Source organism: Triturus cristatus, chromosome 11, assembly GCF_964204655.1.
Source record: "Triturus cristatus chromosome 11, aTriCri1.1, whole genome shotgun sequence".
Lineage (NCBI taxonomy): Eukaryota > Metazoa > Chordata > Amphibia > Caudata > Salamandridae > Triturus > Triturus cristatus.
Genome location: NC_140594.1, coordinates 625,853,552 through 625,925,640, shown reverse-complemented (window position 1 = coordinate 625,925,640; position 72,089 = coordinate 625,853,552).

Here is a 72,089-nt window from a genome sequence, read left to right as displayed (position 1 = left end):
GAATACTCTATCCATATATTGTTTGATTATATGGATTTTGGCACGTTTAAAAGTTTGGTAATTCTATTGATCTTCTTGTTCTGATTGTAACACAGAATATGGCTACAAGTTTATACAGACTATGTTAATAACGTGGGGACTGATTCGGTCTCTTAGGCTTGGCTTCGTGTATATCTGATGAATATAAGACAACTATTATGTGTCTCCTTAATGAAATCCATTTTTTTCAGAAATACGAGGTCTGTTTCCAGAACTGTGGGAGACCTCCACTGGAACCGTGAGTCTATCGGTTCTCTGCACCTGAGGTTAGGGTAGGCCTTAGCGAGCCTATACCGCCAAGGTGCTTTTTTCTGTTGTATAATTAGGTCCTGATGAAAGCTTAGTGAACAAACATCTTATAAGCTGAAACATGTCGACCGCTTGACCACTCATAGGATACATCTGACCAAATTAATGTCAGTAGTAATTATCCTTCACAGTTTTTAACATATTCCTGTCTCGTCACTATTAAAGTGTTTTGGTGTACGACACATGTTTTTTTTTTTTTTTTTTTTTTAATAAATCCTTTCCACCTTTTTCACACTTATCACTTCACTTCACTTTAGTCTGAAATTGTTGCTCCGCCTTAATTTGAAGCGTCGAAGCACACCAGAGTTGCATAAGGCTACTCTGGCTAAAACCCCATGATGAAGCATGTCACCAACTATGGTGGTGAGTGAGGGTTTTATTTTTTCATCAGATTGATTCTGTTTCCTTCACACCTTTTTCCAAGCACATGGTGTACTATGGTACATCCGATCTTTTGATTGCGTCACGCACTTTTGTTGTTGTTACATTGTTTTTGGGGGACCAAGCGTGTGGACATACCCTCTCTCTCCTGTTGTTTATTGTTGTATTCAGGCAGCGCACAGCTGCGAGAGACTACCTGATTTTAGTTTAGTGTGATCACATATTTATCATCTAACTGGCACTGAAATGGAAAACCCGGGGCTTACGTATACAGATGCAGAGGTGGATGCCCTCCTGGCTGATTCTTCTCTTTTCGCGGACTCCTCAATAGCACAAACAATTTCCCAGACTAGTGAGTGGGACAAACTAACTGGACAAACTAACTGAACAAAAACGATGTCGGATTCGTACCATTCTACATGGTACCATATTAACTGAGTATCTAAGAAATAATGTGGCACCAAAGGGCCTTCTGGTCACCAATGCTCCACGTATCTTTCTTGAAGATCCAGTTTTTCGTAGGGATTGGGCACAGATCGCGTGGCACTGCACCCGCGACTGGCTTGTCCTAATCATTAAAACAGCCCTCAGACTCTCAGAAGCACTTATGGTTGAAATACAACTAACAGAAACGCATTTTCGCACAACACTGACCGGTTACAAAAAGAAACTGGATGAGCTGAATAAAGAAATGAACGAATATAAAGATTCTTTAACACAATCTAAGGCTCAAAAATTTCAAAAAGATCTGAAACGTTTCTCGTTCACCAAAGTATATCCCTACTCTGATCCTGACTATGTCCCTCCAACTGATAAGAATGATCAGGCAGATACCACAGATGACAATGATTCCTTCTCTAGTGGTTCCAGTAATGAGAGCACAAGATCCAGACAGCGAGGTAGAGGGAAGAATAGACCCTACCAATACCAATCTAATTGGCAATCCTTTCCTAACCCAATGAACTCAGGCTACCCTAATCAGTTCCAACAACCGCAATTCCCAATGATGGGTTGTAACCCGGGTTTTGCTCCGATGCCTCCCTTTCAATCTAATACGTTCCGCCCTCCTTTTTTAGGCAGAGGCAGGCGAGGACGTGGGCGAAGAAGGGGAAACAACCAAGTACATTGGGAACAGGAGGAGGGGGCAGGGCACAACACACGCAGCAAAGCAGGAACCAGCAACCAGAGAGTTTAGTCCTGAATCTTTCTTCACACATTTTGACACAGGCAGAAAGTGAAGTACTCGAGAAAGGACTAGGCTTTGTGCCCACTGCACGGCTGGATCGCTTCCGATTACACTGTGAATTATCTGATTTTTTCAGAAAATTGAAATTAAAATTTTTCTTTGAGAACAATAAATCAGATGTCCCTGCAGAGCATCTTAGTGACACAACTTTACGTCTAAAATCTACATTTACACCTCCCCCACACTTGGTTCCAGCGGGGATCATTGCATTTGAACAAGCTGTTTTCAATGATGTAGAAGCGTTTCAAGACCAAGGAGCCTATAAAAACATGAGTGCCCTTGAATTTCAAGCTCTCCAATCATTACAAACCAATCCATCTATTGTGATAAAACCAGCTGACAAGGGGGGAGGTATTGTCATTCAGAATGTTGGAGATTATGATTCAGAATGCAGACGTCTTCTGGACAATCGGAAGAACTACACTCCTCTCGCTACCGACCCCTCTTCAGAATTGAAAATCACAATATGTAATCTTGTTGAACATGCTGAAAGCAGTGGATTCATTAGTAAGCATGAAGCAGATTTCATGACGAAAGGAAAAGGTGTGATTCCATACTTCTACACACTGCCGAAGATCCACAAAAATAAATCTCCACCTCCGGGCCGCCCAATTGTATCGGGCATAGGCTCCCTTTTGGAACCTCTCTCGATTTTTTGTGACTTCTTTTTGAAACCTATAATCCAGGATACCCCCACATATCTCAGAGACACCAAAAGTTTTTTGGCTTCCTTACAAGATCTGAGAGTGGATCATAACAATACCATCCTTGTCTCTCTTGATATTGAGAGCCTTTACACGAGCATTCCCCAGGATGATACCATCAAGGTCATTGGGGAAGCTCTGGATTCCATTACCTGGTCCTTTCAGACCCCGAAGGGTTTCATCATTGATTGTGCCACTTTGGCACTTAAGAAAAACTTTTTTGAATATCAAGGTGCCCTGTACCTACAGTCCACCGGTACTTCGATGGGCAGCACTTTTGCGCCCAGTGTGGCAGGGCTTTATGTTTCAAATTTTGAACACAAATTCATTCTGAGTCAGGATAACCCCTTTTTCCTTTACCTCTCCTATTGGAAGAGGTATATTGATGATATTTTTATCATCTGGGAGGGTCCGGAGATTGTTTTACTTGAATTTTTGACATGGATCAACACTTGTGATCCCCACCTTTTGTTCACTCATACCTACCATAACTATGAAATGATTTTTCTGGATGTAACTGTGACCAAAGTTGAGGGAACTCTTGTGACTAAAACTCATTACAAACCGACAGCCAAAAATAACCTCTTGGCCTTTTCCAGTTTTCATCCTCGGCCACTACGCGAAAACCTCCCTTATGGCCAGTATTTGCGAATCAGACGCAACTGCAGCCATGTGGATGATTTTCGTAGACAATCAAAAGACCTTGCGTGTAAATTGAAACAGAGAGGCTATCCTGACACCATCTTGAATAAGAGCTGTAAACGAGCAAGAAACCAACCTAGAGAGATCCTTCTACAAGATTCTCCTAGACAGCTCACTGAGATTCCACTAACGTGTGTTACTACTTATAATACTGCGTCCAATGCAATCTCTAAATCGATTAAGAAACATTGGCGTATTTTGGAAAGTAACAGTATCAAGTGGGACAAACCTCTATTCTCTTACAGGAAGGCTAGGAGTATTAAGGACTCACTAGTTCACACGAGACCGAGAACTTGTAACATACCGACTACTGTTTCAGTTTTAGACACCTGGGGTTTGCCACCTGTTCTTGGGCATTACCCCTGTGGGTCCTGCAGCATCTGTCATCTCACGTCTCCCACAAAGACCTTGTCTTTGGAAATCGGGAAAACTTGGATTCAACGCAGCCACACGAACTGCAATACTGCAGATGTGATCTATCTTATTACATGCCCATGTAATCTAAAATATGTGGGCATGACTACAAGAAAGATTAAACTACGGATCGGTGAACACCGGAGTAATGTCCGATGCAAAAGAAGTGCAACCAAATTGACTGAGCACTTCCTGCGTCAGAATCACACTGCAGACGATCTACACTGGACCATTATCGAACAGGTGAAATCAACTTCATTGTTCGAAAAAGAACAACGCTGGGTCTATAGGTTGTCTACACATCTGTCAGGACTTAACGACAATATACCCTGGGGCACAGTGTTAAGACGCTAAAACAAGAGCCTTCAAATTAAATATCCAGGTTCATTACAGTGGTGTTATTCCCCCCCCTTTTGATCTATGGACCTACTCTGTATTATGGCCACTTTGGGTCTTTGATCATCTGTGGTATTTTGCACATTGTAAATTCTGTGGATGAGTCTGATCATCCCCACTATATAGATCAGGCTTAATATGGTTTTGATTCGTCACGAAACCCAAGATTTTGCAGAGTCCCTGGGGCAATGAATTTACTAAACAACTGAATCTCCGTAATCGCTTTGGGAAATAGATGGTAGTCGGCAGTCGGATTTAAAATATCGAGTTGCCGCTGCACGGCGCTTTTGAGTTGAATAAAGTTTTAGGTTGAAAGGAGCCTTTAGCGCTCTAGCGTTTTCAGTAGATTGCATTCATATAGTCCTTCTTTTCTGTCTCAAGCTCAGAGACGTGTTGGGAAAGACTGATACATTCACTTCCGGGTCGGCAGCGGCTCACTATCTGCATTTAAACACGAGCCCGTCATTACGCCTTTACCTCCGGGCTCGGCGGACCTTTTAGGTGCAGACTGCTGGCTGTGGACTTGGATGATGTAAGTACTATCCTCCCACTGAATGCGATCCCTCAAAATTATACTATACAGAATATTGTGGCAAACAATCTGTGCAAGGGACGGTGTGATGCTATATCTAACGCTTACCCCGCATTTCTCCTTCTGTTGCCACAGCTGTTCTGTAGTCCCGCAATCCGCCTCTTGCCCAAGGAGCGCACACCCACTCTTTTATACGTAAGCTGCCAGCGTTTTTATCATTTCAAATTTTGCTTTCCTTCTTTGAAGTTGTTAAGCATTTTTAACAGTGTCTACGATATATGTGATCTCTATCAATACTAAGAATCTCGTTTGGCCAGAGTATCGACCTAAGTGTGGGAATACTCTATCCATATAATGTTTGATTATATGGATTTTGGCACGTTTACAAAGTTTGGTAATTCTATTGATCTTCTTGTTCTGATTGTAACACAGAATATGGCTACAAGTTTATACAGACTATGTTAATAACGTGGGGACTGATTCGGTCTCTTAGGCTTGGCTTCGTGTATATCTGATGAATATAAGACAACTATTATGTGTCTCCTTAATGAAATCCATTTTTTTCAGAAATACGAGGTCTGTTTCCAGAACTGTGGGAGACCTCCACTGGAACCGGGAGTCTATCGGTTCTCTGCACCTGAGGTTAGGGTAGGCCTTAGCGAGCCTATACCGCCAAGGTGCTTTTTTCTGTTGTATAATTAGGTCCTGATGAAAGCTTAGTGAACAAACATCTTATAAGCTGAAACATGTCGACCGCTTGACCACTCGTAGGATACATCTGACCAAATTAATGTCAGTAGTAATTATCCTTCACAGTTTTTAACATATTCCTGTCTCGTCACTATTAAAGTGTTTTGGTGTACGACACATTTTTTTTTTTTTAATAAATCCTTTCCACCTTTTTCACACTTATCACTTCACTTCACTTTAGTCTGAAATTGTTGCTCCGCCTTAATTTGAAGCGTCGAAGCACACCAGAGTTGCATAAGGCTACTCTGGCTAAAACCCCATGATGAAGCATGTCACCAACTATGTTGGTGAGTGAGGGTTTTATTTTTTCATCAGATTGATTCTGTTTCCTTCACACCTTTTTCCAAGCACATGGTGTACTATGGTACATCCGATCTTTTGATTGCGTCACGCTCTTTTGTTGTTGTTACATAAGCTACGCCTTAGACACTACTTTGCAGATGTTGTGGAAACTACTAGTGACCTGCAGGAGATTACTTTATCGATGTTTAAACTCAAAAGCAATTTCCAAGCACCAATCTCGCACAAAATATTGGACACCTTTGAAATGATAGTGAGACACGATATATACAAGCTGAACTACAAAAAATTGAAAATGACCATCTTCACTGAACATGAAAATAGAACGATTCAATCAATAGCTAATAATGCAACACTGACCTTGAAACCAGCGGATAAAGGAGGTGCACTTGTTGTGATGGACACTACATTTAACGTCAAAAAAGTTAACGAACATGTTTTGGATGGCAATACGTACTTGGCACTCAATGGTGACCCTACGGCTACATTACAAAATATTTTAAAACACATTTTGGATGAAGCACAAGAAAATGGATGTATAGCCCAACTTAAATCATACTTATTCACCAATAATCCATGCAGACCTTGGATCTATATGATCCCCAAAATACAAAAACACCCGACACATCCACCATTCCGACCAATAGTCTCTGGGTGCAGTTCTATCTTTGACCCAGTGGGGAGGTATTTAGATCATTACTTGCAAAAATGTGTTCAAAATTGGTGTACTTACACAAAAGACACAACTGAATTTTTTAAATAAACTTCAAACAATCCAACCTTTTGTTCAATCTCATTGGATATTATGTACAATTGATGTTACCACCCTATATACATCCATATCACATTCTGAAGGATTGGAAGCAGTGGAATGGGCACTTCTGAAAATGGAGCTAACCGAACAAGACAACGTGTTTTTGTTGAAACTCTTTTGTTTTTTTGCCTACACAACAGCTACTTCAAATGGCAAGATGACTTCTATGGCCAACTAACTGGCACATCCATGGGCTTTTCTGGAACGCCGGCGTATGCCAATATTTTTATGGCAAAATTTGAACATTATTTTATTTTGACTGATGACAACTGGACCAGGGGCCTTGCACAATACTGCAGATATATCGACAATATATTTTTTATCTGGACTCAATCTCAGAAGGATTTGGAACATCTTATACAAGAGCTTAACACCAGGAATCCCAGAATCCAGTTTACAAATACAATCAACACACAACAGGTCAATTTCCTGGATGTCCTAGTCACTAAAGATCCAACCGGCTCTGGATTAAAAACTGAGATCTACACAAAGGCCACTGATAGAAATAGCACGCCACATCATTCAAGTTTCCACCCGAGAAGAAACAGCATTGAAAAAAATAAATGAACATAAACAGATTTGAACAAAGAGGGTACCCTCAGGATATTTTGCAGTAAAGCATATCTAGGATATCAGAAAAGGATCGATCGTCTCTATTTCTTAAAACTTCCCGCACAAAACATGACCCACCAACTTTCGTGTCCAAATATTCTACATGTTGTAGCGAAGAGTGGGGGATTCTAGAACTACTCCGCTTTGAAAGCAAGCTAGTTTTGTGAACTGCTATATTTACTACTTTCATTTCACTGTAATAATTGCACTTACCCGCACATAAAACTTTAATTCACTCTCGCGCTTGCGAGGGATAGACGCTCTCTTCTACTCCGGTTCTCTTCCGGTTGTCGTTGTTACTCCGCCATTTTGGTTGACGGTCTAGTGGCTCCAGCAACACAGTCAACCCTCTATTTAGGAGGGGCCATGCAAGCGCGCAGTCCCAAGACTGCCTTTTAATTTTAACTTTTAAACTTGTATTGTGCTCTGTTACGGACTGTTGTGAGAGATTGACAAGCGTGTATTCATGTTATTTGACCTGCGTGTGGGGCTTGTAGCGAAGAGTGGGGGATTCTAGAACTACTCCGCTTTGAAAGCAAGCTAGTTTTGTGAACTGCTATATTTACTACTTTCATTTCACTGTAATAATTGCACTTACCCGCACATAAAACTTTAATTCACTCTCGCGCTTGCGAGGGATAGACTCTCTCTTCTACTCCGGTTCTCTTCCGGTTGCCGTTGTTACTCAGCCATTTTGGTTGACGGTCTAGTGGCTCCAGCAAAACAGTCAACCCTCTATTTAGGAGGGGCCATGCAAGCGCGCGCGCGCAGCGGGCGCGCCGATGGCGCGCCAGAGGCACGCCAGAGGCAAGCCCGTCTGCGCCCGTCCGCGCCTCGGACGCACTCAGCACCAGCCCTACGATTAGAAATGAAGTAAGATTAGTGAAATATACGAGGGAACAGCTACTAGACTTAAGGAACAAGGTCAATGAGGGGGAAAAAGCTATTGCGTTACCAAAGCCCAGTCTGTCCCTTGAGTGTGGCTTGATTAATTGTCGTTCTCTGACAAAACACCATCAGGAAATTTTTAATCTGGTGGAAGACCTGCATTTAGATGTGCTATTCCTCACGGAGACATGGTGTAGTGCTGACTCTTCGGTGGAACTAGGGCTTGCCTGCCCAGAGGGATATAAGATCTTTCATAAGCCCAGAGCAACTGGATGAGGTGGAGGGGTCGGGGTGATGTTTAAGGACACCTGGGACTTCGCTCCATTTAAGGTTGACGAAGTGGCGGGCATTGAGCTATTAGGATTCTCCCTACAAGAACAGAGAGGGAGGTTCCTTACAGGGATGGTCAGCTATAGACCCCCCAGCTCTAGCACTCGGGTTCAGGCGCTCCTGGATGTCGTTGCGGCTCAGTCACTGACCCACTCAAGAATGTTGCTCTTGGGGGATTTTAATATGTGGGAGAATGGTGTTCATGATAGCCATTTAAGAGACTTGACGGAAATTTGTGAGAGTCTTAACCTGCATCAGTTGGTCCAGCAACCTACCCATCAAGGGGGGCATATTTTGGATCTTCTGTTTGCTGACGCTAAAGAAACTGAGGTGGTTAATATCCTACCTCAGACCTGGACAGATCATTCGCTGATCCAGTTCCGGATTTGTATACCGGATGGTAAAATAAACAGATTGCCTCCTGTTACATACCGGATGGGGAGAGATTGGGCGAAACTCATGAGGAGCAGGGCTGGGCCACTTTTTCAAAATCTGCCTCCTTTTAATCCTCATGAGTCTGTGGACCTAAACTATCGTCTATATCAGAAATACATTGTTGAGGTACTAGATCAGCATGTACCTCTGAAACGTTTGAAGGCCAGAACAAAGCCCTCCGCGCCATGGTTTACTGAGGAGCTGAGTATTATACGCAAAGCCTCTCGGCTGGCAGAGAGGAATTGGCGAAAGCATTATGCTGAGGACGATAAAGTGGCTTTCAAAAAAGCACAAGCCCAATATAAAGAACTGTTGACTAAGGCCAAAGTGGACTTTTTCCTCAATTCTATTCTATCAGCACCAAATAGTGCCAGAGCTCTTTTTAAGATCATTAGGGACCTTTCTAACCCCACTAGTGTGGGAAATAAGGTGGTAGCTTCACAGAGGTTATGCAATAAAATCGCCTCTCATTTTGAGGAGAAAATTGCTAACATTGTAGGAGGTCTTAACATGTCCGACCCATCTCTGTTGAATGCTATTGGACAATCGCCCCTGGTAGAACAAGAGGGAGTTACCTCACTGGAGCACTTTACACCACTCACTAATGAGTTGTTTTTTAAATGTGCACAGAATGTGAGGTCAGGGTCTCCATTAGACCCCATACCTAACAGGATTTGGAAAGATCATGCTCCGGCCTTGTTCCCACGACTTTGGCAGATATGCTGTCAATCCCTGGATGAAGGGTTGGTGCCTGAAACTTGGAAGCTGGCTGTGGTTACTCCATTATTAAAAAAAACATCTTTAGATCCAGGAGACCCTACTAGCTTTAGGCCCATTTCCCTGCTACCTTTTCCTATTAAAATCCTTGAAAAGGTAGTGAGTAGCTCTCTTTCTGGGTATCTGGAGGAGTTCCATCTCCTGGATAAGAGCCAGTTTGGCTTTAGGCCAGGGCATGGAACGGAGACAGCCCTGGTTACGGTGCTAGACAACCTCCGGATGCGGGCTGACAGAGGCCTCTCATCAGTAATGGTCCTCTTAGACATGTCAGCCGCATTTGATATGGTAAACCACCGAATCTTGCTGAACAGACTGGAGCATTTGGGAGTTAGGGGATGTGCTCTGAGGTGGATACGTTCCTATCTCACAGGGAGACAACAATTGGTCTCCCTGCCCCCTTTTACTTCCAGCAAGACCTTGGTGGAGCATGGGGTTCCCCAGGGATCGGCCATCAGCCCCATTCTCTTTAATATCTATTTGCAGCCACTAATTCCTATCATCAAGGCGCATGGGGTTGATATTGTCAATTATGCGGACGACACCCAGTTGGTGTTCTCACTAGAGGGAAAGGATGCCTTAAATATGGATGAATTCCAGAAATGCATGAGTCAGACCTCGGACTGGCTCAGGGCTAACTCCCTGCAATTCAACGGAGGCAAGACTGAGGTGATCTACTGTTCCCCAGCGAGAGTAAGGGATATGCCTTTTGATCTTAGACTGGCCCCTGATATGGATCCCATTGTCCCTGTGACTTCGGTGCGGAACTTGGGGGTCATGTTCGATAATGATCTGCAAATGACTTCGCAAGTTAAAAAAACTGTGGGGGTCTGCTTTGCTCTTATGAAAGCTCTACGGCAGATTCTTCCTTTCCTGCCGATGGAAAAAAGACCTCTGGTAGTTCGCAGTATTATCTTGAGTAGGCTGGACTACTGCAATTCTCTGTATTTAGGAGCTCCTCTTTACATCTTTCAGAGATTGCAGAGGGTTCAGTCTATGGCAGCCAAACTGGCGCTGACCAGAAAACGTGACTCTTCATCCACGATGGCGCTTCGAGAGCTTCATTGGCTTCCTATGAGGGAAAGGGTCAAATTTAAATCCCTGTGCATTGTTTTCTGTTAAACACTGGCAGGATTAAGAAGGCCAGAATGGGAGGTAGGGCTTTTAGTAATGTGACCCCACGCTACTGGAATGAACTCCCGCTGAATATCAGACAGGCTAACTCTCTGATGGAGTTTAGGCAAAATCTAAAAACCTGGCTCTTCCCTAGAGAGGGGTCTATGGCCTCGCCACTTCCCTAGTTTTGGTTGGGCTCGTGCTCAGCCTATTTCCTTTCCTCCTACATGTCTCTGCCGATGCACTTCTCGTTGGTTTTAAAGGTCTATTCCATCACAGTCTACGCGCCAAGATACCCGGTGGGTGAAAGCTGCGCGATATAAAAACTAAATACAAATACAAATACAAATGTTTGAACCAAATAAAGAGGATCATCAACAATATATGGGATCTTCTTCAGAATGAACCAGATTTCAAAGGCATTTTCAACACAAAACCAACATTCTCTTACACAAGAGGAAAAAATGTGCAGGAACTCATGAAATCCTCAGAAACATGCACGACTACAGTGAATTATAAAGGCACTACCAAGTGTTTTAACTGTGTCCATTGCAACAATATAATAGTAGGAGACACATTAACACACACTGTTTTGGGTAAAAACATCAAACTTAGACACACCTCAGATCGTAATACCACAAATATTATTTACTGCCTGAAATGCCCTTGTGGGAAAGCATCCGTTGGGAAAACGGAGAGTAAATTCAAACTCAGATTAACAGAACATAAAAGTACGATCCGCACTGGCAACAGAGTTTCTAGTGTAGCAGTTCATTGGCAGGACACCAAACACACTATTACTTAGCTTAGAGCACAAATTGTTGAGGTAGTGGCAAAAATCGAAGGTGTAGACAACAAAAAAAGATTGCTACAACGTGAGGTGTTTTGGATACATTTTCTGGAAACCTTATCTCCAAAAGGTTTGAATGACAAAATAGAGATGAGTTGTTTTCTATAAAGTGTACTTGTCATTATAAATGAGACTATGATCAAATTTGGAAATGGTGTTGTGAACATAAGGGTGACCACACTGTCTGGCTTCTAATATTTTTCAAGTTTTCTTTATTGTACACTTGGGACTTAAGGTATTAACTAAATTATTCTGTTATCACTTTACGTTATTTTCCACACCCTTCACAGAATCGTCTTCGTATTTTCATTCTTTCAGTTTAGTTCCTTTCAGAGCTCATTTACAATATATCAACGGATTTTCGCATCCACATGGTTTTAATGTCACCGCCCAAACATTCGATAGAAGTATCCGTTCCTGTCATTCCAGAACTCATCAACAACATATTAGTTGACTGTTAAGGCAAACACTGGTTTCAATGTCATTGTCTTATATTTGTCAGCAGTAACCGTTCTCCTCATTTTCACCATTTATGTGGACTTGTATCCAATTATTCAACCTGTCGGCAAGGGTACCAAAAGTGGATCATTTTACCATGTTGCTTTCCTGAATACATATTGAGTCGCTTTTGTGAGCACCAATACCATGGTCACTAGGTCACGGTCTATATGATCATTACAACGCATAATTGAACTCTCGATCTTAACTGGTGCTTTTCGCACACTTGCGTGGTTTTTAGCATCTCAATAATTTTGTACGTACATTTCCAACTAAGGACTTTCACTGATGTATCATTAAAGTCTTATTTCTAATTCATTTGTTAGTTTTTTGTGTCCATTTTTTATTTTCTCTTTGGTTTGATGCCGCTGGCGCCCAAAATCGCATTCACGTTGCTGCAGGTTTAGACGCCTACGCACTCAGTCAGATTACGTATGAAGCGCTATTTGTTTGAGCTTCGGTAAGAGCATTACACTTTCTCGTTTCGCTCGAGTTTTCAAATTTACTACTCATGTACGTAAGAATTACATTTCTGCATGGTTTTTATCTGTTTTTTGCAGTTCGAGGTTTAAGAACATTAAGTGACACGCGTGTGAAAAGTTAATCCGTGGTGAGTGTCCCAGAGTTTTTATGCGTGTTTGGCAGTTGGTTTAACGTACAACATTTATTAAAATGCATACTGTGGTTCCTTTAGGTAAATGACGCATCGCGGTTGAAATTGGTACTGAGCAGGTAGGACCTAGCATGAGTTTGCATATCTCTCCAAAAACTTTGTATATTTTATAATAGTACATTGCTTACAATATGCTTTTCGTTTTACTTTATAGGACACGGCATACTCATTTTTCTGTAGGTACGTCATCACGTTCCGGTTTATCTGGTTTTACCTTCACTTCACACAGTGGTTTACTCATACAATATTTTGAACCCTTGTGGATTCTAGCTTGGTCTTTTGATATTAGCAATTGATTTATCATAAACTCACCAGTTCACCTGTTAACAGCAATGATTTGGGCTTTTTAACTCCACGCTTATTATAGTGATGAGGCATTTTTTTGTTGGACTAAGGGACTCTCCTCTCTACATATAACCTCTGACAAATTTCCATGAGTGTAAATTGCAACATTTCTTTGCCTACAGAACTCGCCCCTGAGGAAGGGACCCCCGGAGTCCCGAAATGCATTGGGCTTTGTACCAACATCATGTTAAATTGTCAATGCCATGTTTATAAAAATCTTTTGTACATACATTGTTTGTGATGTAAAAGAGAACTATTTGATGGATATTTTGTTTGCATTTTTGCTGTGAAAACACGCATCAGAAATAGATGTAATGATGTGAGTTACATGAATCACTGATGAATAATAATTCACAAATGTATTTGTTTCTATTTTGATTATATTAGTTTAAAGGTGTTTTTGAACTAGGACAATATACCGAACGGTTAGTTCTAAAGGCACAGTGCTCACTGCATTCAGGATTCTCATACTGTTAGACCAATAGTTTATGAATTTGACTTTGACTTTGAATTGCACCAGGTCACACTCTGGTGAGTGAGCAAAGATTGTCAGGGAGCGTTCCACAGATTCGCCACACTGGCAGAAAAACAGGCCAATAGACTGAGCTACAAAGACCGTTAGAGAAAGAGAGAGAGGTCGTATTACTCTTTGTTGATGAATCCAAAATAAAAACGTTACCTATGATAGTCACAGACATTGATTCCCAGTTGGGGCCTACTCAGCCTTTCGTGCTTGTGAGATCGGTAAAAGGAGTGCAGAGGCTGTTGGGTATCGACACGCCTGTTACTGAATTTGCAAAGTGCCTAGACAACGGACATGGTTATTAACTATTTGTTTGCTCCACTTACACCATCGCTGCGTCCTGATCTATGAGCTTCATATGTCCCGACACAAAGGACTCAGCAGTTAAAGACACACAGGTACTTGCAGGAGATGGTACAATAACCATCTCATTGGCACAGTAATGCTTTGTTGACAGATATCAGCTGGCAGGGATGTTGCCACAGCCACGAGGGACGGTGTAATGCTTCACCTAGGGTGGTGAACACAAGCAGTGCCGCAGATAGCCGGGGGAATCAGAGGGGCAGATGGATTTGGAGATATTGTAGTGTACTGTCACATTTGTAGAGCGCTTCATACCCCTGAATTAGGCCAGGAAGCGCTCCTATTGCATCAGGAACAGGCGCCCTTCGGAGTGCGTTATTGGAAGGGTGTTAGGTGAAGTATGCCCGTTGTGGAAGATATGGGTGATTGATGTGTGTGACAAAAGGGGGGTTTCCGGTCCTGGGTCAGTGGCATTCATGTCAATCTTTATCTTTGGGGCCAGGCAGTATGTTTTTCGTTTTTTTTGTTTTTGTATGAATCTTTATGCCATTCAAGTTTCTCCTCAGTGCACCATTGGAGAAACAGATGAGTGAAAGTGAGGGCAAAGGTTGTGGAGACGAATGTAGAGAGCAAGGGAGGTAGGATGGAAGCAAGCGAGAGAAAAGTCAAGTGTTGAAAGAGGAGACGAAGGGAACAGATGGAGTGATGGAGACAGGGTTTAACAAGCATTTGCAATGCAATAAGTCTCGCATTTACGCGAGTGTAAGCTACTGGCATTGTAAATAATGCGTTTTGTTTATGTTTCAAAAACCAAAACATAAATAAAAGGCATTGTCATTTACAATGCCAATAGCTCAAACTCGCGTAAATGCGAGACCAGTTGCATTGCAAATGCTTGTTTTTGTCTGTTTGTGGGCCTCGCATTACCACTTACCACAAACATTGCCCGCAGCAAGCACAAACCCAAGCAGCCCCCATGCCCTGCAGAACACCGACAACTACAACGTGTCCACCAGTTGAACACTGCACCGATTTGCAAATGTGGGCCATTTTTTATTTTATTTTTTGCTGTCGGATTCGGTAATGGGAGACACTTTCATCGTGGTGCCCGGGCCTATTTTCTGTCCCAGTCCGACCCTGGTAACTGTCCGCTTTGCCCATGCCTAGAAACGCCTGAGCCCTGCTTCCGAACCCGGGTAGTTTGCGAGCCCTGCCGCCTAGTACAGACAATGATGTGGGACCTGGGACCCCTGCTGCCGAGTCCAGATTACAACTGCGAAATCTGATTTTGGGTTATGTGAGAGAACCCGGCTTCCGTTGGGAGCCGCTGCTGCCTCGGGTTCACTCGCAGGCGGCATAGCTGTCGAGCAAAGGTCACCTAAGGAGGGTGACGTCTGGCAGCGCGAGAGGATGAAAGCTGTCCCCGAGCCGCGCGTGCACAGCCCTCCTGGTGTCTCGGAGCCCACACCATTCCCACTGCAGCAGACATCATTCTTCGAGCTAAAAATATCATCTCTGGACTCGGACGCGCTCCGGCTTCACGATGATAAATGAGTAGGACGCGGAATATGGAACAGGGATGAAGAAATACAAAGCTCTGCAGAAACAATGCAACGATGTCACCTACTCAATGCACCCCGCCCCTCCTCCCCACTCTCCGTGCGCCGATCTCACCGTCTCTCTCCGTGTGTTCATTTCACCTGCTTTATGCGCTCCGTTCCCACTTCTCCTTCGGTCATTTTTCAGTCGCCTGATCTTATCCACAGTCTGCAAGTCTTGATCTCACCCACTATCCACCCGCTGATCCTCCTTTGCAGGCCCGGTTCTAGCGGGTGGGCCAGGCACACCCAAACACGAGCCTGGCCCACCCAAACAAACAAACTGAGACAGCTTCCCGGGCACCCATACACCCGAGCACTTCACGGGTCTTTAAAAGACCATTTGCTTGCTAACGAGGCTTTGTTGTTATTCACCCCTTCTTAGAGCCCCTGCAGCTCCACTCTGCATATTTTTATTTTATTTATTTATTTTAAAAGTTTTATATAGCGCAAGCTTGACTCGTAGGTATCAGAGCGCTTTAAATACATACTGTAAAAAAAAAAAAATACGGAAATTGCATTACATAGTAGGTAGGCAGTAAGGAAGCAGTCCAGGGATAAAACAAATACAGCATGGAACAGAGAACGATCGGTATTGTGTGGTTTTCTTTTTCAGTTTTGGGGGAATAAGAAGGAGTGAGTTGGAGCTTCTCAGCATTCTGGATTGACCTGCTCTTACCAGTTTGTTGTTCAGGTAGTTAGGGGCCGGAGAGTGAAGGGTTTTGTGTGTGATGCAGGCCAGTTTGTAAATACACCTCCCTTCCATGGGAAGCCAGTTGAGGGAGCTGAGAGCTGGAGTGATGTGTTCAAATCTTTTTACTCCAGATATGAGTCGAGCGGCCATGTTCAACACTGCCCTAAGAGGGGCTAGGTGATCTTTTGGAGTCCCTGTTAGGATGGCGTTCCCGTAGTCGATTTTAGAGAGAACTAGGGATTGGACTACTGTCTTGAGGTCATCATGGGGAAGAAAAGGTTTCAATTTTTTAGAGGTGTTTTAGAGAAAAAAGAGCACTTTTTGCTGAGTTTTTGATGTGAGACTCCATAGATAAGTTCTTGTCAAGGGTGATGCCTAGAGACTTAACTGAGGGACGATGGGGCAGTTTAGGGCGACCAGATTCTTGAGCCACTCTTGGATTGGACGATGGTTGCTTTTTGGAGAGAATAGGATTAATTCTGTTTTATCTGGGTTGAGCTTTAAGTGGTTAGCGTTGAACCAATTTTGGATCTCGGTTAGAGTGGCATTAAGGTGTTGGATGTCGCTGGGAGACTTGATTTTGAAATAGATTTGGGTGTTATCAGCGTAAAGGTGGTAATTCACTCCAGCTTTTTTCAAGATGATTGTGAGGGGCTCCATGAAAAGATTGAAGAGGGCCGGGGAGAAGATCGAGCCTTGCGGGTCCCCAAGTGTGACTTTTGTTGGCTTTGAGAGACAGGAGTTGATTTTAATTTGTTGCGAGCGGTGTAGAAGGAAGGAGGTGAACCATCTTAGTACTGTGCCATTGATGCCGGAGCGCTTCGACAAGGTCTCCAGAAGCGCTGGATGATTTACTGTGTCGAATGCCGCAGATAGGTCAATAAGGATGAGTAGGCAGGCATCACCTTCATCTAAAGCCTTGTGAATATCGTCAGAGACGTTGAGCATAGCTGTTTCCGTGCTGCAGGCTTTCCTGAATCCTGATTGAAAGGTGTCGAGGAGGTTGAACTCATCAATGTGTTTGTTGAGTTGGTGGAGAACGCATTTCTCCAATGTTTTTGCAAGGAATTGAAGGTTGGAGATAGGTCTGAGGTTGTTGAGATCATTAGGGTCGGCCCCTGGTTTTTTGAGAATGGGTGTGATTTGTTCAAGTTGAAGGGGGTCTGGGACACAGCCTGAGGTGAGAGAGGCGTTGATGATTTTTGTTCAGAAAGGGGAAATGGTGTGGTTGAGTTCTTTTATGATTGTGGATGGGATGGGGTCCATAGTGTGGGAGGAAGGTTTTAGGTTAGAAATTATACGGAAGACCTCATTATCCAGTATTAGGGTATCTTTCATAGATTCACATGCCTGAATCATTCCCCGTCGTCGGGAATGGGAGTCACCGGTAAATAACAAAGTAATGTCCAGAAGACATAAGACAGTCATAGGCCTCAGAGGCCTTAGCTTAGTAAGCTATCCACGTCCTTATGTAAAAAGGACCAAATTTTGGCCAGAGCCAATCAGCTAACACCACCCTCTAGAACCTTCCTGGTAGGAGCTCTAGTCCCTCAGATTTTCTACCGCACGTCGTGCTAAGGGAGTCTCCACTGAGCTCTGCTCATTTCTTTGGATTTGACAGCATTTCTCTCAACATTCTGGATTTTCAGCATGGCTGATACACCTAAGAAGGGTTTATTCAGGCCCTGCGCCTCTTGTGGAAAAAAGAGGCTACATATCGACGACCAACACAAGGACTGCTTGTATTGTCTCTATCCCAGTCACAGTTCTAAGGACTGCAAGGTATGTCGGACTTTCTCATCTAAGACCTTGAAAGACCGAGAGGGGCGCCTTTTAATCTGGCTGCAAAGGCTAAAGGACAAGGAGGATGTGGCCTCTGAGGAGAGTGAGAGTTCTTCAGTTGCGTCTCACTCCTCATCTAAAAGACCAAGGGTGGCATCGCCGGGCCCTTCGTTGCAGCCACCTCAAAAGAAGACGCAGAAAAAGTCTTCAGAGGTCCAGGATTCGCCTGTTCCAGGGAGCTCGTCTCCTAAGGTGATGCCCCACACCTTCAAAAAGCCTATTGCCACCTCGTCGACGACAACAATGTCGACAGTAGCGTCGACGAGAAAATCTCCTTCGACAGCGATTTCAGTTACATCGTCGACGACGACTCTATCGACGATGACATCCCATTCCATGTCCTCGACGACGACAACTCCATCGTCGACGGCAGGCAAGTCAATCCCGTCGACGTTAGCCATAAAAAAGGCGTCGTCGAGTAAGCTGTCGACGGGAGCGTCGACGACGACGACACCGTCGACGAGAGCTTCATCATCGTCGACGACAACATCGTCGACGAAGACACCGTCGACGACGAAGACACCGTCGACGAGAATATCACCGACGACGCCGTCGTCGACGTCATCGTCGACGTCATCGTCGACGAGGAGACCGTCTTCATCATCCTCGTCGTTGACGACGACCCCGACGACGATCCCGTCGACGGCATTGATACCTGTAACGTCGGTTACAGCTATACCATCGAGCCCCTTGAGGAGTATGGACACGGACGACCAGAGTACATTTGTGCATGTACAAATAACCAAGCGTGCATTGACTCCGGCCCTCACTTCGCCCAGTAAGGTCTCAACCTTGCCTCCCACTCGCCTCTTTGAAGAGGAGGATTCGGACGACGCTAGTCTCTTTCCTGCGGCGACTAGTCCATCACAACTCCATGTGAAGTACCAGGATGTCTCGGATTACGAAGACAATCCCCAGGATTATGAGGAGGTTCCTCATCGAGAATACATGCCGCCTCCACCTTCCATGGTGTGTCTACCGGCAACCTTGGTCACAGACCTTCAGCTCTTAATAACGGACTATAAGCAGCGTTTTCCGACTCCGGCACCTCCACCGATGCCTGCGGGGCCTTCCAAGGAGGAGGCTACACGGCCACGACCGCCTCCACTGCGTTTGGAGAGGACGGCACCTCCGCCTCGGCCCGCCACGGACGACGAGGAGGAGGAGGAGGAGGAGGAACCTGAGGAAGGAGAACTCCAGGACGTTCAATCCCAACAAGATGAATGGGACGATTACATCCTTCCGGCTCCTGTTTCGCCTGTCCCTACCACAGCCGACTCACCGCCCGACGACATCGGCGGTTTCCACAACATCATTGAAAGGGCGGCCCAGCGCTTCCAAATCCCGATGCCTTCGCATCAACAGGACTGTTTCTTATATGACTTTAAGGAACCCTTCAAGAAGACCGTCCGGGCAATTCCGATAATAGATTATATTTGGGACCAGGGCATAAAGATAATGCAGAACCCTTCATCAATGCCACCGGTTCTACCACGCCTGGACAAGAAGTATAAAGCTCCGGACACTGCTCCGGTTTGTCTTACAGGCCATCCAAAGCCGGACTCGGTTATCACTCAGGCTGCGCAGAGGAGGTCAAACAACCCAGCTGCGCTGTTGACAGCTCCGCCGGATAAAGAAGGGCGACGTATGGATAACATAGGGAAACGTTTCTCCTCTATGTCAGCCTTGACAGTGCGTGCCTCCAACGCTACTGCACTATTGGGACGGTACAACCGACAAATGTGGGCGGACATTGCCCCATATCTAGCGGATTTGCCCTCTGACTTAAAAGAAGAGGCAAAGAAGATTCTGTTGGAGGGTGAGCGATCTGCCACGGAACTGATAGACTGTGCAATGGATATTGCTTCCACAGGCTTTAGACAGCTGGCTGGTGCGGCTGCTCTCCGGCGCCAGGGTTGGCTCAAGGCAACTTCTTTCAGGCCGGAGGTCCAGACAAAAGTCCTGGACATGCCTTATGATGGCCAGTTTCTATTCGGTTCTCTTATTGACGAGGCATTGCAAGGTATCAAAAAAGATACAGACACTGCCAGAGCCCTGGGGTCTCTGCAATCTCGGAACCCTTCCTTTCGTGGGTCAAGAGGAAGAGGCCAGACTTCCTCCAGAGGAGACTTTCAACAGCGTTCCTCTTTCTCCTCTTCCCAGCAGTACCGTCCACAATCTCAGCAGCGACAACAGTCGTCTTACCACAAAACTTCCTTTCGTAACAGAGGAGGAAGACAAAAAGGTGCCGCGCGGCGGCAATGACTTCCAGATGCAGCCGGGCTCAAACTTGTCTCCACCCTACAAGATTGGCGGAAAAATCTCCCATTTTCTCAAAAATTGGCAAACGATAACTACGGACCGATGGGTCCTTCAATTAATACAATTCGGCCATTCCCTGGAATTCACACAAATTCCTCCTCAAACTCCTCCCCGCCAAAGGGCTCACAAAAACCTACGCCCATTACTCCAAGAAATAAAGATTATGCTTCTAAAGGGAGCTATAGAAAAAGTTCCCCTCAGCCAACGAGGGAGAGGGTTCTACTCCCATTTCTTTCTCATCCGAAAGAAAGAGAAGAAATGGAGACCCATATTGGACCTCAGAAATCTCAACAAATTTCTGAAAAAACAGTCGTTTCGAATGATTACCATACAGGAGGTTTTGCATTTACTCAACGCAAACGACTACATGGTGTCGGTGGACCTTCAAGAAGCCTATTTTCATGTCCCAATACACCGCAACCACAAGAAGTTCCTGCGTTTCATGGTGGCGGGCAGGCATTACCAGTTTCGGGTTCTGCCATTTGGGCTCAAATCGGCGCCACGCATTTTCACCAAATGCCTAGCACCAGTGGCGGCGTACCTACGCCGGTTCCACCACCAAGTCTTCCCGTATTTAGACGACTGGCTTATCAAGTCCCCATCACAAGAAGGCGTGATAAGTTCTTCCAACGCTTGTCTGACACTCTTCGAGTCACTGGGGCTCACTCTCAACCACGACAAATCTGTCCTGCAACCATCCCAATGCATGCAATTTTTGGGAGCCACACTAGACACCATCCACAGGAAAGCATTCCCGTCACAGGAACGCCAGGACAAACTTCAATCTCTGGCACTCCAGGTAATGACAAGAAAGACACTCTCGGTGCGCCTCTTCAAATCCCTCCTCGGGATGATGTCTTCCTGCATTCTTTTAATCCCACATTGCCGCTTGCGGATGCGACCCCTACAAGAGGCTCTGTCGAACCAGTGGATCCAGTGTACAGGGTCTTTCGACGACGTCATCCAAGTAACCCCGGCGATCAAACAGGCTCTGCAATGGTGGGTTTGCCCCAAGAACCTTTCGCAAGGCTTGCCTTTCTTGCTTCCTGCTATTCCTCATATAATCACCACGGACGCTTCCTTAGAAGGCTGGGGAGCTTTCCTTCAGGAGCTACAGATAAGCGGAAAGTGGTCCCTTTCGGAAAAAATGCTTCATATCAACCTTTTAGAGCTCCGAGCAGTCTACCTAGCTCTAGTGGCTTTCCTCCCGAGGATAAAGAACTCAGTAGTGCTTGTCCGGACAGACAACACCACGACAATGCACTACCTGAACAAGCAGGGAGGGACTCGTTCACTGACACTTTCGCGCGAATCGCAGAAAATCTGGAACTGGCTGCTCCGCCACAACATCTCTCTCCGAGCAGATTATGTTCCAGGCACCCACAATGTGTTGGCAGATTATCTAAGCAGGAGGCAGGCAGCGTGCCACGAGTGGGAGCTGGATCAGCAGGTCCTCAACAATATCTTCGCCCAATGGGGCACACCTCAGCTGGACCTATTCGCCACCCAACGCAACGCCAAATGCCAATACTTTGCAAGCTGGCATCCCCAACCAGGATCCCTGGGGAATGCCTTTTCGATAGCATGGTGCAACGTCTTTGCATACGCCTTTCCGCCATTTCCCCTGATCCCCAGGGTACTACGGAAGATGAAGGCGGAGCCTTGCACTTTGATATTGGTAGCCCCAGCTTGGCCACGCCAACACTGGTTCTCGGAACTTCACCTCCTCTCCCAGGAACCTCCGATCAGGCTGAAAACGTTTCCATCTCTTCTGACGCTCAGCGATCAGCAGATTCAACATCCGGATCTAGCCTCTCTCAGGTTATCAGCTTGGCTCCTGAGTTCAGAGAGTTTCGGGGCCTAGACATTCCTCCAGACTGCAGGCGAATTCTAGCTCGGGCTCGAGCAGATAGTACCAACAAGACCTATTCACTCAAGTGGAAAAGATTCTGTATCTGGTGTAAGACGAATAAGTTGCATCCTTTCTCTTCCACCCCAGGACAAGTCTTACCCTACCTTTTACATCTAGCAGAATCTGGTCTTGCTCATGCCTCCATTAAAGTTCACCTAGCTGCAATCTCACGTTTCAGAAGATCTTCTTCCGGCCCCTCTTTATGGTCTCATAGACTCATCAAACAATTCATGAAAGGACTGTTTCGCACATTCCCTCCAGTAAAGCCTGTTCCACCGGCCTGGCACCTTAACATAGTTCTAGCTCAACTAATGAAGCACCCGTTTGAGCCCATCCACAGAGCTGACCTTAAATTTGTTTCCTGGAAGGTGGCACTTCTACTAGCTCTTACCTCGGCAAGGCGAGTGGGAGAGCTCCAAGCATTCTCTATCCAGGACCCATTCCTGCAATTCAAAAAGGATAGAGTCCTTCTCCGCACAAATCCAGCTTTCATCCCCAAGGTTCCATCTCACTTCCACCTCAACGAACCTATTGTTTTACAATCATTCTTCCCAAATCCACAAACAGTGGCGGAACGAACTCTACATTCACTAGACATTCAACGTTGCTTGAAATTTTACATTGAGAGAACGAAATCTTTTCGAAAATCAAATCAGCTATTCATAGCCTACAGCAGACCTCGACGAGGGCTTCCGCTCACAAAACAGAGCATTTCCCGCTGGATTTCTTCGGCCATTTCTTTCTGTCACCAACAGGCAGGACGTCCGTTGAGAACAACGGTCCGTGCCCACTCCACAAGGGCCATGTCTACTTCCATGGCTCTTTTTGCTGGGGTGCCCATTGTGGACATTTGTAGAGCGGCCACATGGAAGACGCCGCATACCTTCACCAAGCATTACTGCCTGGATGCGGAGATCATGAAGGATGCGTCAGTGGGTCAAGCGGTACTACGTCATCTTTTTAAATAGAGGTGAGCCCTTTCTTTCATCCCACCATCCTCAGTTTATGCACATTTCGCACTGTAATGTATGCTTTACTTATTCATTGCTTTACGGTAGCACTGTTGTTTATCTCGGATAGATGTGGTTATCTAATACCTGTATGTTATCCATATCTTTCGAAATGTGCTTTATTCACTGCTTGCTACTCTGATTCAGGCATGTGAATCTATGAAAGATACCCTAATACTGGATAAGGAACGCGTTACTTACCTGTAACTGCGGTTATCCAGTATTGGTATCTTTCATAGATTCACATGCAACCCACCCGCCTCCCCTGGAAGGGCTCTCTCGGATCTCTCAGTATACAGCTGCTTAGCACTGTGCTCACGAAAATCTGAGGGACTAGAGCTCCTACCAGGAAGGTTCTAGAGGGTGGTGTTAGCTGATTGGCTCTGGCCAAAATTTGGTCCTTTTTACATAAGGACGTGGATAGCTTACTAAGCTAAGGCCTCTGAGGCCTATGACTGTCTTATGTCTTCTGGACATTACTTTGTTATTTACCGGTGACTCCCATTCCCGACGACGGGGAATGATTCAGGCATGTGAATCTATGAAAGATACCAATACTGGATAACCGCAGTTACAGGTAAGTAACGCGTTCCTTTTCCGACATTAGCTCAAAGTCGGACCAATGCGCATTGTTTTTTAGCTGGAGGCAGGCCTGATTGTCTTTGCTAAGAACTCTTTCTGAATGATCAGGGGTGGTTAGAGTGGGGCAGGTTAAGAGGGAAGGAGGGTTAGAGGTTTGGATGAAGGATTGATCAATTTTTGAGACTTTATTAGTGAAGAAGGTGGCAATTTCTTCACAACGCTCACTGGTGGCTTTGATTTCTTGAGAGGGAGTGCAGTTTGTTTGGCTTTTGACAATGTTGAAGAGTTCTCTCGCTCTGTTTTTCGCCAGATCTATTTGGCTGCGGAAGAAAGACTCATTTTCACTGAAAATGTGTTTTTTTCTATGCTTGCCGAGCAGATCTAAGTTGCGCTAGGTGTAAGGTCGAGGGGTTTAGTCTCCAAGACCTTTCCGTTTGTCTGAGTTGACGCCTTTCCTCATTCAGATCCACGTTAAACCAGGGTTTAGATTTGGTTCGCCTCAATTGTTTGAGTTTGAGAGGAGCTACTTGGTCTAGAACCTCTGTCATTTTTGAGTTAAAGTGTGTAGTGAGGTCATCGGCTGTCAATGATGAGGGTTGGGGTTGAAGATGGGCATGAATCCTGGATTCAAGTTCGGATAAAGGGACTTCTTTGATATTTCTGGTCCAGTGTTTAGGTTTGTCATCACAAATAGGCTCAGCTCTTAATGACGTTTAAACAGACTTGCTTTATTTAATTACAGCCACTCACTCGGTGAAAAGTGAATAGTCTGTGATCTGTGCGTGGAAACCAAACCTGAATGTGTTCTCCTTCTGTAAAGTAACTGGTGCTCAGGCAAAGCACTCCAATATTATGGCAACATTATGTGAAATGTGGCAGACAGTGCCTTATAAATCAGATCATTCAAGATTCCAGGCACCTGTCCTTTGGATCGAGGCGCACCAGCAGCGGTATGTGTTTATGCCCCCTGGAGCGGAGACTGAGGGCACTGCACTTTTCTCATAGTGCCTGCAGTCAGTCAAAAACGTGTTCAGTATACATGGTCATTCATCCTTGGCCTCTCGGCAGAGAGCACAAAGTGGTCACATCCTACTGTTCTAATTATGATGTTGAAATGGGTGTGATGGGACCCTTTTGATGGGGCTACACAGTCTTCAAAATAATAAGGCTAAAGTGGAGTAAAAGAAAATGCAATGCTTGCTTGCTACTTAAGTCATCCCTAACTTTACGCCTCATCACTTTCAAATGTCACTAGCTGCCACTGGCAGCGACATTAAGGCCAACAGAAAATGGCCACTGAAATTTAAAACGTTCCTCTGAACGTTATTTTTTTTTCTTCTAGGAGTTGCGTAATTGGGCCTGAGCTCTTTCTCACAGCCCCCCCCCCCCCCCACCAAATCATGCATCTCCTTTTATAAAAGTGGTCTGTGCCCCCGCCCACTCGTGCAGGTAGAATAGGGGCATGGCGACGGGGACAAATCCTTTCTTCGACACGAATGCAAGATAACAGTAAAAATGTCCAGATAACTCTGATGATTAATGATCCTGCAGGAGAGCAACTCTTGTCTGTTGGTAGTTTTGAAATGCAGATAAACTGTAGCTCTGAAAGAAACACGTTAGTGTTAGATTCCTTACCTTAGAATATCCCCAGGCATCAGACTGGATCCGGAAAGTTTTCGCTAGCCATACCTCTGCGCGTCAGTAGGTGGCGTCGTGCGGCACCGTGTCCATCGCTGGCATCATATGCGCTGAGATGACGTCACGGAGACTACTTAGGCGCCATCCATGCGCGCTGACGTCAGTTCTTTCTTTTTCCGCGCCAGTAAGCGCAGATCCTGTTAGAGCACATACCTTAGTCACTTTTTGACTATCTTTTTGAGATTTTTTGTCGCCTGTGAGTTTGAGTCTACTCTGGTGCACGTAAGGATGCCTGGTTTTAAGTCTTGTGGGGCCTGCCGTCGCAATATGTCGGTGGCGGACCCCCACGATGTCTGTCTCTACTGCCTGGAGAGCGACCACAACTCCTTGGCCTGTATGGACTGTTTGGCCATGGCCCGAAGGCCTTGCGGGAGCGGCGCCGGAAGCTGTTTGAGGTCCGGCACTCGTCCCCGTGCCGTTCACGGTCCAGGGGCCGCTCCAGAGAACGCTCGCGGGGCTACCACCATCGCTCCTCGGGTTCCAAGTCTTCACTCTCGGATTCGGGTAAGAGACGACACAAAAAGAATTTGAAGAAGCATTGTCGCTCTCTGACGTTCCCCCGTCGGTCCCCGGATGCGGACGTGCGGGACAGGGGTTCTGCCCCTGCAGCTCCTCCGGAGCCCGGGAGTCACGCGGCCTACCCACCTTACCCGGGTCCATCGGCGACTCCCGCACAGGTGCAAGAATTTCTTGCTACCATGGACTGCCTGTTTAGGCCTCGGGCTCCCGCCGGCGCGCCCTTGGGCCCGCGGTCCCGTGTCAGGATCCTGTAGGTCCCGCGCTGCCGGCTTCGCCTCCGGCACCGCAGTGAATGCCATTTGTTCCGTTCCTGCCCAGGTTCTCGAACAATTTTGTCCCTACCTGGGATCCACATTGGGACACGGCGCCGGTTAGACCCCATTCGGCGCCGTTCCTGGCGCCGTTTGTTCCTTCCCTGGTCCCTGCCCTACCGCCGCAGTCTGTCCCACATTCGGTGGAGGTGGAGGATGACTGGGAGGGGTCAGAGGACCCTCTTGCTAGTCAGTGTAACTCCGAGCAGGACTGGGCGGACGAGTTAGAGGAGGCCGGCGGCCTTGATCTCTCCTCTGACCCGGGGTTCGCCTCTCCTCCGCCTACCATGGAGGAGGGCGCTTCGTACACAATGGTGCTTCCTCGGGCCGCTGAAGTCCTCCACCTTCATCTCCCTACAGTGGCCCTAAAGACTAATCTCATCACTAAGGTGCTCCACACGGCGTCCACTTCATCGGAGCCCCTGCTGCCATTTAACGATGCCTCACTGACGTCTTACTGGGCACTTGGTCGCAGCCGGACACAGGGGCCCTGGTGGATAAGAATGTCGCCAGGCGTCATCGCCCGGCGCCGGGTGACCCTGCCTTTCTGACCACTCATTCTACGCCCGAGAACCTGGTCATCCATGCTTCGACATCCCAGAGTGCCTTTCCCACGGCTCCGCCGGATAAGGACTCTAAGAAGCTGGAGCAGTTCGGCAAGCGGTTGTTCTCTTCGGCCAGCTTAGGGCTGCGGTCGGTGAACACCGCTTGCCTCTTGGGCCGCTATTCCCACGCGGTGTGGGATGCCGTTGCACAGGTGTTGCCTCAGTGTCCTGAAGAGGCCCAAGCTGTGCTGTCTCAAGCTGTTGCCGAGGGTAAGGATGCGGCTAAGTTCGCCATTCGGTGTGGTTTGGACACCGCGGACTCACTAGGTAGAGCCATTTCTCCTACTGTGGCGCTTCGTCACCACGCCTGGTTGAGATCTACCGGGTTCTCTCCAGATGTACAAAGCTCGCTCATGGACATGCCCTTTGATGGCACCCGATAAGCGACAGTGCGCTGGAGCCTTTTAAGGACTCGCGGGCTATGGCCAAGTCCACGAAAAGCCCAGCCACTCATGGTTTTCGTTCCTTTCGTGGCCACGGCAGTGGCACCCAGGCACGTTCCTTCAGCAAGCCTGTGCAGAACCAGCCTTAGCGCGGCCGCGGCTTCTGCAGGGGCGGGTCTGGGAATCAGCGTGGGGGTCAGTCCACATCTGCCCTGCTGCTTCTACCTCCAAACCTTCCTAATCCGAGCTTTGTGGAGCACCCCATGCCAGTGGGTGGCAGGATCCACCATCACCTCCCCCACTGGCACGCTATCACATTGGACAAGTGGGTGTTGCAGATCATCCGCAAGGGTTACTCCCTTCCCTTTCAGTCCACCCCTCCAGCCATGCCACCTCAGTACCACCGCGTGTCGGGGGAACACTTGGCAACTCTCCAGCAGGAAGTTACGACCCTCTTGGCCAAGGGCGCCATCGAGTGCGTTCCTGAGCCGGAAGTAGGGAGTGGTTGTTATTCCCACTACTTTCTGGTCCCCAAGAAGGAAAAAGGGGGTCTGCGTCCCATCTTGGACCTCCGGAACGTCAACCGCTTCCTCCGGAAGGAGAAGTTCAAAATGCTGACTCTGGCTCAGGTCTTGGCTGCCCTCGACCCTAGAGACTGGATGGTAGCGTTGGACTTGGAGGACGCATATTTTCACATCCCCGTCCTGCCAGATCACCGGCGTTACCTACGGTTCACGGCAGGCCCAGGGCATTTTCAGTTTGCCGCGCTCCCCTTCGGCTTTACCAGCGCCCCTCGGGTGTTCACGAAAGTGATGGCGGTGGTCGCAGCTCATCTGCGCAGGTCAGGGGTGTCAGTCTTCCCCTACCTCGACGACTGGTTGTTGAAGGCGGGCTCGCCCCAGGCAGTTGTCTCCCACCTTCAGACTATGGCCGACCTCCTGCATTTGCTGGGGTTCCCCATCAACGTGCCGAAGTCGCACCGGAGTCCCTCTCAGCAGCTCCCCTTCATCGGAGCGGTTCTGGATTCGATGCTGTTTCGGGTTTATCCTCCCGAGCAGCGAGTCCGGGATATTCAGGCTATGATTCTGATCTTTCTGCCTCTATCCCGGGTTTCAGTCAGGATGACCCTCCGGCTCCTGGGCCTGATGGCCTCCTGCATCCTGCTAGTGCAACATGCCGGATGGCATATGTGGGCTCTGCAGTGGGACCTGAAGTTCCAGTGGGCGCAGCATCAGGGCAACCTGTCCGATCATGTTCAGATCTCGGAGGGCACTGCATGACAATTGCAGTGGTGGCTCACGATTTGCGATTGTGTCAATGGCAGATTCCTCTCCCTTCCCCAACCGGAGCACATAGTGGTGATGGATGCGTCCCTCCTGGGATGGGGAGGCCACTTTGGAGAGGCGGAGATCAGAGGACTCTGGTCTCCGGCGGAGTCCCGGCTCCATATCAATCTGTTGGAGCTTCGGGCGATCCGACTTGCACTGAAGGCATTCCTTCCCTCTGTCCGGGGAAGTGTAGTGCATGTGTTCACGGACAACACCACCGCCATGTGGTATTGCAACAAGCGGGGCGGGGTGGGGTCGTGGACCCTATGTCAGGAGGCTTTGCACCTTTGGACATGGCTGGAACATCAAGGTATTACCTTGGTAGTTCAACACCTGGCAGGTTCTCTGAACGTCCGGGCGGACAAATTCAAACCCCGGTGCTTGATGGATCACGAATGGCGTCTGAACTCGGACGTGGCACAAGGTCTCTTTCTGCAGTGGGGAGAGCCTTTGTTAGATCTATTCGCCACCGAAGAGAACGCGCAATGTCATCAGTTCTGCGTGTTGGAATTTCCAAGGCGCCACTCGCTCGGCGACGCTTTTCGTCACAAGTAGAGTTGTGGTCTGTTGTACGCCTTTCTGCCTATACCACTTCTGCCCAGAGTGCTGAAGAAGATTCGGCACGACCGGGCCCAAGTCATCCTTGTGGCTCCGGATTGGGCACGAAGATACTGGTATCCCGAGCTACTCAACATGGCGATCGATCCGACTGCTTCTTCGGGAGGATCTTCTGTCGCAGCAGAATGGGATGGTCCTCCACCCGAACCTGCCTAGCTTCCACCTCCATGTGTGGAGATTGAGTGGCAACAATTGACAGCTTTGGATCTTCCTCCCAAAGTCTGTGATGTCATTCTGGCAGCCAGGCGTCCCTCCATTAGAACGGTATACGCCTGCAGGTGGAACAAGTTTGTGGCATGGTGCACAGCTAAGGCTGTGGATCCCCTTTCTGCCCCTCTTTCCGAAGTCCTTCTGTTCCTTATTTCTTTGGCCCAGCAGGGCTCTGCTCTGGGCACTATCAAAGGTTATCTTTCGGCCATCTCCGCCTTTCTACGGCTTCCAGATCAGCCTTCTCTTTTTAAGTCTCCAGTTGTTAACTGTTTCCTAAAAGGCATTACGCACACGTTTCCTCCCGTGCCGTTCATAATGCCTCAATTGGACTTAAACCTTGTCTTGACATATCTGATGTGCGCTCCCTTCGAGCCCCTTCATAACTGTCCTTTGCATCTTCTTACTCTCAAGACGGCTTTCCTGATAGCTATCACCTCTGCCAGAAGAGTGAGTGAACTCCAGGCTCTTTCTTCCAAACCTCCTTTCCTTTCTGTTCATCCGGACAAGGTGGTTTTAAGGACCGTCCTTCTTTCTTGCCAAAGGTTGTCACGCCCTTCCACATCGGGCAGACCATCACTTTGCCCACCTTCTTTCCGCCTCCGCATCCTTCGAAAGAGGAAGAGAGGCTCCACCGTCTGGACCCAAAACGTGCGCTCTAGTTCTATCTGAAGCGCACACAACAGTTCCGGGTGGATGATCAACTCTTTGTTGGCTACGTGGGCGCCAAGAAAGGTCGGGCTGTGCACAAGCGAACCATCTCTCGGTGGGTCGTTCTGTGTATTAAAGCCTGCTACTCCTTGGCTAAAAAGGAGCCTCCTGTGGGGCTGCGTGCCCATGCTACTTGGGCGACAGCAACCACTACTGCTCTGGGACGGGGAATCCTTTTGCAGAATATCTGTCAGGCAGTTACGTGGTCCTCGCTGCATACCTTTACCAAGCATTATTGCCTTGACAGCCAAGTCCGGAGAGACGGCTTTTTTGGCCGTTCTGTTCTCCGTGACTTTCTAGTTTAATCTTGTTCGCAGACCCACCACCGGGGTTGGTATTGCCGGGGTATCTATTCTAAGGTAAGAAATCTAACACTAAAGTGTTTCTTTCAGATGACCAAGTTACTTACCTTCGGTAACGATATATCTGTAAGAAACATTAGTTAGTGTTAGATTCCTTACCGCCCCGCCCATCCTCCCCATTCTGCGAACTGGTTTCTAGCGTTAAGGTCATCCCTTTTAGGGCCCTAGTTTTATGCACCAGTGGTCAGTGTCTTGCATGGCTCTGCGTTCCTGGCGCGGAAAGTCGTGTACAGAACTGACGTCAGCACGCATGGGTGGCGCCGAAGTAGTCTCCGTGGCGTCATCTCGGCGCATACGACGCCAGCGACAGACGCGGAGCCGCACAACGCCACCTACTGATGCGCAGAGGTACTGCTAGCGAAAACTTTCCGGATCCAGTCTGACACCTGGGGATATTCTAAGGTAAGGAATCTAACACTAACTAATGTTTCTTACAGATATATCGTTACCGAAGGTAAGTAACTTGGTCTTTATGTGAATAGCTCAGTGAGTTACTGCCTTGGTTACAGAGGTCCTTTTGTTACTTGCAGTTCAGAAGTTACAATCCTAACAGGACAGTGACCTAAGAACTGTCATCAAAGTGCCGCACACAAACCTGAAAGATATAATCAAAACTTCTTTTTTTTGTGTAGTTAATATTTCTCCAGTCTTTCATTATTCTAATGTTGCTATAAAGAGTTTGTTAGGGCAGACATACATTTTAATCAGTAAAGCCCCCCCCCCCACCCACACCACCACTGGGGTATACTTTAAATCCTGTGTTTGTGCTTCTCCAGACCAAACTCTCTTAAAACATACTGCCCGCCAGTGTGGATGACATGTGATTCCTACTCCTGGTAATCCTCATTGGCTTATGTGACATTCCCTATAGGCTGATTTACATACTTGTATGATTCATTGTCTCTGCATAATGTGGGCACGATGTAAAGTACTGTGACATCCTACACTCTGAATAGCGCTATACAACTAATGAAGTGCATATGACAGAGGGGCTACGGAGATATGAGGGGCACTGGTGGAGGGTGGTAGTGAGGGAGTCTGAGGAGGAGGTCATGAGGGGGACAGGATACGTAGAGATGTGGGGTAGTGTTACAGGGTGGCAGTGAGGACATCTGAGGAGGAAGGCATGAGGGGGAGGGGCTATGGAGAGATGAAGGGCACTGTTGGAGGTTGGTAGTAAAGGTATCTATGGAGAAAGATGTCAGTGGTGGGGCACCAATAAAGACTTTTGCACCAGCGCTAAAGCCGGCCCTGTCATGGCCTTTCTGTTTTTGTTTATTTAATTAGCAGTCGGGTCATTAGGGCCTCTGTGGAATATATTTTAAAGTGTGTGCTCATTTTATTTTACTGTTATATTCAATGATTTAAGTTTGAGGGTAATTTTCCTAATGTTTTTTTACCAGGAATAATGAAAATGGAGTCGGATGGTGGCTGATATGGGGCTGGGGCCCCAGGCTCAGCTGTAAGCTAAGGTGCACGGGAGATGGATGGTAGAAAATGGATAATCAGGCCGGGAAGGGATTATGCTGCAGAGTACTGGGTCTCTGCAGGTAGTAATGAAGAGAGATTCTCTCTGAAGACTGGCAATGAGGGAGGCTGAGTAGTGTTACTTGCCTTATACTCCCACCTCAGAAACCTCCTCTTCCCATCAAAGGGACCTTACATGGGATACATTTCAAAAATAAAAATTAAACGTTTGTTTCCTTTTTTAAGAGCAGGCAGTGGTCTTATTGCATCCATTCACAAAGAGGAAGGGATCCCCTGGTGACTCCTTCCTCTTTCCCAGTGGCTTACCTCCTACTTGAGGGAGATGGTAAACTGCGAGTGTTTTGCTATTGCGGTTGCAAAACAATGGTACATACAAATGCAGCTCGCTATTAGGAAGGGATGCCATTGGAATGCCTCTTCCTAACACAGTCTTGCACAATAGCGTTTGTACATACCAACACCCTTTTTTGCAGTCGCAAACGGGACAATTGCCCGTTTGGCGACTGCAAAAAAAGGTTGTACATCTGGCCTTTAGTAACTAAAAGGCAAGTCTGTTGTTATGTGTGCCTTACTTGTGGCTTAGATTCTTAGTGCAGATGAAGCACTATTATAGTAGACTAAATCCAACAGAAAATGTGTTTTTAAATAAACTCTGTGTTGGGTGATAGGGCCCTGTGTGGTGTTGGTGCTCGCTCTTAGCGGTATTATCCTAATTCGTAAATAGTTGCTATGGTGCTCAAGGGAGGGGGAAATCCCCCACCCCCCCCAAAATGTGACCTCTAGGGATCTACCTTACACGTGACAACAAGCCTGAGCACTCATACATCAAATGATGTATGAGTGCTCAGGCTTGTTCTCACAGAACATGGGTTTTTGGACAGTGCACATCTAGAACACATGTATTTGAAGGTGCCCTCTTATGTGATGAATAAAGGAGGCTCAGAGAAATAAAGGTTTGGCTAGGATCACACAATTTGATCAAGCATGGAAGCCAGGATTGATCCCAGGATTTCTAGTTTCACATTGTGCAATTCAGCAACTAGACGGGTGTCTCATTCTCCTGTATTGCATTACAGATTGATGCTTTATCTTTCCTAATTTGACTATTTTAGCACACGAGAAAGGAGCTCATGGAAACCTATCTATGGATGAGTTTATAAGGGAGTTTTCAAAGAATAATAGAAGGTTACCTCTATGACTGGACTGCTAGTTTTGAAATGGTCGGTGAGAAAACTGCTGGCAGTTTTCATAAAATACTAATTTCTCTTTTTTCAAATGTGTTACTGTTTTTCAAGAATTTGTATCTTTGAAAGTACATCGCAAGAAAGTAAAATGTATCAAGTTAAATTTGTGCAGAGAAAGTGTTGGACAAATTGCAACAAGTCCATAGCCAGCCTTTCTAATACAATGATGTCAAGGCTTTCGTATGGTAATAGAGACTTCCTTAATCTTGAACTATTATAATGTGCTTGGTATTCAAGTACTTGTATTGAAGCCTGGTCTGCTGGAATTCAAGGGTTTGCAGTTAGTTTCCAGACATTGCTCTTACTTTCAAATAACTCTCCACGTGCTCTGTATACACACATAATCAATATGTGGTATCATGGTGTCTGTTTGCAAGTAGATATGATGTAATCTAGGGCTTGTAGGCTACCTAGAGAAGCAACAAATTGGGCCCGCAGTGCAGGGGAGGCGCCTTCACTAGGGCGGAGAGTTGCCCCACTGCTCTTGCAGTGTGAGAAGCAGAAACATAAAATGGTAATAACTTTCTGTTATTACCATTTTATGTTTGGTTGCGGGTGGGCGGGGCTGCTCTGTGGGCAGGGCAGGGGAGGAATGGTGTGCCCACTCCTGAGTGCATAAAGACTATTTGGTCGGCGCTATTGGGCCGCCCAAACCAGTCATGCACACTCTGTCCTTCTCCATGCTGATTAATTAAAATTAATATTAAATTAAACCCCAGCCCCCCCATCCCTCCCCCGTCATCTCAGCCGTGACTGCTGCCGTGGCCCCCCCGAAAGCACCCTTGGCCTACCCAAATAAAAATTCCTGGAGCTGGGCCTGCTCCCTTGCCCTTCACTCTCATTAAACGACCTCCCCAAGCCTCTCATTTGGCCGACTCGCTCCACCCCGCGCCATCTCTCGCCTACTCTCCATCCACAACCTCACCCACTGCCCCCGTCTCCACCAAACAATGTGGCATTCATCCTCCTTCCCATATCCCGAACTAGCTCGTCCTTCATCTTCGAAGCCTCTCACCCATCACCACGAATGCTGCCTTCTCGCTGTCCCTCCACACACTGTTTCATGACCTCACCCACCATTCCCTCATCCATTCCTTGAGTTCACCCCTCAGACCCTCGATCTTTGAGATCACCTTCCCTGTCCACCCGACCGTACAGTCCACCACGCAGGTACACCATTCCAAAGTGCGCTCCACTTTGCCCCACTCTCCATCCCTAATCTAACCCCTCTCTCCATGGGACATATTTCTGAGCTGACGCATTCCCCACTATCCATCATGGAGCTCACGCTCCGTCCTCACATTCTGCTCTCTCATGCCCCACATCCCAGAGAACATTCGTCGGCTCACACGCTCTGTTTCTCAGCCCCCATCCTCCACAACTGTCAATCCGTCTTCTCCCACCCTCCTTCCTTCTCGAGCTCCTGCTCACCCTTCATGCGTGCAGCGTGCATCACCTACAGGTCGCTTATTCGGCCACACATTCCACCACCAGGGCTCTCCCAACTTTCTGTCTTCAACCAACTCTTTCCATTGCTGCTCTTGGCCATTGTCCACTGTCGTCTAACACGACAGTCCCATTCCTCCTCCACCCATGCCAACTGTGAGCACACCCAACCCCTCCACCAATCTCACACATTTACGAATCCTAAATCCCTCAATCAGGTACTCCTCCTCATCTCACACCCAAGATCAGATCTCACCCCAGTCTGCCAAACTCCTGAGTGCATCAAGTGCCCACCCTAAAGTTCATCGTTCCATCCACACTCTCCACCCCTGACACCACCCGTCCGTTCACACTCCATCCCTGACACCACACATCCATCCGCACTTTCCATCTCTAATACCACCCGTCCGTCCACACTCTCCATCCCTGACACCACCCGTCCGTCCAAACTCTCCATCCCTGACACCACCCATCTGTCCACACTCTGCATCCCTGACACTCTCCATCCCTGACACCACCCATCCCTATCCATCCCTGACACCACCCATCCGTCCACACTCTCCTTCCCTGACACCACCCATCTGCCCACACTCTCCATCCCTGACACTACCCATCCCTCTACATTCTCCATCCCTGACACTACCAGTCCATCAATACTCCATCCCTGACACCACCCATCTGTTCACACTCTCCTTCTCTGACACCACCCATCCATCCATCCACTCTCCATCTCTAACACCACCCATCCGTCCACACACTCCATCTCTGCCACCATCCATCCGTTCACACTCTCCATCCCTGACACCGCTTATCCATCCACTTTCCATCCGACACCATCCATCCGTCCACACTTTCCTTCCCTTTCACCAGCTTTCCATCCATGACACCACCCATCCGCCCACACTCTCTATCCCTGACACCATCCATCTCTCCACACTCTTCATCCAGGACACCACCCATCCATCCACACTCTCCATCTCTGCCACCATCCATCCACTCACACTCTCCATCCCTGACTCCACCTATCCATCCATTCTTCATCCCTGACACCACCCATCTGTCCACACTCTCCTCTTCCCTGATACCAGCTATCCATCCCTGACACCACCCATCCATCTACACTCTCCATCCCAGACACCACCCGTTCATCAACACTCTCCATCCCTGCCACCACCCATCCGTCCATTCCTGACGCAACCCATCCTTCCACATTCTCGACCTCCAACACAAACTACCCATCCATGCACACTCTCCCTCCCTGATACCACACATCAACCAGGCCAAGCTCATCATACTCTCCATCCCGTAGTTGATTCATCTGCCCACCCTTTCCGTCTCGGAGTACTCACTGTTCCTGTTGGAGCCGGCCTCGTGGCGTGGTCCTGTTCCCCCTCGCCAAGCCGCACGAGGTCCCCTGCACCTCGGGGCTCCTCCATTTTGGATTGTACGTGACTCTGCGCACCAGCCTACGTAACCCCGCTCAACCCGGCCTCGGCCCCAGCAAGCCCCGACATCAAGGCACCAACAACTGGCCAGGGGGTACCACGTGAACACTTCCCCACTCCCGGCGGAGGGCAGTATCGATGGGACCCCCAACCGTCCTCCCACACCTGGGTGCGATCGCCCCACAGCTCTCTTCGGCCTGGCGCCACTCCTGCTGAGCATCTGGCCGCTCCCGACCCGGCCTCTCCGCCCCCCGGGTGCAAGGGTCCAGACATCAAAGAGCTCCAGACCTATATCTGGGGCGACCCTGCAACAGGACAGCAGTTGTATCCCGGAGTCAAGAGCCCTGCTGATCGGATCGCGGCTGACCCTACGGAGAGAGACTCATCCTGGAACCACGCTCTGAGCCCTGCTGACTACGTCGCGGCTCCCCCGTGCTTAAAGACCTTCACGAACCTTTGGGGCCCTGCTGACGCTGTCGCGGCCCGACCTTGTTGAACTTGCCATCAGAGCCCAGCTGACCTCGTCGTGGCTCGACCGAAGCGGACCTACCACCGGAGCCCTGCTGACTGTGTCGCGGCTCGACCCAAGCGGAACTACCACCCGAGCCCTGCAGACACGGTCGCGGCTCTCCACGTCCGAGCTGCTTTGAGACCAGCACCTGCCGCTCCGGTCCCCGGAGCCACCTTCGGCCTAACGCAAGGTCTGGCGCAGAGCTTCCCCGTACCAGGCTGGTACTAAGACTGTCCCGCTACCCTGTCCCTACAAAGACATTGAGACTCTCTCTGGATCTCTCGATCCCCCTGTAAATATTGCGAATGTGCTACTATTGATAAAGTACCTAGATAAGCAACTGATACGGAGTCCTGTGTGGTGGTGTTACTGGGCCTAGTACGATCATAGGAGAAAGACCTCTCCTAGGAGGCTTCTCAGCGGCGCTCGGCTATAACTTTGCGGTAGGAAGGTGCCCCGGAGTGGTCCCCCTGACTCCCCGGTGGTCCTCCCTCCAACAGTTCCTGAGTTCACTCATCTATCCATACTCTCCGCCCCGGAGTTCACTCATCCGTCCACACTGTCCATCTCGGAGTACTCTCCGTCCCTGACTTCAGTCATCCGTCCACGCTCTTCGTCTCTTAGTTCACTCATCTGCCAATGCTCTGTCCCTGAGTTCATCAATCCATACTCTCTGGACTCTGGATGTAAGGGTGCCGAGGGGAGAGGGGGGGGGGGTTCTCTAGCACTCCCAAAATAACCCTACTGTAGTTCAGAAGGTGAATAAAGATGCCTCTAAATTTTGGGTTTATCTTGCTACATTTGCTGTGTGTTCAAAGACAAAGATCAAATGTCTTCTGACAGATTGATGCTTATTCTTTTAAAATGATGTTAGCGGTTTTTTTCTCTGACTACAAAGAGAGAGGATTTTGTAAAATGAACTATGTGACTATCTTGCTGATGTGAAAGGAAATGATGTTGTTTTTTTCTAACACACGACATAATTTAAGTTTGAATAAATTAACTTTATAAATATTCCAAAATATGTCGGCAGTTAGGAAAACACAAATTAAGTCGTTTTTTATTGTAATTCTAAAGTGTGATAGAAACAGATTTAGCAAGGATCAAAACAAACGAGGACCCTACTTGGTGATGCGCAAATGACACACATTCTTTTTCCACACGTTCTCGTTTGTGCATTGTATAGTCTTATCAGCAAAAGCGTATGGGCAAAATGAGTGCCTCTCTAAATGGCAGTGCACTACCACACACTCCATTGGTAATACTGTGACATTTTGCTCCAAAATGCACCACCAGCTAAAGGTGCGACTAGACCTGAACTTCGGGGGGCAGGGGGTGGCTAAGACTCCCAGCAAGGACCGGATCGAGCACTGGTGGTGGCCGTTATGACAGTCTTTTTTGGTGTTCTCCTCCCCAATAACATCTTTCTCTATAAATTCCCTCACTACCACTCTCCAACAGTGCACCTCATCTCTCCATAACCTCTCTCTGACGTACATTTCATTTTTATAGTGCTACCCATAGTTCATTCACACTCAGGTCTGTGATCTGCATGGTACACGTTCTTCGCAGCAGGCACATTAACTTTCCGTGCTACTTTACGATGAGCCAAACCTGCCACTAGACAAAATGTGGAACTCTCACCAGTAGGGACATTAATCATCAGAGTTTTCTTAACATTTTTATTGTTGCCTGAAAACTGCCTGTTGCACAAGGAAGTTCTGTGCTTTTAAACCAAAAATTATTTTTAAACACAGCGATCCCCACCAAAGTCAACGCCAGGTGTGGCTGCACCGGTCGCTCCACCCTAAAGCCAGTACTGCTCCCAACAATGGGACAGGACAAGCATTTCCAGAAATTGGGTCAGCTAACCTTGTAGCCATTATAGGAGGAAAAAGATCTATGTAAGTGGTAAGGTGTGATATTTCCTCCAAATTCCAGCAATCAGAACAATTTAACATATTTCTTGTAGGTGATTAAAGGGGGAGTAGACTTCTCCCCTAAGAATTTTTTTGAAACTTTTAAGATCACATTTCTAAAACGGCGTAGACCCTTATAGGGCATTCATGAAATTATCCAGTACTTTCATGGTGCACCAGGGGAACCTGGCCTTTCCTAGGAGTAGATCTAGTGTTTTTTTCAAATGTCCAAGTCAAAAATTACTTCCACTATACCAAGGTCATAATTTTCTAATTGGTGAGCTCCTTATGCCAAGGAGTAATTCCAATATGACAGTGACAAATTTACAATGGATACTTCAGCCACAATGCTAAAAATTCTCTATGGTATACAAAGGTCATCATATTGCTCCTGACACCCCCTACAAAATAAGTATAGAAAATCCTATGACCCAAGTTTCCTCAAATACCAGTTCCAACATTTTGATATGGATCCACTTCATATGCTAAGAATTACGTGCATCATGTCAGGGCCTTCGGACAGGTGTGGTGTTATGTGTTCTGTGTCCCTACCGCTGGGTATGACTGGGCTAGCAGCTTTCTTAGATCGTTCGACTCACCACAGCCAATGATGGTGTCTTCATAGAAGCATGTCAGGGCCTGCAGTTTAACTACCTTGTATGAGAATAGACCTGCACCATTAATCAATCTATTTAAAAACTGAAATTAATGGTTATGGATCAAAAAGGTATATTCTATGTCCTGCGTGCTACTGCGTTGTGGGGTATAGCCCTAACCACTGTATCAAACTTATAAATGCGAGGACCCGGAGACATCCGAGCCTACGCAGTGCACAGCTGAGTCCTTATGGTTTCAAATGTTTATATGTGGTTTCATATAGTTCTCATAAAATAAAACATTTATACCAATTCTTTTAAAATCCTGTATTTCTTATTATATAATTACATTGAAAACAGTGAGCCAAAATTAAATGACAGAACATGAAATCAAATCACCATGTGCCAAGACTTGTTTGACGACAACAAATTTTGTACTTCAGACGTTATTTAACATTAAAAAAAAAAAATCAAAATGCAACCCAATGCATTTCGGGTTTGAAAAAACCCTTCTTCAGGGGTACAAGTATTGAAGATACTGGTATATGACGATTTGAAAAGCAACTTCAAGCAACCTTCATTAGGAGCTACAAAAACAAAATTAGAAACATTGTAAGTTCTCTGTGTGCTTTATAGAGGAATACAAATGAACAATAGTATTTCCACACAACATGTCTGAACTAGAGGAACACGTTTGTATGAAAAATCCAAACAGAAATGAAACTCCACTCATGACGAAAAAGTACGTGAACGTGAGGGATACACCATTATGCGTATGCCGCTATAAACCCAAAGTGCAAATCTTGAGGAAGCAGAAACAGAGTGCCCCACTCCGTGTGCTCATGATGTGAGATAAAAAAACAAGTGTGATCAAAAATATGTGCACCACTCTTACCACGTCTTAACAAAAGACTGCAATTTCCTCTCTGTGCATGAAAAAAGCGTAAAGCATTAAACCACCGCGACCGCCAAGCAAAAGGAAAAACGCCAAAGCGATTCTTACCGTCCTGTGACTATTAAAGCTGCATTTGTCTGTAAGCAAAATGAGTAGTTGGTTAAAGAGTGAACTAGAAAACGAGACGCAAAAAGTGTCTCCGTAATATGAAAACCGGTTTACAAATGGCGGGACGCTCACCCTGATATTCTCGTCAATCCTCGATGAAACAGACTGGTCCCCTCAATCGGAACGTGCGTGGTTGCGTGGTGACGTGTCTGGCTTAAAGAAGCCCGGTCATTCAAAGAAAACTTTATTCATAGTCTACCACGTAATTAAGACTATTAATGTGACACGAAGTACTTACCAGCATGCGATAGTCATTTGCAATACGTTTTTTAAATATTTACACGATGAAAAAAAATCGAATCTGAAAATACCAATGCTTACTGCGGCGTTTAAGGAACGAATCAATATAAGTGAACTAATGTCCATGTTACGAGAACTAGTGCATGAAAATGAACGCGAGAGAACGCGAAACCAAGAAATGAATGTATGATGAAGGCGTGAGTGAAAGGGAAAAAAACAGATATTGTGCGTGTGCAAATCCTTTACATAATGCAAAGCATACTATGCGAAATGTCTTAAAAACAATGAGTATATAAAATTACAAGAAACATAGCAGTTCATAATGGTCATTCAAACCTCGTGGAATGACCGTGCCTAAATATTTAATCCAAAATGTTTCCCTACGTGCTAGAGAGACATTGTATTAAATTCCTGGAATGTGATCAATTATTTCTAATACTGTTGCAATTTTTGTTACGAATCATACTTTTGTGTTCTATAATACGTGTTTTGATTTTGCGTGATGTTCTGCCCACGTATACCTGTCCACACGGACATTGGATTGCATAAATCACACCCTCTGTGTTACAATCTGTGGTGTGTCTCAGCTGGATCTTTTGCCCTGTGTGAGGATGAGAGAGTGTATTTCCTGGAACTATGTTGTCACATTGACCACAGTTCCAACATTTCCTCATACCTCTGTAACTTTGTGTGAGAGTAATAGGTCTAGGTTTTAATAATTCCCTCAGGTTTTAGACTGATTATGTGCAAACAAAGGTTTTTTCGTAAACATAATTGTTGGAACTTTTACACGTGTCGTGAGGCTTGGCGCGGCTCCAGTCTGCACACAAAAAGGAATCAATTGACAAGCAAGGAGAAAAACGGACGAATTTGGTGTGCATCTGCTACCCTTTATTGTTTGATGTATCAATGTTGTCTCACGCAAGCAGTTTTGCACCCAAAGTATAAAAGGATTAATTTGGATCATCGCAAGATTATTACAGATAACATCTTCATCAACAAGGCTGTCGCAATTCACCATAAAGCCATCGGAGGTGATTGTGCAGTCTGGCCGCCAGCCCACCGTGCTGCAGAAGCTCTGCCAGCTGCCCTTCCAGTACTTCAGCGACCCGCGCCTCGTCAAGGTGCTCTTCCCGTCCCTGGTGGCGGCCTGCTTCAACAACCCGCAGAACAAGGTCATCCTGGAGCAGGAGATGAACTGCGTGCTGCTCGCCTCCTTCCTGCGGGACTTTAATGTAAATTCAGTACAAGTGCATGGCAAATCCTCCCAGCTACGAGAAAGCGTCTCAGCTTCCCAGGACTACCTGCAGCTTTCAAACAGGTTCCCACAAAAGACCTGGGAGGATGCCCGACAATTTTTCTTGAAAAAGGAGAATGAATAATGATGCAGATCTCCCGAGGCACTCACCGGGAGCACCGTTACCTGCCTGCCTCCTGCATTTTATTGACTCTGGCGTGATTGCGCTCTGGACTTGCGCATTCCCCTCATTTTAAGTCTCCTTACCTGTGCCTGCACTTGCTCCTGGACGCCTCTTGCCGTTCGCTCTTCTCCTCCGCCTGTCTGGCTGCTGGAGCGTGGGACGGGCGAGCTCGCCATCTTGGGCTGTTCTGGGGTTGGCGGTGCAGCCTTTTGGCCCCTCCCTCCCCTGCCACGCCCACATTGTACCATTGCACAGCCTATTTATGACGGTACAACACCGGTACAACACCGGCAGGCGGACGAGCGCAGCGGGCACGACGAAGGCGCGCCGAAGTTGCACCTAAGTTAAGCCCGTCTGCACCCGTCCGCGACAGGCCGGGACCAGGGGCCACTGACCCTGCACCTTTAGTGGTGTACTCTTCTGCTCAATTGTTTTCTCTTTCAGTCAATGTACCCCTTTCTCCTTCATTGCTGCAGCGCCTTGATTCCCTGGGCATCCTCTCACCTGGTCACACTCCCTTGTCCTCTGCCTCATCGATTTCCCCTCCTCTTTTTGTAAACCCTTCTTCTGTTGTTCATACACCCTCCTTTTCCTATCTTGCTTCTGCTTGTTTGTAGCCACCCTGCAGGAACTCCTTGCCACACTTGTGGTTAATAATTCCTCGGTTCTCCTATTGGGAGACTTTAATTTCTGGCCGGGCGATCCTAAGGAGGATACGTCCTCCAAAGACTTTTCGGCCACCCTTCAGTGTCTTAATTTCTTGTCCCATGTCACTGCCCCTACCCACGCCTTGGGTCATACACTTGACCAAATTTGGTCATCTCGCTGCACGGTCCTTTCTCCTAGCATTCTTCCCTGCATCTGGTCTGATCACTCTCTCATATCTTTCTCTGTAAACCTGGGTGCTCCTCACAAACCCTCCTTACCTAAGAACATGGTTGCACGTAGCTGGAACCGGGTTGATCTCAATTCCCTTTCTCTTTCTCTTGCTTCTTCTACTCCTGTTCTTTCTGAACTTTCCCTTGACTCTCAAGCCGAAGAGTCAGCACTTGGTTGTCCTCTTCTTGCGATCGGGTTCCTCCGCTCAGGAAAATTAAGGCCCTTCGCCCTCATGATGCTCACAAGTGGTTCAATAAAGAGCTTAAAGCTCTAAAATTGGACCTCAGACGTTCTGAGCGTCATTTGAGACGTAACTACTGCCCGGCTCTCCGGGCCAAATACAAACTCCTCCTCAATGAATATAAGAGAGCTGTCCTTGCGGCCAAAACCAAGTATTTCTCTGAGCAAGTTGCCCTCTCCGCCAACAAATCCAAAGAGATTTTCTCTCTGGTTAACAACTTGGCGATTTCTGATCGCGCCAATCCCAATCTTATTCCCTCCCAGGCTCTCTGTTCTTCACTTAACGACTTTTTCATTGAGAAGATCGTTAAGATTAAATCCAACATCCCTACTGTTTCTTCTTCCTTTTCTTCTTCTCCTCTTCCTGTACCCCGCTCTTTTCTTGACTCTTTTTCTTCTATTTCCTTGGATTCATTTCTTACTCTGCTCACAAAAATCAAGTCTGGCTCTCCGGCCGACTGTGCCCCGGCACGTATTTTGAGAGCTCTATTTTCTAACTGCCCTGTCCCCCCTCTTTCTTTTCTTAATGCTTCTCTCTCCCAGGGCATAGTCCCTTTATCTTTCAAATCTGCTATCGTGCTGCCTATTCTTAAAAAACCTGGCTTAGATTCTTCTCTTCCCTCCAACTTTAGGCCTATCTCTCTTCTTCACTTTCTGGGCAAGATCCTGGAAAGCCACGCCACTTCTTGCCTCTCCTCTTACATCGAGGAGAACCATCTTTTGGCTTCCCACCAAGCAGGCTTTCGCTTGGGCCACTCTACGGAGTCGGTGGTCCTCGCAGTCCTTGACGAGTTGAAATCGAAAACCGACTCCTCTCTTCCTCAAGCTCTGGTCCTCCTCGATTTGTCCACTGCGTTTGACACGGTTGACCACTCCATTCTTCTCGACCGTGTCAGCGCAGCGGGCATTCGAGGCTCCGCATTTTCTTGGCTTGCGTCCTTTCTTTCGGGTCGCTCCCAAGCTCTGGTCCTCCTCGATTTGTCCACTGCGTTTGACACGGTTGACCACTCCATTTTTCTCGACCGTGTCAGCGCAGCGGGCATTCGAGGCTCCGCATTCTCTTGGCTTGCGTCCTTTCTTTCGGGTCGCTCCCAAGCGGTTCATCTCTCCGGATTCTCTACTCCCGCTCGTCCAGTTTCCTGTGGAGTTCCTCAAGGCTCCTCTCTTTCTCCTCTTCTTTTTAATCTTTACATCTATCCTCTTATTACTTCTCTTCTCGATCTGGGGGTCTCAGTGTATAACTACGCAGATGACCTCCAGCTCGTTTTTGATCTTTCCTCTTCTTCATTGTCTTTTTCTAAGTTCCGTTCTACTTTGGTTTTCATTTCTGAGTGGATGAGCGCAAATCATCTTAAGCTTAACCCGGACAAGACCGAGTTGGTCTTGACGGGTGGCTCATCCAGTCCGTGGTCCTCTGTTTTTTGGCCCCCTGCCTTAGGTCCCTCTCCCACACCTGTTTCTTCTGTCAGGACCTTAGGCATTAAGGTTAGTCAGGATCTTTCAATGCACGCCCAAGTTAGTTCTGTTGTTTCTTCCTGTTTTCTTTCTCTTCGGCTTATCCGAAAAATATCTTGTTTTTTTTCTTTTGAAGCTCTTAAAATCATTATCTCGGCTCTGATTACCTCCCGTCTTGATTACGGGAACAGCCTGTATGTGGGCATACCAGCCTATGAAACACGTCGCCTACAAGCAATTCAGAATCCAGCTGCCCGTCTTATTCTTCATTTCCCTCGCACTCATCACATCTCCCCTGTACTTAAGTCCCTCCATTGGCTCCCTGTTCATCAGCGATCCCTTTTTAAGCTGGGTTGCTTGGTTTTCCTCGCTCTTGCTCGTTCCGCACCGGTCTTTATCTGCTCTCTCATCTCTTCTTATATTCCTGCCCGCCCTCTTCGTTCTTCCTCCTTGGCCCTCCTCAATGTTCCCCGGTTTCGCAAGTCCAGAACGGGAGGCACCCGATTCTCTGTTCTGGCCCCCCGCTTTTGGAACAGTGTGGGAGCGCGGGCCGGATAAACAGACGCGGAGGCTGAATATAGTGAGCCAGTGGATAGGTTTTTATTGTTTTAGCAGTTGATATGGCCGATGGTTTAGATATCAAGGACTCTTGATGTGGTCTCAGGATCTCTTCTGCTTCGCTCTCTTCTCGACGGTCTCCTCCTCCGGTTGGTTGCTCTGGTCTGGTCGGGATGGATTCCCCAGGGAGGCTCATGAGAGGGATAGAGAAAAAACGGAAGGCCGTCAGGGAGTTTGTCCTCTTTGGACTACGCTAAGAAAGATAGATCCGACACCGCACCCGTGTGTTTCAGGGGATGGTCGGTTTAGGACACTGCACCAAGGGATTCAGAGTGGGGTGAGGAATTCAAAAGACCCGATCACCAATCTCGTCGCAAGCCCAGGGGGGGTGTGTTTGTAGCTTTGTAAAAGTAGGGAGGAAGGGAAATGAGAGACGTTTCTACACTGCAACACTGTACCACCACCACAACACACTACACCCTGTGTTCCCGTAACCACCCTCCTCCCCGTTACCCCTATCTACCACCCTCTTCCCCGTCCCGTTTCCCCGTAGTTAGCCACTCACCGGCCCCGCCGCAACACTTCCTGGTTGCGGCCGCTCTCCAGCCTCCTCCTGTGGGGTCCACCACTCCACGCACCACGCTTCGTCCAGGACCTCCGCGGCTTCCTCCTCTTCTGTACTCTGCAGCTTCGCGCCCACTCCTCGCTGCTCCGGCTCCTCGTTCCGCTGTTCCCCGTTCTCTGCTTCGCTTCTCTCTTCTTCTCGTTCTCGCTCTACCTTCGCTGCTTCCTCCGTCTCCCGTCTCTCTCCGGCACAAGTGCGCCCGTCTCCTCTAGTAGTCCTTCTTTTCTCCTGCAGTAAAGAAGGACATCCGGGTTTAGTCCCTCCCCCTTCCGGGTCACTCCTGTCGGAGCCAGGACCTGCTCGAACCTGAGGGTCACGGGGCGGGGCCAGCCTCCGTAATGGTAATGGCCGATCGTGTGAGTTCTCGAGGTCGGTCGCCCCGGGCTGAGTCCACAGGTAGGAGCGGGGAAGGGGCGTCGGCATGGCAATGTCCGGGGATCTCTCACATCCCTTTTCCCTTGCTGTCTTTCTAGTGGGGGTGTCACAGGGATAGCGGGAAAGGAAGTCCACGTTGGATTGGTCCGCACCTTTCCTATGCAGGGTGTGGAATCTATACAGTTGTAAGGACAGAAACCACCGCAATATTCTTTCATTGTTTCCTTTATTTCGGGCGAGCCATTCCAAGGGGGCATGGTCAGTAAAAAGGGTGAACTCTCGTCCCTCGAGATAATATTTCAGGGAGTCAATAGCCCACTTGATGGCTAGGGCTTCTTTTTCTATTACTGCGTAGTTCCGTTCCCGGGGGTATAGTTTCCGGCTAAGGTATAAGATGGGTTTTTCTTCCCCTTTGTCGTTTTTTTGGGACAACACCGCCCCCAGACCTTGATCAGATGCATCGGTCTGGAGTATAAATGGCAAGGAAAAGTCAGGACTGGCTAACACCGTGTCTGCTGTCAGGGTGGATTTTAAGGCGTGAAAGGACTGTACTACCTCGGGGCTGGGATCCCTCAGTCTGGCTTCAGTTTTCACGGACTTTCGCAGTAGGTCGGTGAGAGGGGCGGCTATGTGGGAGAATCGAGGTATAAACCTCCTGTAGTACCCTAGTAAACCCAGGAATGCTCTCAGTGCTTTTGCAGAACGTGGGAAGGGTATCTGGGATATGGCTGCCAGTTTTTTTATCTTGGGGCCTGATCATACCTTCTCCTAGTAAGTAGCCGAGATAGTGTACCGTTTGGGCAGCTAAGTGGCTTTTCGCCGGATTGATTTTAAACCCATGTTTCCCCAAGGTTTGGACCACTTCATATAGATGGGACAGATGCTGCTCCCAGGTTTCGCTGTAGACTATGATGTCATCAATATATGCCCCGGCGTATCTTTTGTGGGGTCGTAGGATGAGATTCATAGCCCGCTGAAATGTGGTGGGAGCTCCATGTAAACCAAAAGGTAACATGACAAATTGATATAGGCCATCAGGGGTAGAAAACGCTGTTTTCTCTCGGTCTTGTTTGCGCAGAGGGATTTGCCAGTACCCTTTGCACAAATCAAGGGTACTGACATACTTAGCTCTTCCTATCCTCTCCACCATTTCATCTACCCGGGGTAAGGGGTAGGTATCGAACTCCGACACCTTATTGACTTCCCTAAAGTCAATGCAGAAACGTACCGAACCATCAGGTTTCGGTACGAGCACAATAGGTGAGTTCCACTCGCTCACCGAGGGTTCTATGACCCCCATTTGCAACATTTGGTGAACCTCACTGCGTATGACCTGTCGGCGGGCCTCGGGGACACGATAAGGTCTTAGGCGTACTACCTTCCCGGGAATGGTTTTAAGGGCGTGTTCCACCACCGAGGTCTTTCCGGAGTATTGGAAAACACGTCCTGTAACGGTAGTAGGGATTTTATCAGCATAGCGGCGTTGTCGCCCGGCACCTCCTTGTCTATACACTGGCAGTATAAAGGGGTTTGGGGTTCTTTTAGGGCGGTTAATACAGGAAGGGGTCCCTCCCACTTCTTTAATAGGTTTACGTGATTCACCTGGGATGTGCCTCTCTGTTTATCCAACTCGATTTTATAGATTACAGGGGTCACTTTTTCTAAAATCACATAGGGTCCCTGCCACTGACCCAACAGCTTGTGGTCAGAAGAAGTCATCATCAGGAGTACAGCATCCCCTACATTGAAGGATCTATCCTTTGTTTTTTTATTGTATTGGGATCTTTGTGCCTCTTGTGCTTTTTCCATATTATTTCGCACGATGGTACGGATCTGCCCTAGATGGGTTTTCAGGTTTGAGGCGTAGTCAATCAGGGGCGTACTACTGTTAGGTTCAGTTTCCCAGGCCTCACGGGCCATGTCTAACAGGGATCGGGGTTGGTGTCCGTATAATAATTCAAAGGGGGAGAACCCCGTGCTTTTTTGGGTTTGGCAGCGGATGGCATACAAGGCTAGGGGTAACAAATCCTCCCACCGCTTGGATTCAAGGTCTAGGAGTTTTTTTAGGGTGGTTTTCAGAGTGGCGTTGTAATGCTCCACCAATCCATCCGTTTGGGGGTGGTATGCTGCTGTTCTTATTTGCTTGATCCCTAACTGGGCACACACTTGCTTCATGACCTTTGACATAAACGGGGTTCCTTGATCCGTAAGGACCTCTTTTGGGAAACCCACCCGGGAGAACACTGTAATCATGGCCTTTGCTATGGCCATGGCGTTTGGGTGTCGTAGAGCTATGGCCTCAGGGAACCGCGTCGCGTAATCGACGAGATCCAGCACATACCGACACCCGCTTCGGGAAGGTAAGAGGGGACCAATGATGTCCATACCCACTCGACAAAACGGTTCATCGAGAATGGGCAGGGGTTGCAAGGGAGCTCGGGGAGGCCGGTACCGGCTATTTTTTTGACATACCGGGCACTCCCGACAATACATCTTTACTTTCTTGTAAATCCCTGGCCAGTAGAACTGTCAGGTTATTAACTGCTCCGTTTTTTCCTCCCCGAAATGTCCCCCTAAAAGATGACTATGCGCCAAATAAAGGACTTTATCTTGGAAGAGGGAAGGGATCAATAACTGGGGGTTGCTGTTGGGGTCGGCCTTCCGATATAGAAGCCCATTTCTGACAAAGAAATAAGGACATACGTGCAAGGGATCTTCCTGCGTCAGGGCTTTACTCCAGGCTTCCTGCAGTACCGGGTCTTCCTGTTGGGCGGTACGGAATTGGCGATTATGCTCCCACGGAGTTTCTACGGGGGTAGCTGGGAGGGCGCATAGGGTTTTCCCTTTTTCCTTTCTTTTTTGGTTTCGGGATCTCCGGGGTTTGGATGGGGGCCACTCGTGATTCTCCTCTTGTGCAAAAGGGGCCGTGTTCAACCATTCTTTGTCAGATCGCGGTGCTTCCTGGAGTAAAGCGGGCAAATGGGGATAGTCATTCCCTAAGATGACCTGTTCTGGGAGGCGCTGAATGAGGCCCACTTTCAACGCTGACCCCGGATCTGTGGAAGTTTGCACCCGGACATGTGTTGTGGGATACGTTTTAGTGTCTCCATGGACACATTGGATGTTCACAGTTCCTTCCACCGGTCCGATTCGGGTTCCCAAATCCTGGGGTCGTATCACGCTCTGTCGACATCCAGTATCCGCAAGGGCCATCATCCTTTGTCCGTTGACAGCCACTTCACAGCGATAAGGAGGAACCGTAGTCTTCGGAGGAAGGCAATAGAAGTTCCTGGTCATGCCAATTTCCATTGGCTCCTCTTTCTGCGGACAAAATCGAGCTATGTGACCCATTCCTCCACATCCATAACACTGAGGCCCAGGGGCCGAGGTTCTCACCACCGGGAGTCCAGGGGGCCTGAAGATAGGGGGTCCGGGGATGATAGTGACGGGATCTGGTTTTCTGTTGAGTATGGGTCGGGGAGGTCGATGGGCCCCACTTGAGCCAGGTTTCCAGTTGGTCTCTTCCCGTCCTTTATGCACTTCCTGTGCTCTGTTATAGGCACTAGCGATATCAACAGCAATATCCAGGGTAAGGTGTGCATGTTGCCTTACCCACCTTTGTATTGGGGGATGGAGGGAGGTCAGATATTGTTCCAAGTAGACCTTGGCCATAATCTCCTCTTTCGTGGCGGTAGTGGGCTTCAACCAACGATCAGCCATGTCTCTCACACGGAAATATAGGGCTCTAGGAGTTTCTTGGGGTCCTTCCTTTATCTGGCGTAGCTTCATCCTATAACACTCGTCGTCCACTCCTAAACGTTCCATGATGCATTGTTTGATTTCTGCATACGGGGTTGTACCCAGGATATTAGCGGCTTGGTAGGAGGCCTGTAGTTCTCCCGACAGGAGAGGTCCCAGGTATTGTCCCCACTTGTCTGCTGGCCAGGCGGCGGCCAAAGCCATCCGTTCAAAGTTATTAAAGAAATATTCAGGATCCTCCCCGGCTACGTACTTTTGCAATATCACCGACGGGAGGGTACTCGGACCTCTTTGCTGTCCCAAAACGTCTGCAATCTTCCCCATAGCCGTATCATGGGTCTGGCCTTGATCAGTAAGGGCCTGTAGCAACTTTCTCCGGTCTTCTTCGACGATGGTGAGGAATTTCTCCATGGCCTTCCCCAGACTTTCTTGGTTCTCCGCCATTCGGGCGATTACAGCCTCCATGTCTCCGGCGGATCCCACTTCTGACACCACTTGTGGGAGCGCGGGCCGGATAAACAGACGCGGAGGCTGAATATAGTGAGCCAGTGGATAGGTTTTTATTGTTTTAGCAGTTGATATGGCCGATGGTTTAGATATCAAGGACTCTTGATGTGGTCTCAGGATCTCTTCTGCTTCGCTCTCTTCTCGACGGTCTCCTCCTCCGGTTGGTTGCTCTGGTCTGGTCGGGATGGATTCCCCAGGGAGGCTCATGAGAGGGATAGAGAAAAAACGGAAGGCCGTCAGGGAGTTTGTCCTCTTTGGACTACGCTAAGAAAGATAGATCCGACACCACACCCGTGTGTTTCAGGGGATGGTCGGTTTAGGACACTGCACCAAGGGATTCAGAGTGGGGTGAGGAATTCAAAAGACCCGATCACCAATCTCGTCGCAAGCCCAGGGGGTGGTGTGTATGTAGCTTTGTAAAAGTAGGGAGGAAGGGAAATGAGAGACGTTTCTACACTGCAACACTGTACCACCACCACAACACACTACACCCTGTGTTCCCGTAACCACCCTCCTCCCCGTTACCCCTATCTACCACCCTCTTCCCCGTCCCGTTTCCCCGTAGTTAGCCACTCACCGGCCCCGCCGCAACACTTCCTGGTTGCGGCCGCTCTCCAGCCTCCTCCTGTGGGGTCCACCACTCCTCACACCACGCTTCGTCCAGGACCTCCGTGGCTTCCTCCTCTTCTGTACTCTGCAGCTTCGCGCCCACTCCTCGCTGCTCCGGCTCCTCGTTCCGCTGTTCCCCGTTCTCTGCTTCGCTTCTCTCTTCTTCTCGTTCTCGCTCTACCTTCGCTGCTTCCTCCGTCTCCCGTCTCTCTCCGGCACAAGTGCGCCCGTCTCCTCTAGTAGTCCTTCTTTTCTCCTGCAGTAAAGAAGGACATCCGGGTTTAGTCCCCCCCCCTTCCGGGTCACTCCTGTCGGAGCCAGGACCTGCTCGAACCTGAGGGTCACGGGGCGGGGCCAGCCTCCGTAATGGTAATGGCCGATCGTGTGAGTTCTCGAGGTCGGTCGCCCCGGGCTGAGTCCACAGGTAGGAGCGGGGAAGGGGCGTCGGCATGGCAATGTCCGGGGATCTCTCACAAACAGTCTTCCTATGTCTTTGCGTGCTATCCCTATCTACTCTCATTTCCGCAAAGCCCTGAAAACCCTCTTGTTTTCTCAGGCTTACTCCTGTTAATCTCTCTGGGTTATTTCTGTGATTGCTGGCCGGAGTTCTCAGCGCCAAGAAGCCGTGTGGCCACAGTGCGCTTTATTAAATACTTTTTTCATTCATTCATTCATTCAAACAAGGTGGCAAAATCAACCTCTTGCTCTGATTTCCCAACGTTTGGCGATGATTTCTTAAATTTTTGTGGATTGTACGGAGTGTTTTAGGACAAACACTTCCCGTTGGCTTTTGGATTTAACAGATTTCTGTAGTAAATCATCTCTTCTGTGCAACTGTTTCTCTGGCAGCGTTTAAACCCTGCGGGGGATATCCCCTTTCTCTGTATCTGTGAAGTTGTTCATCCATGAGCGATTCAGTCTGTTTCTTTTGGGATGTAATTCTTTTTATTCGGATTAGTTTTGACACTGGCAGATTTTTTTTTAATGAGATAGGGTGGGCGCTTGTGTAATGTAAAGCATTATTTACATCCATGGGTTTTCTAGACACAGGGGTCAACAATCCCATCCTTGTTTTTTGAATTTCAATGTCTAGATAGTGAATCTTCTGTGAATGAATGGTGAATGTGAACTGAATCCGTGGGTTGCATTGATTTAATATGTTTATGCATCCTTCCAGCGCAACCCGTATTCCTCTCCAAATTACTAGGATATTTTGCTGCCATATATTAATCTATACTAAGGAATCCTAATATTTGAAACTTAATAATTACCATATACGAAGGAGCTTACCAACACCACTCCTAAGGTACGCGGCCTTTTGTATATTGATGTCCATGCAATTTTGAGACGCATGTTACTAAGTTGCCTATTATCAAGATTTTACGTTACTCCTAAAACAGTATAAGATCACGATGTTCTCGATTTTGGGCCATATGTTTATAAACTTACCTGTTTGGCTGATATCTTAACATTATGCCGGCCTTATGATTATAGGACGAATTTGCCTTAAAACCCATTTTGGAATAGTCGGGATAATTTGTTTGCTGTAGCTAAAAGTTGTACTATAAGGTCGGATTCCTTTACTGTGATATACACTTATATGTTATAATTTATTAATATTTATGATGCAATCTGGCTTGCAAGACGTCTTCTGACCTTTCAGGACTTAGAAGACTGTACTTTTCTATCTCCTTGATATTGATTTTAGTATTTGGGTAAGTGCTAAATTAACGTACATATTATCCTCTCACTAACAGTCACATGGACACCGATCTTGGGTATCGCCATGTGTTTCACGGTGATTATATTTTGACTTAGTAACCTTAAGCTTATTTTCTTACGAAACTAATTCACTTGTCGTAATAGACGAAGTCTTTCAAATTCAATTTTTTTAAAAAAAATGTTATTCTTTGCTTTTCGTTTTCGCCCTAACTCATGTTACTGTGATCTATAATTTAGAACAATTCTATTAATAACTTTATCTAAATTGATTTCTTCAATTGTGGTGCACTATTCACAATACAGGTTTCCTTTCTCTCCTGTTATCTTTTCTCCTTTTCCACTCAGTTCTGTAATTGAAGGATATCTTTTTACTACACGTATCTTTTCGATAATAGGTTGCCCCTTGCTTATGGTGTATGTCCAATACGGTATTTCCAACACTGCGCAATTGATCAACTAGAATGAACACATGTGGTGATGGTAGAATCTACTATCTCAATAACACATGTAATGTTGGAACTGTGTAATACAATGTAGCCTATTCTTTGTCTCTAGCCCTGATGAAGTCCTGAGCTGATAGCCTTGAGGACGAAACACGTGTTGGCTTGGTTTGATGGCATTAGCTTGAAGAATTTGTACAGGAACAAGAAAAACATATGTACAAGAGTGAATTAAAGAAGAAGAAACGAATATAGAACGGACATTTGGACTTTACTTGTTTCATTGATATAAGAACTGTTTTTGCTCGGTTTACCTCTTTCCAAATAACATATAGGTATTGGCGTAGGAAGGAGCTCCCGGAAAACCCATAGAGGTATCTCTGCGTTGTAAAAAAATAATTTCATTCCAGGAAAAGTGGCTGTGATAAAGTGAGAAATGGAGTAACTCCAAAAGGAATACTCCTGTCTCATCCTGCGTAGATGTCTGTAATAGTCTCCATTCCACTGCATCTAAACCCTCATTGTGGGGAATAGAAGTGTACAATGCGACCATGTCAATGGTGCAAAGTAGAATCTCTTCCTTGAAATGATGCCTTATCGCTTCAAGTTTTTGTAGGCAGTCAGTTGCATCCTTAACATATGTGCCCCAGGTCTGTACCAATGGTTGTAAATGATAATCCAATTATTGTCCAATGGGTTCGTGCATGGACCCCCATCCGGCAACTATTGGTCTAAACGGTGGGTTTACCGCGTCTTTATGAATCTTTGGGAGCATATATCTATGCGGTACTTTAGGTGAGGTGTTCTGTAAATATTTCCTGGTGTTCTCATTGATCAAACCCATGTTCTCTGCTATCAACAAAATAGACTCGAGTAGTTTCATGAATTCATTGGTGGGATCAGAGTCCAACTGTATGTAAGTTTCAGTGTTAAAAACATGCGAGTTCACACTTTGTTCATCGAAATCTGTATCCATGGCAACCTGCGCTCCCCCCTTTTTTGCTGGTTGAAAGATGACTTCTTTGTCCTGTCTCAATGAGTTCAAGATACGCTGCTCTTTCTTAGTTAAATTCGTGAATTTGGGTTACTTATATTTGATTTTTTCCAAATCTTTCTTGACCAATATTTCAAAGTTATCCAGACTTTTGTAAGAAAATGGGGCCATAAAAGTGCTTTTGGGCCGAAAAATCTCTGCTGGCTTAGTTTGCTCTTGATGTGATGTCGTGGCGAAAAAGAACCATCTGATTCTCAGTTTGCACATGAATTTAAATAGAGCTATTTCAGTCTCTAAAGCATTGGATGAATATGTGGGGACATATGTCATACCTTTAAGTACTTGTATTTCATCAGTGTTGAGGTTTCTTTTAGATATGTTCAACACTAGATTCTTCATTTCTTGAGATTTCTCTGTGGTCTGCCCGACTCTGTGACTTTTCTTGGTTCGTCCCCTGCGGGTTCGCTTTCTTTTTGGGGCATGATCTTGTCCACAGGAAGGTTTGAGGATTGGCCTTGCGCCAAAAAAGACGGCTTTTCAGTGGATGTAAATGTTGGGCTTTCACTTGGTTTGTGCGTTGGATCCATTGTTGTTGGTACTGGGAGTCTCTGTAAAGATAGATCTTGATCATTTACTACGCTTTCTTCAGAAGATGTATTGCCTGATCATTTAAAAAATCTCATCTGGACATATGCCTTAGCCCACGAGTGTATACCTTGTCCAGTTTGTAGTCAATAGTGTCTCTTCTTGAATTTGCATATCTTACGATCATGTACTTCTTTGGCGTGTGCATTCAGTCTCCCACTGATGTCATTTAGTACCTTTGTCCAGTCGTCATGCTCCATACATTCTGCTATTTCATCCTTGAGTTTGGCAATGTCATGCATGAGTTCATTGAGTATGGTGGACAATTCTTCAATAATAAGCAGGATAAGATCCAATGAACATTTGTTCAATATAGCATACCAACGAGCCATGAATGTTTTACTTTCGCACAAAAGTCTGGATAATTTTGAAATATTGGTCAAGAAAGATTTGGAAAAAATCAAATATAGGAAACCCAAATTCACAAATTTAACTAAGAAAGAGCAGCGTATCTTGAACTCATTGAGACAAAGAAGTCCTCTTTCAACCAGCAGATAAGGGGGGAGCGCTGGTCGCATGGATATAGACTTCTATGAACAAAGCGTGAACTCACATGTTTTTAACACTGAAACTTACATACAGTTGGACTCTGATCCCACCAATGAATTCACGAAACTACTCAAGTCTATTTTGTTGATAGCAGAGAACATGGGTTTGATCAATGAGAACACCAGGAAATATTTACAGAACACCTCACCTAAAGTACCACATAGATATATGCTCCCAAAGATTCATAAAGGCGCGGTAAACCCACCGTTTAGACCAATAGTTGCCGGATGTGGGTCCATCCCCGAAACCATTGGACAATACTTGGATTATCATTTACAACCATTGGTACAGACCTGGGGCACATATGTGAAGGATACAACTGACTGCCTACAAAAACCTGAAGCGATAAGGCATCATTTCAAGGAAGAGATTCTACTTTGCACCATTGACGTGGTCGCATTGTACACTTCTCTTCCCCACAATGAGGGTTTAGATGCAGTGGAATGGAGACTATTACAGACATCTACACAGGATGAGACAGGAGTATCCCTTTTGGAATTACTCCGTTTCTCACTTTATCACAGCTACTTTTCCTGGAAATAATTTTTTTTTTATACAACGCACAGGTACCTCTATGGGTTTTCCGGGAGCTCCTTCCTACGCCAATACCTATATGGCTCACTTTGAGGAAATGTACATACTACACAATCCTAGAGGGCAAGAAAACCTCATTACGTTAATGCGTTATATAGATGACATCCTAGTAATTTGAAGAGGAACACGGGATGCGCTGGAAGGATGCATCAACAAATTAAATCAATGCAACCCACGGATTAAGCTCACATTCACCATTCATTCACAGAAGATTCACTTTCTAGACATTGAAATTCAAAAAACAAGGATGGGATTGGAGACCTCTGTGTATAGAAAACCCACGGATGAAAATAATGCTTTACATTACATAGGCGCCCACCTATCTCATTAAAAAAAAACCTGCCAGTGTCACAACTAATCCGAATAAAAAGAATTACATCCCAAAAGAAACAGAGTGAATCACTCATGGATGAACAACTTCACAGATACAGAGAAAGGCGATATCCCCCGCAGGTTTTAAACGCTACCAGAGAAACAGTTGCACAGAAGAGCCGGGATGATTTACTACAGAAATCTGTTAAATCCAAAAGCCAACGGGAAGTGTTTATCCTAAAACACTCCGTGCAATCCACAAAAATTTTAAAAAATCATCGCCAAACGTTGGGAAATCATAGAGCAAGAGGTTGATTTTGCAACCTTGTTTACAAATAAACTTTTGTGTGCACACAATCGGTCTAAAAACCTGAGGGAATTATTAAAACCTAGACCCATTACTCTCACACAAATTTACAGAGGTATGAGGAAATGTTGGACGTGCGGTCAATGTGACAACATAATTCCAGGAAATACTTTCTCTCATCCTCACACAGGGCAAAAGATCCAGCTCAGACAAACCTCAGATTGTAACACAGGGGGTGTAATTTATGCAATCCAATGTCCGTGTGGACAGGTATACGTGGGAAGAACATCACGCAAAATCAAAACCCGTATTATAGAACACAAAAGTATGATTCGTAACAAAAATTGCAACTCCAGTTTAGCAGCACATTGGGTGAATACACCACGCACTTTTCCTGGGATCAGATTCACGGTATTAGAAAAAATTTATCACATTCCAGGAATTGAATACAATGTCTCTCTAGCACGTAGGGAAACATTTTGGATTAAATATTTAGTCACGGTCATTCCACGAGGTTTGAATGACCATTATGAACTGCTATGTTTCTTGTAATTGTATATACTCATTGTTTTTAAGACACTTCGCATTATGTAAAGGATTTGCACACGCACAATATCTGTTTATTTCCTTTCACTCACACCTTCATCATACGTTCATTTCCAGTTTTCGCGTTCTCTCGCGTTAATTTTCCTGCACTAGTACTCGTAACATGGACATTAGTTCAATGATATTGATTTGTTCCTCAAACGCCGCAGTAAGCATTGGTATTTTCAGATTAAATTTTTTTCATCGTGTAAAGCTTTAAAAATCGTATTGCAAATGACTGTTGCATGCTGGTCAGTACTTTGTGTCTTATCCATAATCTTAATTACGTGGTAGACTATGAATAAAGTTTTCTTTGAATGACCGGGCTTCTTAAAGCCAGACACGTCACCACGCAACCACGCACGTTTCGATTGAGAGGGCCAGCCTGTTTCATCGAGAATTGACGAGAATAGCAGGGTGAGCGTCCCGCCGTGTGTAAACCGGTTTTCATATTACGGAGACACTTTTTGCTTCTCGTTTTTTAGTTCACTCTTTAACCAACTACTCATTTTGCTTACAGACAAATGCGGCTTTAATAGTCACAGGACGGTAAGAATCGCTTTGGCGTTTTCTCCTTTTGTATGTACGCCGCTTGGCGGTCGCGGTGGTTTAATGCTTTACGCTTTTTTCATGCACAGAGAGGAAATTGCAGTCTTTTGTTAAGACGTGGTAAGAGTGGTGCACATATTTTTGATCACACTAGTTTTTTTATCTCACATCATGAGCACACAGAGTGGGGCACTCTGTTTCTGCTTCCTCAAGCTTTGCACTTTGGATTTATAGCAGCATACGCATAATGGTGTATCCCTCACATTCATGTACTTTTTCATCACAAGTGGGGGTTTTTGTTGTCGTCAAACAAGTCTTGGCACATAGTGATTTGATTTCATGTTTTGTTATTTAATTTTGGCTCACTGTTTTCAATAAAATTATATAATAAGAAATACAGGATTCTAAAAGAATTGGTATAAATGTTTTATTTTATGAGAACCATATGAAACCACATATAAACATTTGAAACCATAAGGACTCAGCTGTGCACTGCGTAGGCTCGGATGTCTCCGGGTCCTCGCATTTATAGGGCCTGCAGTATGCCATAGGTAACACCTCCCATCCATATGCTATTAGTGCCCTTGTTCATAAGGCAAGAATAACCTCCAGTATGCCAGACCAGCAACACACATTCACGTATAACACACACTCACACCATTTCTCTCACACACATTCTCACTATATCTTTTGCACTCTTTCGTACATTTGTACTCTGTCACACAGACACACTGCCACTCAAACTTCCATTAGTCAATCTGATGTTAGTGTGTTATAAAAGCTTGCTCTGCTGTTTCTGCTATACCTGCCTTGCTTCTAGTTAAGCTTAATTAAAACATATTCTCTATATGCTTTTCAAAAATAATATATTGCCTTGTCAATGGTTGTTACAAGTATGATGTGAAGGAAAAGTGCACTTCCTTAAAATAGCTGTACCGGGCTTATATTTGGTTACATGTGTGGATCAAGCAGTTACAGTATTGAATATTTACGAATCCATGTTCTAACTTTTAATATCACAGCATCCAACTGATCTTATGAAATGCTTGACCCCTTTGGCAACCATGGATTTTGTCCAATAAACACTGGAGCAGGTGATTGTTGAGCTCAGCTGCAATGCAGAGAAGGTGCTGCTGGTGTGGTGTACTGCTCAGGGGTCAAACAGCCTTGTGTTCCATTCCTGACCCAGGCCAGGAGTGACTGCAGTGCTGCCGCATTTGCTCTCCCCGGGCACAGGAGCTTTATTAATTATTTGCGAGTGGAGTAGCTGCCGGAGCTCCTCCCATACCCGCCCTCTGCCTGTACCCGGGGCCAAGCTTGGATTTTGTTTGAGGCGACAAACTTTTGATGATGCTCATTCTACTGAGGCTACGGTCCGTGGGCATGCGCAGGATAGAAATACTAATTTAGCGTGTTCTGCAGTCTGATTGGTTCTGATTGATCAGAGACACTGAGTTACTTACTTCCTTGTTAGTGGAGGCGCTCTAGGCAGTTACGTCTTGTGTTGCCCCTGAAGGAGGAGAAATCTGACCAGATTAGTGCTAGGTTCCAATTTGAACAGCTAAGTATGAATGACAGTAAACTCCGCTCCTCCGGCGGTTACAGAGTTTTTTTTGCCAAAAAACTCTGCATTCTAAGCGGAGTACAGAATGGCAAACTCTGCCGGTGTAGCGAAGTTTACCGCCCATCCTTAACTGTTTCTTCATCTCTGCTGACCCCACCGCGATAGTCCCCATTCAACTGAGCCACCATTGCCCCGCCCTTCAGCAGACCACTGTTCTCTATCCTCCTCGCACCCAGGACCTCTGTACGCCATCATCAGCTTCTTGATGAGGAAAACAGCTTTCTGACAAAAGCACCCTAAAAATATATTTTTTGTTTGTTTTTATATAGCGTGAATTCGGCCCTAGATCATTAAAGCGTGACCTCTAGATTTTGTTACACAAGGTCAGATTCATTTGTTTTAGGCACAGGATGGTTAAGTAATTTTCCCAGAATAACAGGGTGTTGAGCCAACGCCTGGACTGGTTTCCAAGTTTAGGAATCGTAAGCTCTGTGTATTAGCAAATCTCCCTCCCATCTCCTTTTTAAAAAAAAATATCAACGAGTCCTCCTGCTTCCGCGTTCTTTGTGTGATCAGTGTCACTTGGATAACATACATCTACCAGCGCGCCGGGCCTTTTTAACCTCCTCACTCAAGCACAATTTGAGAGTCTGCCACTATGGACAGTTCAACCATCCGCCCCTGTGTGCACAGTATGGCCAGGGTAATATGCTTCCTATATGACGACGTGCATGTTAAAGGTTAAGGTTACCCATCTCAGTCAACCAGAGCTTTAAGTGAGATGCAAAACGAGTCGGGGGTCTCTAAAAGAGGCGTGGCATATGTAATTAAGGTCATGGCTTAAATACATAAACTACATTTTTGTGATCCCTATAGTGTACCCCCTGACTGGTATTTTGGTGTTATGTTGAGTATAACATGTGAAATATAAGGCAAAAAGTACGTACACCAGAATAGGTTTGGTACTCTTGGACCGCTCCAGCACCCACCTCATAATGGACAAATTACAAAGGCAGAGTACTTTCTCACCATTCTCCACTTCAATTTTAAATACCAATGCTTGAGTTATAGGGCGGTGATACCTAACTGGCGACTCCCGGTCCAAACATTACACGACACAGTGTTCCGACTGGAAATGCAGGACGCCATTGGTTCCTATTTTACGCAAAATACAAACACCGCAGGCACACAAGGAATAGAATGGGACGCTATGAAGGTAGTGGTTTGGGGTGGCAATGGTGGGGAGTTACTCAAGGAAAAGGGTGATGGATGAACAAATTACCGCAGCTGAAAGATGGCTTGCAGAGCAGTAGGCGCATCAGAACAAAGCAGCTCTGTGACTGATATATGACTTGCGGACTATCACACTTGAGAAAATGCTAGAGAAGGAGCTGTTACAACAGGTAGAATTTAGACGATTACTGCATAGGCAAAGGGACAAGGCAGGCAGACTATTAGCCTGGCTGCTCAAGAGAGGTAAAGCGCCAACCAGCATAACGGCAATACTAAATGAAACTGAGGTAGTGGTGCACACACATGAGCAAATTAATAATGCATTTCTAGTGTACAACAGGCACCTTTACACACCCCACACACCGTGGCGGTGGCCCAACATGCCTTTTAGCTGGTGCAGAGTGCAGACCGGTTGCCCGGTCTTGCACAGGATCAGAAACTTCAGTTAGAGCAGGGGTCTTCAACCTTTTCTATAATAAGAATTCCTTTATATTCACGAAAACCCTCCCGAGCTAATAATATTAGTACTGTGATAGTGGCCACATTAGATAAGATTACACTAGTATGCAAGAATACCAGTAGTGATCACCTCAATATACCAGGCGTGGTTGCCAGCAGTAACATAAAAATGATTGTCAATGTAGAATGCCTCTATGTGGATAATACATAGCGCATAACAGCCATAGCTGCAATGCCTCCTGCACCATATTATTAGTAAGCCTCCTCAAGGCAGCATAAGTTAGTACTCAAATATCAACTTTAAATATATTTTGATATTCAACTATTTTTATCCAAACGTTAGTATACGAGACCTGAAAATACACACATTTTTGTCTTGAATACACACTTTACAATTTTTGTATACTTTAATTGACCAAGCAAAAGCTTCTAATGTAGGAGGCTGGGCTGGTCACGGGAGAGCTACTTACAAGTAGCTGGTGAGCTACCAGTGTCTCATAGGTTGGAGAAGGCGGAGTTAGAGGAACCCATAACACTATAGGAAATGAAAGGGGCTATAAAAGAACTAAATAGATCACAAACACCTGGCCCAGATGGATTGCCAGAGGAGTGGTATCAGATACTTGCAGACCCATTAGGTGTACCAGGAAGCAATAGAAATAGGAGACCTCTCCAAGTTTATGAGGGATGCCACTATTATCCTCTTCCTGAAACCAGGTAGGGACCCACCTGATTGCAAGTCTTACTGCTCATTATCTATGCTAAATACTTACAATATAATATTGGGGAACGTTCTTGTAGCACTCTTGAACAAGATTATGGGAACACTGGTACACCCGGCCCAGAATGGTTTTATTCCAGGCATATGAACAGCTTTGATCATCCTACACTTGACCACTGTATTTGGGGTGGTAGAGAACACGGACTGGGCTATAGCAGTGGTGTCACTTGACACTGAAAAAGCATTTACTACCGTTACATGACACTATCTGTTTGAGACACTTAAAGCAATGAACTTTGGCTCGTTCATAAAGTCAGTCTCCCTGCTGTATACTAGCCTGTTGGCGCGGGCCCATACCAACGATTAGATCTCAAAGGAGTGGGGGCTGGGCAGAGGAACTCGACAGGGATGCCCACTGTCTCCTCTGTTGTTCACGCTCGCTCCTGAGCCCTTAGCATGCAGACTGCGTGACACCCTTGATGTCTGGCCTATACGAATATGGGACTGCAGACATGAGGTGTCACTGTACTCAAATCTTTGAATATCTTACTGGACAAGCTGTGTGAGTTTGGATGGCAGTTGGGACTCCGAATTAACAAGCAGAAATCTGGGATATTCCCCTTGGGAGAGCCGAGTGGAGTATCATGGGAACTACTCCCTAACTTTGGCATACCCTGGGACATAGCTTTCCAAACTTTTCATGTTGGTGACAAACTTTTTATACATTCCTGCTTTAGTGACACGGTAAAGTGAGCGAGTGAGCTCGAACCACCTAAGGGAGGTTCAGGGAGGTTCTCCCTCCTAGAAAATTTTGAAAATATAGTGGGCAAATGGTGCATTTTCAAGCAAATTTGAGAAAGCAGGAAGGTTAATAAAGCAATTGTGAATCTGTTCTAACAAAGACAGCACCCCCCAAAACCTGCAGATCATCTTCCACTTTATCATCATGTCTACATTTTATGGAGGCTTACTTCCTCCGCGTACTTCCTCCGCCACTGCCTACCTACCTATTCACACACATCCCTCTCCCAAATATTGAGACTAGGCCCACCCTGGCCCATCCAGGTAAATGTGATTCTCCTCTTTGCCAACAATAGCAAATGCAAAAAAAATTAATTCCATCTTTCTGCCTTTATTATGCATTGCAAGCTTCTGAAGAACCCACCAACAGCAAATGTAGGTGGTGTGGAAAATGTTCATGACCTTGAAGGCAATGTTGTGCAAAAATAGAAGAATTCAAAAATGAAAAATAGGGCAGACTGGAAAGAAAAAGAGAATTTACGCCTTAAATATAGCGCTACATTTTGCATGTGGCCGTGTCTAAGTGCTGTAAAATACAGGCAATATACTTACCAATGTTTTGGAAGTATGGAAGGGTGGGTCAAACTTGCTGTAATTCTGACTGATGTTTTCAGTCACAGAAAGACACTGCACCAAGAATGTCCTGAAAACCTGACTTCACCCCAAGTTCCTAGTAGTGGGATTTCTCAGTGAAGCAGGAAAAAGTGCTATGAATTTTCCTGATTAACCATGGACCATTGTCTTGTGGGAAACCTGTAACAATGTCCAGTGAGTGACAGAGTAACACGACTAAACAGCATTATGTACAGTTGAATACCACATTCTTCATAAGTCATAGCGCTTCTTTCCAATAAAAACTCTTATTCTGTGATGTAATTTTCTCTTTGGGCATGTAATGTAATCCAGGCACATTACATCCCTTTTGTTCCCAAATATAAGGAAGCAAAGAGGTCTCCTGCAGCCTCAATTCAAAGAAATGTCTGGAAACTTGTATTAAGCATAGCTGACTACATGAGCACCAGTTACGTGCAGTGGAATAAAGCGCTCTGATACCTTCAGGTCTAGTTTGCGCTATTCTGCATTGGAAGAAGGGATATAGCTGGGGCAAGACCACTATGAATTTGAAGAAAGACCTCCTCTTAAAAATAAAAAATCTTGTATTGAGTTTTATTCCACGTTAAGATCAAGAGAGACAGCGAATGTAGCAGACATCATGCAGAATTGAAGTGGCAAAACGTAACCTGTCTGGCCATGCAAATTGATTACCAAACAATAAAATAGCCAGAGGTACCACATATCTGTATCAGAAATTAAATTGTGCATCAACTTTTGCCTTCTTTTTTATACGACAATGGCAAACTTCACAAGTAAAAATGAAAAAATAAAGCATGAACATTGACTTCTATGGCACAACCTAAAAGGCAAGCCTAGGCGCAAGGCGTAATCCACAGTTTTGTGAACTTCATTTAGGTGGCTGCCCCCAAAAAGAGTGCTGCCTGGGGTGGATAGCCTCCCCCACCCCCCTAGCCGCACCACTGTAAAGGTAACTTCAATGTACTTTTTTTTAATGTAACAATGTTCAACTTTAAAGACAAATCTATAGAAATATGTGACAAGTGCTGTTTCACAAGCGCTCTAGCAAAATCCTTTGAGGTGCTTTCACACGAGGTTAAACTAATGTTTTGTTGTTGCCAGATTAATTGGAGACCAAAGTCTCATGCCGTGCCTTCTAGATTTAGTGTTGATTTTCTTCGCCCATGTGTTGTGACATCGAAGCTCAGTCGTGAACAACAATACCTGGGCAGCTTGCCAAGCCAGCAAACAGAGCATTGCTGAGGATGACAACAAACTGGCCCAACGCATGAAAGAGTCCTGCTGCCAGCCATGGCCTTTCAAAGATTTGGGGATTGGAGGGTTAATTTCCAATGCAGCTCTGCATTTTATAATGTGGAAAAAGATGACAAGAAAGAGAATTGTTTTTGTGAAGGAAACCCTTTTTCTTTTTTCACTGCTTCTTATATATAGAACTTTGCACCGTTCTAAAAATTGACACAATAGTTTTTAGCTCTTCGCTGATTGGACGTGGACAGCTAATTGTTTTTACTTAGAAGATTTTGCACTCTATTTTAAAACCACGTCGTACTGTATCATGCAGGTGTGTGTTTGTTGTGTGCTCGTTTTTATTTATCCATTGCACTTTCTAAAGCAGATACACTGAAAACAAAATTCCTTCGAGTTAATGACAAGTACTGCTCCAAATCAACAGGAGTCGTAATTTCTCCTGTCACCAAACTTTCTGAGGAAGACCTCAAATGACAGCTGGGGAAAACAGCACAGCTAGGAAACCATAGCTTCCAGGGTTTCAGATTGCCACGTGTGACATTTTCATAATTTCAGTGCGATTATGAGTGACAGTTGATCGAGTATGAGTGACAAGCAAAATGAAGGAATGAAGAGAAGGGAAACCTATAAATATCCCAAATTACAGCCATTTGCATAACGAGAAGCTTATTTTTAGCAGTTTAAGATGCGATACGTTACGTCACTTCTTTATGAACTCCTGCAAATAAAACAAGTAAACATAGCCATATGTCTTTATCAGCTACAGTTTACTTACTGACATTGTGGAAATTAGGAATAATTGTTTCTAGGTGAACTGAAAAGTTAATTATAGGCATGGTATTGCAGTGCTTTCTTGTCCAACTGAATGGCACTAACAGTAATATTAGCTGCAGAGAAGAATGAAACGGACAGCCAGCCCTGCTGGACCGCACCGAAGGCAGCTAAACCTGATCGGCAAAATGATTGAAAACATTAGGATCTTTGAGGTGCACAGTCATGCCCCGAGTGACTGACAACTCGCTGTGTGTGTCATCCACCCCAACTTCGTAGTCTACTTCATGTCGGGCATTCTCTTCATGGAGTCTGTGTGGGCTGACGGATTAAAGTTCCCCAAACGCCCTTAGCGAGATCGCGCGCTCTGACACAACATTAAAACATGTATAATTTGATCGACATAAGCATTTATTTTGTGTTTTATATAACGGAAATAGTAGAAGTTATGATACGTGCTTGAAGTGAAGTGGCAGGCGTTGGGGAGATCATCGTCGGTGCTAGCCAGCTGCAGCAGCGTGGTCTGGCGCGTCAGTGACTTTTCACGAGTCGGCCCTGGCAGATCTGCTTAGTCAATCAGCTGGCTGCCAGTGACCCCAGCAGCAATTATCCGCCTTGGTCGGTTCAGCTGAGGCTGCGGCCAGCTGTGTTATCTGAAACACAGATAAGAAAGGCAAAAAGGCGCGCACTTCATCACCGGTACTTGTGAGAATGTCAAGAATGTCAAGGCCTTCTTACGCCGCGGCCACAGGACAGGATTGTTCTCGCGGTCCGCCGTTTCTTCATCATCCCGAAACTGCGCATGTGCCACATGCACACGCTCGCCTAAGGGTCTCCTCCTTTCTCCACATACGTCCGGCGTATGAACGTCGAAGTACCGGCGTAATCCCGCGACACACCCACCATTACCAGGCGACACAGTACTGTGTCGCGACACAGAGTTTGGAAAGCTCTGCGGGCCTGGGAGCTCACCTCCTTTAAGTATTTGGGATTCACGTCACCAATTCTATGTCAGGACCGGAGGTTCAGATTATGCTTCACATTTCTTTGCTTTATTACAGCAGCCAATAAAAAAACATCTTTTTTTATTCCATAAACTACAAATCCCGAGGAGTCTCATGTACTATAATACCATAGAGACTATCCCTATATAAGGTCCAACTGAGGCAAACACCTCCTCTTTCTTTGCTGCTCCGCAGCCAGTTAAGTGCCTCTCCCTTACTGCTTTTAATGCGATTGTAGTGTATGGGTTTTGAGTGCACTGCTTATGTCTTATAGGCCTACATGTTGTAGGGTATGAGCCTAGAACATATACTCAATTTCTCGGGTGGAATGCTTTAAGCTGATTTCTGATGTGCGCTTGGTCCACGCTGTAGGTATTTGCTGTGTAGATCGCTTGCGCACAATTCTAACGTGCGCTTGCTTCGCGCTGCCTGCAATTATTTACCTTGTGGGCCGGGCGCTTGCAAGCGTTTGCAGCGTTTCAGGGAGCGCTTCGGGCGCACTGCGCTCAAGTCCCTATCAGTGGAGTGGGAGTTTGGGGGGCGAGAACCGCGCGTCGTTGCTCGCGCGAGTCCTCTTTCCATTTTTGCGGGCGGTACCGCGCATGTGCGCCGGCCATCTTTGATATTGACTTAATCCAGACACGGATCGGAGTGCGAACAGAGCGGGAAACGCTTGTTAATTCAAATAATTAGCCCGTATTTCAGACCCTGCTAACGCCCGATGCTATCAGCTGAGGGCTGGAGAATAGTTGCATAGGCTCTGCCTAGAGAGGTTGGCAGGCCCTCCCTCCACCATATAACACATTTGATATAGGCTTGATTGCCTGGCCTGCCTGGGGTTGTTCCTCTCCCCCATAATTACTCCTGCCCGCGCACCATCTGTTGTGCCCTTGGGTGACAGCTACCGCTTGCACCATGGCTGAATATTACTTTGAGGAGGAGTATTTTGACTCTAAACCATCTGGTTCACTGGAGCAGGACCTCTTGGAGGCCTTGTATGCTGGAGTGCAGCAGTCCGTGAATTCAGCGCTGGTGAGGGAGATAGCGCCCCTTAAACGGCATCTTGACAATTATGCGCTGCAGCAGGGGTGGCTCCCAGCCGCAAATACCTGTCCCAAAACAACAGAAAAGGTGGTTTCTAACCCCCAGTCAGAGGACTTCTCTCGGCTGTCTAGGGCCCTAGCAAATGATCACGTCTACCTGTCGCAAGCAGACCAGACGGAGTCTACCCACGGAGAAAAAGGAGATTCCTCTACTGACGGCAAGTCCGATCTGGAGGAATTCGCTAAACCAACAAAAAAGACCAGGAAAGAACATCATGTGTAGCCTCCTCCACCGCCTAAGCATTTTACCTTCGACCCGACAGACATCATTCACCCCAATTCTACAGCATGGCTGCCCTTTCAGGAGGTGGCGGACTATCTTCAGTCGCATCTCCGAAGCCCATTCGACAAAGATGTCTGGACGCGACTTAGGTCTGAGTGCCCGAGACTTGACCTAGCCGCCTGCGTGGCGGAGACCCCCCGAAGTGGATCCGACCATGCTAACCTAGCTGAAAAAATACTCAAAGGACCCAAAAAAGGGCATAGACCGCGCCTGGCGGTCATGCCAAGATAAACTCCTGGATCTTTCAGGGCCATTGGCCAAGATTCTCGAGATGGGCCTCCAGGCCAAGGAGTCCGGGTCCCTGGTGGATCCCGACTACCTCATCGGTTGGGCGCAACGAGCAGTATGTCTGTTGGGCAATGCCAACTGCACCATGTCAAGCGAGAGGAGGAGGTCTATCCTCTTTAAGCTAGATCCTAAACTGGCGAAGTTGTCCTCGGAGGCGGGCCCGGTGGCCCAGGATCTCCTCTTTGGCCAACCCTTTCTGAAGGAACGCACCAAATTCGTGGCCACTTTCAGCGGCCTGGATAAGGTGCAGGAATCTCTCCGGTGCAACTTCTGGACGGTTTTCACCAGGGCCGGACGAAATTGAGGGCGGTCGTTCGGCCAAGGTCACAATCAAGGCGCCCCGCGTGGCTAGCAATACCACAGAGGAGGTTATAAGATAACACTTCCAAAAACCCTAACTTCTACCCCTACCGAAGGGCACGGAACCGATTCCGAAGAGGCAGGTTCGGTGGCAACCAAGGAAACCACCAGGATTCAGGATCAACAGGTGAGACTTATCCTTTGTTCAGAGGTGAAGTTGGGGGGTCGCATTTAGTACTTTCTTCAGGCTTGGCAAACGCTCTTGCAGGATCCCTGGATCCTAGAAATGGTACAGGGTTCCAAATTTGAAATGTACGAAAACCCCATCCAGCGTTTCCCTCCTCCTCCCATACATTTTTCCCAACACGAGCAGAATTTTATTACGGAGGAGATACAATCCCTCGTGAAGAAAGGGGCAATAGTGGCATCTCAGTTCCACCCTCGAGGCTTTATCAGCAATGTGTTCTTTGTCGAGAAAAAAGGGGGCGGGTCCAGGTTGGTACTAAACCTCAAGGAATTCAATGACTGGATCGTCTACCGCCATTTCAAAATGGAGGGCGTCCACTTACTACGCAACCATCTGCAAGAAGTCGAATGGATGGTCCGGCTGGACCTAAAGGACGCCTATTTGTCCGTGCCCATCTACACTCCTCACTGGCGTTTTCTTCAATTCCTCTGGCAAGGCATTTACTACGAGTACACGGTCATTCCCTTCGGACTTTAGTCAGCACCATGGTGCTTCACGAAACTCCTTAGGCCGGTGATTAAGTCCTTGCGCTCGCGCGAAGTGAGGCTAATCGTTTATCTGGACGATGTCATTATCATGGCGCAATGTCCTCAATTGGTGACGACACATCTGGAATGGTCCAGTCACCTACTTCAAAGCCTGGGTTTCATTCTAAACCCTCAGAAGTCCGTTCTGGTGCCCACGTAATCTTTATAGTTTCTGGGCTTTCAGGTGGACTCACGCAGCTGTCAGCTCCTCCTGCCCACGTCCAAGATCAGAATGATCAAGAAAGAATTGAGATCGATTGTGAGCAGGCAGATTGTGTCCTTGAGATCCATAGCCCTGATAGTGGGCTTGCTGGCCTCCTCGATCCAGGCCATCTTTCCGGGCCCCCTTCACTACCGAGCTCTCCACCGTTTGAAGATTCAACATCTCCGCAGAGGCCTCGGTTATGCCGAACAGATCCCTCTTTCAGAGGAAGCAAGGTTAGAAATGTTGTGGTGGCTAGACCACATGGAGTCATGGAATGGCAGAGCCATATTCAGTTCCAAACCAGAAGTAGTGATCGAATCGGACGCCAGCCGCAGGGGCTGGGGTGCCCGCTGCGGTCCGATCTCGACAGGGGGACGGTGGTCTACGGAGGAGCTCTCCCTTCATATCAATTGTCTGGAGTTGCTGGCAGGCTCGTTCGCGATTTGCAGCCTCTCCCCGCAGAAGACTGATTGTTGCATCCTCGTGAGGATCGACAATGTATTGGCTGTCCGGTACGTGAACACACCTGGGGGTACGAGGTCCCGCATCCTAGCGGAAATTGCCAAGGACTTTTGGCATTATTGCCTACAACACAATCTGTCAGTAGTGGCGGAGTATCTCACTGGACGGAAGAACGAGGTGGCCGACTGGCACTCCCGTTATCTACGGGACTACAGCGATTGCACCCTCGGGTCTTCTGAATGCTGAACCTCTTATGGGGTCCTTGCCAGTTGGATTTCTTTGTATCACGTCTGAACAAACAACTCCCGGATTTTTACAGCTGGCGTCCGGATCCGGAGGCTCTGGCCTCGGATGCTTTCCTTCAGACCTGGCCCCCAGTCCTTTGTTATGCCTTCCCGCCTTTTGTCATGATAACCAGGGTCCTGGCCCAAGCCAGATGCCAACAAACGGAAATGGTGTTAGTTACACCATTGTGGAGAGCTCAAGCATGGTTCCCGATTGTTCTGGAAATGTCTTGTGCTGTACCAATACTCTTCCCTCAGAGATGGAACCTGTTGCTGGACCCTCACAAGGTCCCTCACCCGTTAGTAGACGCAGGACAGCTGCCACTCATAGCGTGGCGAGTTTCAGGGAAAGATGGCAAGTCCCAGGCCTTTCGACGAACGCTTCTGCTTTCATCAAGCAAGCATGGTCAGATAATACCCACAAGCGATATTCATCAGCATGGAATGGGTGGTGTAGCTGGTGTGTTCAACGGGACATCGATCCCACTAAAGCTAATGTCTCCATGGTCATGAATTTCCTAGCTTCTTTGGCTTCATCGGGTTTTGCGTATAGGACAGTAAACAATTTCCGATCTGCTATCTTGGCTGGGCACGCTCAGTTAGAGGGCAAACCAGTGGGGGAACATCCCCTGGTGTGTAAATTACTTAGAAGCATCCAGATGGTCAGGCCTCCGTGTCCGCAGTATTCCTTTTTGTGGGACGTTACGGTGGTGCTCCGATTTCTGGAATCTTGGCCGGCTAACGACTACCTGTTGCGGAAGCAGCTTTCAGCCAAGCTGGAGATGTTGTTATGTCTGGTCTCTTGCAACAGAGTATCTGATATACAAGCTTTAGATCTCGCGGGTCGGCGGTTCTCCCCGGAAGGGGTGACTTTTACTATTTCCAGACATACCAAATGTAACTCTACTTCGGTGTCTTATCCGGCTTTTCCGGATAACCCCCAAAATTTTGTGTGGTACAATGTGTAAAGGCGTATGAGATGAGTACAACTAAATTCCGTTCAGACATGCAAAGTCAACTGTTTATTGCATTGGAAAAACCCTTTCGCCTGGTATCTCCAGCTACCTTAGCGAGATGGGTGCATTGGCTCATGAATGAAGCAGGCATTGAGATCTCTAAGTTTGGCGCTCACTCTGTTCGAGGTACAATGGCGTCTAAGTCTTTTTCCTTAGGTGTAAGCCTAAACGACATCATGAATACAGCTGATTGGTCAAATGAATCTACTTTTAAATCGTTTTATTACAAACCTATTGTAGATGTTGCATCAGTGGTGGTGTCTAAGCTTTAAACAAGCATAGTCTGAGCCTCCGGTCCTGACATAGAATTAAAAATTTGCGAACAGTCATGACAATAATTTTCGATTCTATTAAGGACAACGGAGGCGAGGATTATCCCACCCAGAACTTATTTTGTTTCATGAATGTAAATGTATGATCAATACTTCTATTGCAAATTTGATTGATATATTTCCCCCCCCCCCCCCCCCCCCTAGTTGTAAGATTTGATGATTGAACATGGTTTGGGGATTACTGTTATTACAAGACTTTTATCTGTGTTTCAGATTCCAGTGGCAAGTGAGAAATGCCTTCTTTTCACGGTATCGTTGGGAATGGCCTTTCCCTTTCACGGCGTGGAGTTCGTTCGCCTGCATTGAACAGCAGGGCCTCGTCCCTCAGATCCGAAGTTCGCCTGTTGGTCTTCAGATGTTGATTCTTGTGAAAGTTTGTTCCTCACAGACCCAGTTCAAGACGGAATAGTTTGTTGAAGGTGTTGGACTTAACACTTTGCAGTCACGCAAAGAAAGAGAAGGTGTTTGCCTCAGTTGGACCTTATATAGGGATAGTCTCTATGGTAGTATAGTACATGAGACTCATAGGATTTGTAGTTTATGGAATAAAAAAGATGTTTTTTTATTGGCTGCTGTAATAAAGCAAAGAAATGAGAAGCATAATCCTCGCCTCCGTTGTCCTTAATAGAATTAAAAATTCTTTTCACGACTGTTGGCAAATTTTTAACTGTCATGTCTGCCGGGACAGTGAGACGTAGTCGCTAGAACTGAAAGCCGAAGTCGCGCCTGGTATCGCAAGACTGCAGCCATCTTGCTTAGGCTTCCTATTTAGAGGCAGAGGAAGCCGAAAACAATACTTCCCTTTCCAGACTTCCACCGCACTTGCTTTCCGGATTGCCTCACCTGACTGTCTATTTCCTCGACGTTGCTGGCTGTGGTTCTCTGGCGGCTTTTTCCGCGTTCTTACCCACATATGTTTCCTGCAGCATTCTTG